This window comes from Arachis hypogaea, chromosome 9, assembly GCF_003086295.3.
Source record: "Arachis hypogaea cultivar Tifrunner chromosome 9, arahy.Tifrunner.gnm2.J5K5, whole genome shotgun sequence".
Taxonomy (NCBI): Eukaryota; Viridiplantae; Streptophyta; class Magnoliopsida; order Fabales; family Fabaceae; genus Arachis; species Arachis hypogaea.
In genome coordinates this window covers 113,248,886-113,320,974 of record NC_092044.1, presented here as the reverse complement: position 1 = coordinate 113,320,974, position 72,089 = coordinate 113,248,886, and the positions used below count along the sequence as shown (strand labels likewise).

At 31.2% G+C, this 72,089-nt stretch overlaps 8 protein-coding genes across 21 annotated transcripts in view; 5 read left to right on the top strand and 3 right to left on the bottom strand.

The window, feature by feature from the left end:
• Window positions 1-609, bottom strand: part of LOC112712077 (cyclic nucleotide-gated ion channel 1) — a 3,480-nt gene extending 2,871 nt beyond the window's left edge. For 5 of the 14 annotated variants that reach the window (XR_011866100.1, XR_011866098.1, XM_072203549.1 and 2 more), the window contains exon 1: window positions 160-531. The gene's annotated coding sequence lies outside the window, so the exon portion shown is untranslated. The other 9 variants (XM_072203552.1, XM_025764866.3, XM_025764862.3 and 6 more) reach the window with 5 other exon arrangements.
• Window positions 610-6,060: 5,451 nt separating this feature from the next.
• On the top strand, window positions 6,061-7,609 carry LOC112712075 (uncharacterized). The gene is made up of 3 exons (XM_025764860.3): window positions 6,061-6,329; window positions 6,423-6,552; window positions 6,639-7,609. Exons 1-3 carry the CDS (start codon window positions 6,173-6,175, stop codon window positions 7,351-7,353), a joined length of 1,002 nt encoding a protein of 333 aa, XP_025620645.1. The 5' UTR covers window positions 6,061-6,172; the 3' UTR covers window positions 7,354-7,609.
• Window positions 7,610-15,989: 8,380 nt separating this feature from the next.
• On the bottom strand, window positions 15,990-22,125 carry LOC112712074 (glutamine--tRNA ligase). Its single transcript, XM_025764858.2, has 23 exons — window positions 21,704-22,125; window positions 21,519-21,569; window positions 21,261-21,332; window positions 21,068-21,167; window positions 20,782-20,877; window positions 20,430-20,491; window positions 20,226-20,327; window positions 20,052-20,144; window positions 19,575-19,727; window positions 19,425-19,480; window positions 19,047-19,137; window positions 18,880-18,966; window positions 18,370-18,567; window positions 18,183-18,281; window positions 17,971-18,102; window positions 17,734-17,870; window positions 17,540-17,639; window positions 17,350-17,445; window positions 17,046-17,146; window positions 16,864-16,969; window positions 16,691-16,780; window positions 16,460-16,589; window positions 15,990-16,328 (listed from the first exon to the last, which is right to left on the bottom strand). Exons 1-23 carry the CDS (start codon window positions 21,839-21,841, stop codon window positions 16,234-16,236), a joined length of 2,385 nt encoding a protein of 794 aa, XP_025620643.1. The 5' UTR covers window positions 21,842-22,125; the 3' UTR covers window positions 15,990-16,233.
• Window positions 22,126-36,114: 13,989 nt separating this feature from the next.
• On the top strand, window positions 36,115-37,518 carry LOC112712071 (uncharacterized). Its single transcript, XM_025764857.3, has one exon. The coding sequence runs from the start codon at window positions 36,688-36,690 to the stop codon at window positions 37,495-37,497; it is 810 nt and encodes a 269-aa protein (XP_025620642.1). The 5' UTR covers window positions 36,115-36,687; the 3' UTR covers window positions 37,498-37,518.
• A 3,059-nt stretch (window positions 37,519-40,577) lies between these two features.
• Window positions 40,578-41,905, top strand: LOC112712070 (protein LIFEGUARD 1-like). Its single transcript, XM_025764856.3, has 3 exons — window positions 40,578-41,120; window positions 41,280-41,437; window positions 41,533-41,905. The coding sequence occupies exons 1-3, from the start codon at window positions 40,700-40,702 to the stop codon at window positions 41,728-41,730; spliced, it is 777 nt and encodes a 258-aa protein (XP_025620641.1). The 5' UTR covers window positions 40,578-40,699; the 3' UTR covers window positions 41,731-41,905.
• A 2,560-nt stretch (window positions 41,906-44,465) lies between these two features.
• LOC112712069 (uncharacterized) lies at window positions 44,466-46,172 on the bottom strand. Its single transcript, XM_025764855.3, has 3 exons — window positions 45,010-46,172; window positions 44,857-44,931; window positions 44,466-44,767 (listed from the first exon to the last, which is right to left on the bottom strand). The coding sequence occupies exons 1-3, from the start codon at window positions 45,832-45,834 to the stop codon at window positions 44,762-44,764; spliced, it is 906 nt and encodes a 301-aa protein (XP_025620640.1). The 5' UTR covers window positions 45,835-46,172; the 3' UTR covers window positions 44,466-44,761.
• An 8,869-nt stretch (window positions 46,173-55,041) lies between these two features.
• LOC112709542 (glucan endo-1,3-beta-glucosidase-like) lies at window positions 55,042-65,078 on the top strand. The gene is made up of 3 exons (XM_072202188.1): window positions 55,042-55,108; window positions 55,360-56,378; window positions 64,878-65,078. Exons 1-3 carry the CDS (start codon window positions 55,042-55,044, stop codon window positions 65,076-65,078), a joined length of 1,287 nt encoding a protein of 428 aa, XP_072058289.1.
• A 1,156-nt stretch (window positions 65,079-66,234) lies between these two features.
• LOC112712068 (cysteine--tRNA ligase 2, cytoplasmic) lies at window positions 66,235-70,862 on the top strand. The gene is made up of 9 exons (XM_025764854.2): window positions 66,235-66,628; window positions 67,287-67,350; window positions 67,630-67,791; window positions 68,623-68,793; window positions 68,872-69,153; window positions 69,264-69,389; window positions 69,789-70,010; window positions 70,098-70,214; window positions 70,318-70,862. Exons 1-9 carry the CDS (start codon window positions 66,456-66,458, stop codon window positions 70,588-70,590), a joined length of 1,590 nt encoding a protein of 529 aa, XP_025620639.1. The 5' UTR covers window positions 66,235-66,455; the 3' UTR covers window positions 70,591-70,862.
• Window positions 70,863-72,089: the final 1,227 nt, after the last annotated feature.

Genomic DNA, 72,089 nt, shown 5'->3' with positions numbered 1-72,089 from the left:
TCAAAAGTCAATCCAATAACTAGTAAAATTATAAATTCATAATCATATTCAGAACAAAACAGAGGAATATAGCAGATTGAAGTTTGAACATTGAACTGAAGTATTGAACAGAAGTAGGAGGGGACTATCAGAGGGGGAAAGAGGAGGTTTGCGGCTTACCTATACCGGCGGCGCCACGGGGGAGAAGAGATTGTTTTGGAGATGGTGCTTTGTAATGGAACCACGTAAAGCCTCGTCAATGGACCCCAATCGAGCAGCAAGCCGATTATTGAGGTCAGGTTTAACCATTTTCAGTCCAATGCTTCGTAAACCAGCATTTGGCGCAGCAGGGATGACACAAACCTTTGAAACACCACAGACGGCGCAACGGCGCGAGGGCACGCAGCGGAAACAGGGCTAGGGAACAAGGAAGGGCGAGCGGACTGGTTTCGAGACCTTTTGCCTGGATTAGGATTTGTTCATCATTTTTGGGGCAACTTTGATGCTGAAAAACGAAGAGCAAGCATAGCCGAATAATTGATTTTGATTTTTTTGGGGAAATAATTTGATGATTTGATTTTAATTTTAATTATTATTGAAGAAGGGCATTTTTGTTGACAAATTAATTCCTGATTTTTTAGTCTTTCGATATTTATGTTGTTGAGGATTTAAAAATATATTCAAGATTTTGATGTTTTTAAAATTTGAATACATAGATCCTTGCGTTTAATTTATTTCATTTTATTAGTTTTTATATCAATTATATCAATACAATAAAAATTACCTTTGATTGATTTATGAAAATGAAGGATTGATATTCGATAAGTTCAAACTTTAAAAATGTCCAAATTTAAATATCTACAAATTACAAGATCAATGATCTATTTATTCTTTTTTCTAAAAATAATTAGTTATTTAATAAAATTAATTATAAAAATATATTTGTTTTTTATAATTATTTATAAAGATATTTTTGTATATATAGTAATATAATATTTTTAAAAAATAAATTAAAAACAAATATTCACAAATATAAGTATAATTTACATAATAAATTTTTATTTGTCTATTTTTATATTGTATTGACATGTATAAATTTGTAATTGTATCAAAGTAATCACTAATAAAAAAAATTTAAATGCAGTTAACTTTATATTAAATTGATAATTGAAAATAATTAAATAATTTAATAATTTAATATATTTAATTAAATGATCATTTAACGATTTTTAACTATTAATTTTACATAAAATTAACATTAGAGTTTTCACCAATAAAAAATTAAACAAAGTGAAAGATTATTATCACAATCCAATATCATAAAATGCATCACGTAAAATTAAAATTAGTTCGAATAGAAAACCAACTAAAAGAGTAGCCAACTAAAACTATCTAGTTATAAAATAAGAGGTTTGATATAAAATATATATATATATATATATATATTAATTTTCTACTATCTTATTTTTTTAATTTTAAAACTAGAAATACAAAAAATTAACTTGGATTAATTTAGGTTATAGTTAGCTCCCTAAATTTGTTCTTTTGCTGGAGAAGGACCCTAGCTATTCTCAATTTTACCAATCCAGTACTCTGTTTTTAAGTTTAGTATAAGAATAAATGATAAAATTCATTTATGAAAGATTATTATTTTTTCTAAATTAATTTTTAACATTTTTTTTAATAAAATTTGTCAATTAAAAATATAATGTAAAGTTAATTATATTGGTTTTTTGGTCATTTTTTTGTGACGGTATCAAAATTTATTAATATAGTACATTAAGTGACACTACAATATATATCTAAGAATTATAATTAACTATTAATATGATAAGTTTATGAAATTAGATAAAATCAAAATTTAATTAAGAAGAGACTTTAAGACATTAGAATCTCTCAATTTGGGTTGATTTGATTTAGTTTCATAAATTTATTATATTAGTCGCCAATTAAAATTACTAGGAGTGTGTTGTGGCGTTATTTAACGTACCACATCAATAAATTCTGACACTATTCAAAATGAAAATGATAGAATAATTAACATGGCTAATTTAAAACTTTTAAATGACGAATTTAATTTTAAAAAAATTTCAATGACCAATTTAAAAAATACGTGATTTTTCATCAACTAATTTACCTATATGCTTTTTACTACAACTGACATGCATGCTTTACTTATGAGACGTGTCATGTATATCACGCTCGCCACAATTATGAAAGATGCATGTGACTAGCTAAGAACCTATTAGGGTGTTTGATCCATTATTTACCATATGAACCACCACTTCCAAATTAAAAAAATTAAAGACAACTCACAAAAGCATAACCTCATCCACCATGCACCGTCACAGAACTTTCAAACTTAACCTCATCCATTCTTTATGCTTAAGTGAATAGCCCTTTCAATGATAGATTTTTCATATAGTTATATTCCACGGTGCACACTCTTCCCATGTTGTTTATCATGAACAATGGAAATAATTAATGAAAAATGATATTTGTGTTATTTTTATATATGTATGTTTTTCTATACTTTTTGTGTTATAAAAAATAACTTTTATCGTTTTTCATTTATAAATTATTTTTATTATTAAGGATAAAGATTATACAAAAAAAAAAAGTATACATAACATTTTTCTTATTTACAAATCCATGCTATTGAATCTTATCTAATGGAGCATGCATAATTTATTGAAATTAGTACTGAATTGTAGTTATCAGTTGATCCTAGATTGAGAGGGTCGTTGACTCCTCGTACTTGGCACACATGGTCTGGATCTCTGTTTACAGAGGTTCGCCTGTTTAATTTAGACACACGTAATCAAAGGAGGAAAAAAAAATTGAATCTATAATAAACATGAAATAATTTATTCTCTAATTTATGAAATTTTAAAACAATTACCTGAATATCTAAATAATATGCAAGATTGACACAATCAAAACTTGTAAAGAATAATATTACGCAATTAATAAAATTTATTATTTTTTATCAATACTTGACTAATACTTTAAATATTAAATATTAAATATTAAATTATAAATTATAAATTTTAATTATATAAAAATAAAATATTAACCTAAAATATGACTAATATTAATAAAAAATATTGTCCCTACTAACATTTTTCACTTTTAAAGTTACCATCCCAATTAAAATTCATTATATAGCTCATACGGAATACTGATGCTTATACATTTCTACAATGATATGATTATATAAAGAAGTGATTTTTCATTCCATCAATTTAACTAGATTGTTATCCATTTATTACATAGAGGTGTATGTATGAAATTGTGCCATGTGAGGAAAATAAATGAAAGAGCTAGCTGCCTCAGAAAACATACAAGTGTCCCTACTTACCAATATTGAATTGAATTTCCAATTCTTCACCGTACATTGTATTTCTCCACTGCTGTGTAGTTTTCATTTAGTTTAGTTCAGTCAAAGACGTTACTTATTTGGAAATTAAATCCATCTTAGGCTCTTAGCAACAGTGAGCTATCTATGGCTATGCGGGTCCCATGAATTCATTCATTTTCAAGTCTTAAACTCTTTCAAATCACACCTTCTCAATGTTATTAGTCGGTCAACAAAACTTAATTACTTAATAAACAAAGTACTATTATGATGAGGAAAAAGAGGTACAGTAGTATATAATATTATATTATTGTTACTTTTGAAGAGAAATTCTTCAATACAGAACCATTTTTCTCTCTTGATAATGGAGTTATTAAAAAACAGATCAGACTGTGATTGTTGGACTAAAACAAGTGATCAAGACCCCTTAATTACTTGAATAAGGTTATATATTATTATGGGTCACAATGCCATAGAATCACAAAAATGCTAATACAGTACAATTCATCGCTATAGAGTCAACCAATTATTATTCCTTGAAAATAAATATATACGAACGTGTATAGCTAGATTTTGAGTATTAAACTGAGAAAAATTTGAAGGCTAATCATTTTAATTGATATTAGTTAATATTTTTGGATAACAATCTAATTGTTTAATATTATACTTTTAGATAATATTTTTAAATATTATTAAGAGTAAAGTATCGTTTTTGTCAAGTTCTATTTGTGTCCCTAATGTTTAAATCGTCCTATTTGTATCCCTAACGTTTATAAAAGTGATTCAATTTTATCCTACTATCAATTATACTAACAAATCAGATTATATTTTTCAATTATTCTTACTTCGATGTATTCATTTTTAATTAGATCTCACTTGGATGTGTTTGATTTTAATATTATACCCACTATTTATGTTTAGATTCAATTATGTTTCTAGAAAAGTGAATTATGTAACTGTTGTAGGAATTAGTTTCAACTTTTGATGAGATATTTTTCGGAGTGGATCATCGATTCTATCCCAGACATTTGTATTCTAACTTTAAGAATAAATTTTTAAAACTCAAATTAAAGCGTTTATGATGTGTAATTGACGGCAGGATAACATTGAATCACTTTTACAAACGTTTGGGATACCAATAGGACGATTTAAATGTTAGAGACACAAATAGAATTTATTCCAAACGTTGGGGACAAAAACGATACTTTAATTATTGGTCAAAAATAATAAATTATGCTGGTCTTATAACATTATTCTTAAACTATGGCCTAAAAATGTTAAATTTTCTGCACTAGATAACCCTTAGCATAGAACCATTTCAATTCTTTAGGTGCTTGACAAATCAATAGAAGTAGAAGAAAGTGCCTGTAACTCAAGCCTTCACAATCAAATACTATACAAAATTCTGGTTTATTTCTACAAAAGTTATATCTCTTAAAGAATATATATTAGATGATTGATTAGATTGTTTCAGTGTATGGTATTGAGAAATTCTTTATGCATTATTAAACCTAGAACTTATTTACTTGAGAAAGAACCTTTATTAGTATGTTTGTCTTGGATTCTGCTATAGCTCAGAATCGATTCTAATAAAAGTGCGTTGAAAACCCCGTTCCTTTAAGCATATATTTCTTGATTTGCCGATTCTGTTACCTTTCTTAACAACATAACATCACTATGTTCCATTTTGTTTAACTTCCTTGTGTTTTGATCCATGATTTCAGAAGCATCATCATCATTTCTAATATTAGATTAGATAAAGCTAAGTATAGACTATTTGATCTAATCTTTAACACTTTATCAAATAATAAAAAAGAACACTATATTAACATATACATGGCATATATGTATGTTATGTTACTACTAATATTATATTAAAAAATACCATTGCAATGGATTAACTATGTTACTATACCGGAGATTAATGGGCTGCATTGGTAAGGTTGGTCCAATCGTTCGTTGAAGGAGGTCTCTGAATTAATTCGCATCACGGAGCTACCGTCCAACTTGTATGTATGAAAGAATGGAGGATGGTATCTGAAAGGACACTCCGATGTCTAAGTCAGCAAAGGGCTTTACAGGTTTGTAAAGTATTGAGACTTAGAGATACTTGAGGGGTGTCAATGTATTTATAGTGATGAACCAATAACCACCGTTGAAGTAGTTTCACCATTTAAAGAGGATAATTGTCCCTTTATCTTAGGGAAATTGAGATATGACTCATGGAAGTGAGTTAAGAGATTTTAGGGACAGTTATTTATTTGAATAAGTGTTACCTGCCAGCTAATCTTCACTCCCGACTTTCTTAGACCAAGTCGTCGTTAGATCCGACTTCTTGAAGAAAGGCCGGTGTCGAGTGAGGGCCAATCTTTAGATTGGATTTTTTTGCCCTATACATGGGCCTTAGTGTTGGGGCCAGGGCATGAACAAACTAATAACTATATCCATTATGATGGATGTTATAGCATAAGTAATCATGATTAACAAGGGTGAACACTCGCATACATACAGCTATCTTCGTATGAAGTTGATAGTTAAGAATCGTTAGACGATGATTTAGTCAAACTTGTTAAATCATCCAATAATTTTTAAATATCACATTCACATGAAGATAACTGCATGCGATTTTCTATTTTAAAAGGGTACACAGTCTCACACACTTTAGGTTACTGGTTACTGTTTGTAGCAGCTAGCTAAGACATATAGGATGTTGCACCCTACTCTACCAAACCCATTTACGAAATTCCGTGGGGAGTATATATATATATAAGGAACATGTACACACACTCATTCTCATTCACTTCCAGCTAAAGAAGAGCAGCATCAATAGCAACTATGTCCACAATAATAGCAAAGAGAGAGATTGGTTCTTCCAATGAAGAAGAAACTGATTTGAGAAGAGGACCTTGGACTCTTGAAGAGGATAGTTTACTCATTCATTATATTGCTCGTCATGGTGAGGGTCGTTGGAATATGTTAGCCAAAAGTGCAGGTATGTTTATGTACAAACACATAATTATTGTATATGATTCTTTATTTGTCATTGTTTTCTCTGACATCATTTCATTATATTCCAACATTTCAGGACTGAAGAGAACTGGAAAAAGCTGCAGGCTGAGATGGCTCAATTACTTGAAACCTGACATTAAGAGAGGCAACCTTACCCCACAAGAACAGCTCTTGATCCTTGAACTCCATTCCAAGTGGGGTAACAGGTAATTCAATCATCACACAAATTAGTTAGTACTAATATCTTTATTTATTGTTGCACTTAATAATTATCATGTTGATTTGTGTATAGGTGGTCAAAAATTGCTCAGCATCTTCCAGGAAGAACAGACAATGAGATCAAGAACTATTGGAGAACAAGGGTACAGAAACAGGCACGCCAACTCAACATTGAATCTGGAAGCAAGAGATTCATTGATGCTGTTAAGTGTTTCTGGATGCCAAGATTGCTTCAAAAGATGGAACAGAGTTCTGCTTCAAATTCCCCTATGATCATGAACAACTTTAACAATCATGCAGAAGCTTCTTCAATGAGTACTTCACCAATCTCAAACTTCTCCAACAACATTCCTAATTCTCTATCTCCACCACAAAGGGAATTATTCATGGATGTTCCAAGTAATCATCACTTCAACAATATGTCCAGCCCCAACAACAATAATGTTCCTCCATCCTCTGATTCACTTCAATTCTCACAGCTATTTGAGATGTCACAGCACTTAACATCAGCAAGTCCTCCCAATGTGTTTGAGAACTACAACGTTTATTACAACAACAATCCAATGATTCAAGAAAACTGGAATAATGTTGTTGATGCCAATGGCAATAATAATAATAATATTAATAACTATGGTGCCATGGTGGAAGGACTAAGCATGGATCCTCTGTCACCAATGGGAACTTATTATGACATTCCACAGTTTGATTTTCAAACCTGTGGGAGTGACTGGATTTTAGACAACAACAACAACATGGGTGATACTTTATGGAACATGGATTCTATGTAACAGTGTGTAAGACAGAGATAGCAGTAATTAAGAAGAGAAGGACATGCACATCTCTACTTCTTTTTTATTATGGGATGGTCTACCAGAGAATAGGAAAAAAAATCATCATATATGTTATTATTATAATTATATAGATCATAGATTCTTATGCTGTATACTGATTCTTAGTGACTAAACAATATATTGTTATGTATGAATGATAGCATATTTAAACCTAAACTGCAATATATATAAATATACATGAAAGTTTATTAAATAATGGTCCCCTACACCCCCTATTTCAGGTTTATGTATGCTTCTGTAATTTGACTGAGACAGTGTATGTTGGTTTCTTATGTCTATTTCCTAAAAATAAGAATTTTGCTGCTTGAAAACTAACTAACTTAAATCCAGTCTGTTATCCAAGAAAGAAAAAAGAATAGTGGAGTCACATCTTATTATGAATTATGACAAATTAAAGTGACACTCATAAAATAAGACAATACTTTTTACAACCAGTAGCCACTATTATTCATCTTCAGTTGTAGAAATTAGAATTGATGATATGAACAACATGTTCAATTTTAATAATTAGAGTCCAAATTATATGATCAATATTAGAAATGATGGCATAATAAGTGGGCACACATACGTCACAGCTTGTGAGTGAAGAAATTGACTAACTAATAAGAAATCGAAATGTATATTATTCGCATGTGATGAAATGTGACCAAAGAATTTGAACTTTTTGGAAGTCACGAGTGCTTTCTTTTCTTTAAGTTCTATGGATTCTTGGTTGGTTGAAAGAAAGAGCCAGCGAAATCTTAGCTCATGGCATTTCTAAGTTTCTTCACAAACTACTTTACTGGCGAATCCCAAACTTTGTTCCAACCATGTGACATAAACAGTGTTTCCTTAATTCATTACATACTATATTTCTTCCTTAGTTTCCTTTCGATCGAACATGCATGTATCTGTTTTGCCAATTATAATTTAATATCATTTTTTTCGCTTTCTCATCAATAGATTTTTTCATAGTTTCGAATCCTCCACTTAAAACATGAAAGCAACTATATCCCATTAAAGGTTAGATTTTAAAGACATTTAATTTTCACACGTTCTTATTAATAATATCAATAATTTAAAATTTAGCATTTAATGTTTAAAATATTTTTTATTGTTATTATTTATCAATTAAATGTATATAATTCTTTGAATTAATATGGGATAGTCGAATGGTCAACCCATTTGTCTGTATAAACAAGTATAAAAAATTTGACTACTGTTTTGTATATGCATCAATCTATTAACAAGCAACTAATTTTTGATAAATTGAATTAGAAATACGTAAAATATATATATAATTCTTTTAATTATATTGTATCTGCACTTTATAATAGTCATTATTTTGATATTAATAATTTTTAATAATCAACACACTTTTCTTTTTTTTATTAATTTAAAAGAATTTAAATACACATCAATTAATAATAACGATATATCAAATTATCAATGGAATGCTTATAATTATGATTTCCCTGCATCACTCAATTAGTAGTAGTTAAATCACTTTGCATAATTTGACACGCTAAGCAAACTAAGCTAAGGACGAATTTGGTATAATTTGCTTCTTCTGCAATAATCGGTTATGAGAAACTCTTTAGACCATCAATTTTTATTATTTTTTATTAGTATAAATATTGAACTGTCATTTTATTAATTTATATGTATAAATTTTATAAAATATGAATACAAATTATATTAATTTATATATATAAAATTTTAATAAATATAAATATAAATTATATATATATTTTATAAATGAAATATCTATAAATATAAATATAAATTATTATTAATTAAATATTAATAAAAAATAATAATATTTATTCATCATGTAATATTGGCTCAATCGATTATATCGTATGCCAAAAACATTTAGCTGAAATAACACATGATATTGAGATATGTAAATAGAATATATAAGAAATCATTTTTACATTATTATTTTAATTTATTTTGTGATCAAATTAATTATTTAGTTATATATCACATCTATCGAATAAAAAATTGCATCTCGTATAATTTTATTTTTATTTTCAGTTTCGATGACAATAAAGAAATCGTTGTTGGCACTCAAACTAAAGAAGAGAACAAAAGTATCGTTTTCCATTTGTCAAGAAATATCTCTGTCATTGAATGTTACTGTGCATCATATTTGAATTTCAACTTTAAAATTTTACAACAATTTTACAATTTTGCTAAGTAATTAATTAAGGAGGTAGTTAATTATAGTAAATTATTAATCTTTTTTTTATTTTTTTATAGAAAACATAAATTCGGACTATCATAAAAAATATTTAAAATTTAATAAAAAGAAATATTCAAAATTTAAAACAAAATTTAAAATTATTTTTAAAATTATTATAAAATTTTTTAATAAAACAAAACATCCGAAACGTATTAAAAAAAACTTTTAAAACTTAACAAAAAAAATATATCTAAAATTATTTTAAAAATAAAAAAATCTGACAAAATAAAACATAAAAAAATATTAGAAAAAGAACATCTAAAAATTAGGTAGAAAATATCAAAAATTATAAAAAAAATCCAAAATTAAAAAAAGTGTAATATCTTACCACACAGTGTAAAGTAGAGGTGGCGAAATATTACGACCTCTAAAAAAAAGACTTATATAAATATAGTTGAAAAAAAATTCATATCTAGGAACCTTGAAAAAGAAGTTAAACAAAAGCAAAAATAGAAAATTATTTCACACTTACATGGATAATCGTAAAATAGATAGGTAAGGTCAAAAGAAGGCTAAAAACATAATATATATATATATATATAGAAACATCTGAAATTTAAGAAAAAAAACTTCTAAAACTAATAAAAATAGAAATAAGAGATTGTGTGGTTTTTTTAGGATTAAGTACTTTTTTCCTCCTTAAGCTATGAGATCCAAATCAAAATCATTCCTAACCTTTTTTTTCGTATTAAAATTATCCTCAACGTTATAAAACGTTATAAAATCGTCCTTTTGTCCATAAACGATATTTTTTGGACAATTTTACAAAAATAAAAAACCCTCTTTACCTTCACCCTTTCCCGCTCCCTTTAAGACAATTCTGCATAATCATCATCATCGCTGCATCTTTCTCCCTCTCCCTCTTTCTTTTCTCATAGCCATCACTACTACCACCATTACACTTTCTTCACTATCACCCACCCACAAACTAAATTCAGCAACAGCAACAACCAAATTCAGCAACAACAAATTCAATAACAAATTCAGCAATTTCAATAAATTCAGCACCAGCAACACACTTTCAACAACAGCAAAATCAAAATGAATCAATAGCAACAGCAACATCTCCAAAATAAATTAACAGAAATTTTAAACTTAGCAACAATTCAAAAATCAACAACCGTAACTTCAGATACAAAATTAGGAACAAAAAAAATTAAAAAATAAAAAAAGAATGATGTTTAATGTTCTTAAAAAAAAGAACAAAAAAAAAGAAGGAAGTGACTACAACCTTTGGCCGTCGCACTCTCAGTGCGCCGGTTCCACCCTCCTTCTTCCTCTTTCTTCCAACTGCCACCCACTGTCACTGTCTGTCGAAAGCCAACAGCTACTACAAGCGCCGCCTCTCCCTTTCCAGAACACGTCACAACGCCGCCATGTCAAGGGATTTAAAACTGAAGACGACGAACTCGAAGACGCTTCTATCGATCCAACCACTCTCCTCTCTTCACCTTCCCAACCTCTCACAACTGACCTCACTCTTCCTACTCCCATCGATCCCCAACTTGATTCCAAACCCCCACCTCCGATCTCTCGAAACTGCCGCCCACCAACTTTGATTTTTGGACGAAGATGAGTTCAAAGGCCTTCCAATCGAACATTCCTCCTCACTTCTTCTCTCATCCCCTTTAAATAACCCATTGGCCAGCGGCAAACCCTTAAATGGAGCTCAGTACCGCGGCGGATTAGTCCTTGGCCTGCCGGGCTGGGGGATACCGTGGGAAACCAAAAAAAAAAAAAATACTCTCTGCCTCTTTTATTTATTTTATAATTTTTTTTCAGTTAAAAGTAATTTGGTGTAAAAAAGAAAAAAGTCTAAGAAAAAGAAAGAAAGAGATTCGGTAATGATAATGATTGATGAAGGAATTTAGTGGGGGATGGGGGTGAAGGATTTTTTTTAAGGGTGAACTTGTGATAAAAAATGTTATTTATGGATAGAAGAATAATTTTATAACGTTTTGTAACGTTGAGAATAATTTTAATATGAAAAAAAGATCGAGAATGATTTTAATTTTGACCCAAGAATTTAAGGACAAAAAAAAGTGCTTAACGTTTTTTTTTTACTATAAATTATTAATGAGGTGAGGATAAAATTAGACTTTAACTCTGTTGAGTATATTTTTTTTCTCTTTCTTAAACTTTTTTTTCTGTAACTAACTGCAGTCTGTCATTGATTACATCACTAATTAGTCTCTAGACTTTCTCAAAATTTTATGCGTCTATAAACTGCAATTATTGCATTATGCCTTAATAATTAATACACTTTTACTTCTTGGAAATGCATGCAATATAGCCATATAGGTATTACTTTTTGTGCAAAGATAAAATGTCTAGTCAATTTTATTCATTTTGGAGATAAATAATGTTGAACAAGACGTTGATTGTATATTTGTATTTAATAATTTATAGTTTATTTTCATACATATTATCGTAAATTAAATTTAGAATCAGTCATTCTGCCTAGCTAGGGTCCAATTATTCATAGTGGTGGCCTGGTGGGTCACTATTCGCCCTCCTTCAAATATCCCCCCACCCTTTTAAGTTTAAAATATCTTGATAAAGTAATGAATTCTTGAAAATCTGAATAATATGTGATGATTCATAACATCAAATATATACCTTCAACTTTCAAATTTTATTATAAATATAATATAGTTATCAATTTATTCTAAATGTTAGTGATACAATTACAACTAACTCTTGCTATTTAATTCTATATTATTTTTTATAAAATTAGAATCCATCCAAATTAAACTAAACTTAAAATAAATGATAGATTACTACTTAAATAAAATATATATTTATAAGATGTTAATATAAATTAGCACTATTCAGTCAAATCCACAAGTAAAGTATATACTAAATAAGAACAAAGATCTCCCCTATATCTCTGATTAAAATAGTAACTTGATTTAGAAGTCGTTCAACAATCATTAAAGATACTTCCCAAGAGAGTGGCACGTATATAAATTATTATTATTAGTTAATTAATCGAAGATGGCGAAAGTATAATTTTGACTAACCAAAAATTCAGTCTCGTTATACGACTTTAAAACAGTAACCACAACCAAATATCCTTATCCTTTGCTAAATTAACGGCTAGGGTGCCACGAAATCACAACAAACTATTTCAGCAACTTGAAGATTGATCGATGTAGATGTGCCAATTAAGGTGGTCTTAGAAAACAAAATAAAATAAGAATGAAAACTACTATAACTCGGTTCAAATTAACATCAAATTCAAGGTTTCTCATCATGCGCATGATAGTGTGAAAGTGACCTATTGAAAGAAACTAAGAAAGCAACATCAGAGGAAGCTATATAGATAAACTTTAAATTTAGTTATTGCACTAAGATCAAGGGGCGTGACTTCTCTGTTTTCCCATAGAAAATGACTTGTATTAAAGTTTTGTCTGCTACACACTATTTTTTTTTTCTATCTATTCTATGAATCATGAAAAGAAACATCAACCAAATCATTGAATCACAGCTATATATTGCATACACCGTTAACTGTATGTATTTTTTAAAATTAATAAAAGAGGAATATATTATTTATTTTCAAAGTCTTCATAGGAAAATAAACAGGGGCCTGCATTGGTGTTGTAGGGTCAAAAACATTTAGCAAAGGAAATAGTAATAATAATTAAATAAAATGACTCATATTTTACTCATGCTTTAATAAGCCGCCAATCGTCATGCTTATTACTTAGCTTGTGCATGCATGATTCTTTCCCCCAACGTGCTAATTTTGCAGCCACTTAATAAGTCTACGCCATGAGCATAATAATCTCCCTTTCACTCTTCTCTTTTTTCATTTGTTGATTTTTCTCTATTTTCTCTCATGAGAAATTCAATTAAAGCCATAGGTGTCATATATATAAGTGATAATGTGTCAGTTCTAGATAAGTTGCCGTACCCAGTTGGTTCAGATAATAAGGGAAAAAAGTTTTTTTTTTTTCAAAAAAAAAAATATTAATGGTGGCACCTCAGCATGTGCATGTGCTCTAATTATTCATTATTCAAGAGAATTGGAACCTTTGAAAGCAAAAGAGATTAGATCGGTTAGATGGATATATAGATAAAATAATACTCATTCCTATGCTTTCATCAATCAAATCAACATCTCTCTATCAAATGTAAGCGTGAATAGACCAAACTCCATAACCTAGAAATTATGAAACTATAGGGAGAGCCTTTAGTTTCATTTTATAACTTTATTTACCCTTTGCTTAGCAAGAGTCATCTTTTTTTTTTCTTTTTCTTTTTCTTTGATTGGTTATTGCAGCCCTTAAGTACATATATCTGGATTCTAATTATTCAATCTACTTTTAAATAAAGAGTTTTGATATTCCAAGTGACGTGATCAATGAGATGTAGTTGATTTGATTGAACATAAATAATTGTATCATTTTGTCTAAATGATAAAATAATAAACAATCAAAATAAAATTCTTTTTACATATGTATGTATGTGTGTGCTAAGGTACGGTGATGCCACCCTAGGCAAAAGCCACCGACCCCACATCCTAAATAATTGAACTTCACCTCACAAAAGGAAAAAGGTTGAAAATTTGTCAACGAGTGAATATGGGGTTTGGACATAGGTCCCATTGTCCATTGAAGTGAAAAGCACTAACAAAGTAATAACTAATAAGTCTTCCACTCTTCCTTCACTACGTTACGAAGAATATAATGGAAATTGCAATGCGCTTTTGGTATATTGGTATCATATCGGTAATCTTAAGGTCCTTAGCTTTAGCTTACTTTGAGAATATATCTAACTATCTAAGGTGTCTTTTAATTAGCAAGTGTTTTATGATGAGGAGTCATGGTATCGTTGAGAGTACTATGCATACTATAGTGTAAAAATAAGTATAAGGTTTCTAATTTTATATTTTTTAGGAGGTGATGAGTATACGGTTCAATATGCCCTAGTGATATAGCATATAAGATATAACAGAATAACTACTTTTGGGTTGCTGATTGATTAGTTGGAATGAAAAAAATATAAGAATAATAAACTATCATTTCTCTTGTCACATTTTCATCGAAGGTCAATGCATGGCCATTCCATTATATTCTTCTAAATTACAGTAATATGCATACATTTTTTATAACTAAAGCATGAATGGATGAAATGAAGAGAGAGATTTGCATGTTTAGAGGTGAATTCTAAGTTATTATTAATGTTTATTATAAAAGCTTTCTTGTTAGTTAAGCTTTCTTGATGGTGAGACGCGGCACTCCTGGCAGTTGATATGAAAGTCAGCATGAAAATCTTGACACCTGTGTTTGGGTATTACGAATATTTCTTTAAAAGGAAACAATGAAACATGTCCACTTTCACTGCCAGTTTATATTCTAAATCTAAAACAAACTAACAGCTGCGAAATTTGAATTTGTGATGATGTACCTAATTATACACGATGACCACTGTACACTGTACACAGTACGCGCTACAGTCTGACTAATATTTTAGATCTAAATATCCTCCTTAAATTCTATTAAACTGATTAAAGTTGGAGGACTACGAAAATGTGGTTCCTTTCTTTGACTTGGAACGTAGTAGCAACTCTAGTATTCATCGAAAGGTAACCAACAAAGATCACTACAGTCAGAACATGAAATCACCGACAATTGACTATGACAGCTGGAGTAATGGAGTTGAGACCAATTACTCCACAACAAAGCATGGCAAAATACTAGGATATCAAAAGAAAACAAGACATGACAAGAGAATTGTGAAAGTATTTTAGGACTGTGTTGATAACCGCCGCTGTTGGATGTGTATTGTATTTTTTCTTTTTATTTTGTGGTTATGACCTTCGGATTGTTGGTGATATTTATTAGGATTGTCTTTTTTATTTTTTATTGTGATGTTTCTTATTACTGTTCTGAACTGCTTTCCTCTTTTCCCATTTGGATTATGAGTGTTACTATTATCCAAAAAAGAGGATCATCGCGAAAGATTTAATTATATATGCATGAAATTATAAATTGAGACCTCAACACTACTGTTTGCCAAAGAAGATCTCAACACCACTGATATGCTTTAGATAATAGTTTGATACATCGACGACTTATATCCTGTTGCACGAAATGGTGAAAACGCTGGTAACGTTTCGGATAGAGCTTTTGAAAAGAACAAAACAATTTGATTTAGGGGTTGCAAAAGCTAAGCAAATCATGCTAATGGATGATTCAGTTTTAAGAGTGTAAAACAATCCCCACACACGCTTAACGCTGATGGGTGCCCTCGTCCCTATACCCTGGGATTAACGAAATGGTGTACACTGTACAGTGTCGTGAAAGCGACTTAACTGTATGAACTATGAACACAAAAGTGGTGTCAAAATAACAGTAATATTGTATTTACTTAACCGAGTAAACATAACGAATACAACCTTCAAACCACAAAACCATAACATGTAATTAAATAAATGAAGTTTGGTTGGTTCTTGCGAACAATGTACATAAACTACATGAACAGTAAAGCCTTACAATGTGTGCGTAAACCCCAAAAACAAAAGTTGATTTTTGTATCTATGGTAAATGGATTATTTGCTCTTGTAACTTGCTCTGACAATCCTACTTTCCACCCTTACCATAGCTTCCTTTTAGGGTCACAGTCCGATTAAAAACAAGTTTTTCCACAGTAGAGTCCTTGTCAACCACAAAATACCCTGGAATTACAGATATAAAAAGATCATATATTGGGCAAACAATTACAACATCCATCATGCACGCATTATAAACTTCGTTGCAAACATGCACACTTAAAAGGATCAAATAACAAACACAAGTTGTAAAGTACCTAATCTTTCAAATTGGAACGTGTCCCCAACTTTTGCTTCCTTGAGTGAGGACACGCCATATGCATTGGGAACTATCACTTTGGAGTTCGGGTTTAGATCGCCAAGCCAATTGTCAAGTTCGGCAGGATTCTAGACAGTGATTAAACAAACAGAGCAGGGAAACATAATTAAAAAACAAGTAGGCGTGTAAACGTAATCATGTAAGGAATAGACTGATAAAAGTGACCAACCTCTGACAGGAATAGCCTCTCAAACAACCTGACTTCCATCTTCAATGGATCAACACCTGGAGAAGGCTGAGAAACCCAGTGGAGAACACCCTAAAACAAAAAGTTTTGTATATATCACCAACTGATCATATATTGCATTAACTTGATGACAGGATTCAGTTAAGTCAGCAAACCTTAGGCTTTGTCTTCTTTGAAGGATCATACTCAGCCCGAATTTCAAGAATAGTCTCATTATCATCAGCAAGAATAACTTCAGTGCACTTTATAGGAAAAGCATATCTACACATACAACAAATATCTTGAATTTGGGACCTACAGTTTCTATTAAGAAGATTAATCTGTACCTCATACCAACCTCAATATCACAGATTTACCAGGGGCAAGCCCATAATAATCTTTTGAATCTTGCATCCGGAAATCTGAACGCTCAATATATACAACATTGGAAAATGGGATCTGGAACAATTTTATGACCAAAGGATAATCAGAAACGAAAAACAAAGTGGCATGAACTTCAAAGTGTAGTACCATCAGTCCATGACAACCATAAAAGGACAACTGTTCAGTAAAAATAGTTCAATAGGAACAACTAGGATCATTTGATTTCGAAATACCGTTGTAATACCCAAAGATACAAGCTTTGACAAGTTCAATCTTACCTTGTACAAAGCAGATGGATCATCGGCTTGAGCATCAGGCCATTTTTTTCCATCAACCTCTATCACTGAGTTGGCTTCTAGGTTAGTAATTACCACCTTAAAAGACAAACCAATCAGTCTTCAGTTTTAAGTAATAAAACTGCGTTAGGTCAGACAGCATCTTTTGAGAGAACACAAAAGTAAAATATACCTTGAGTGGATTTAGGACAACCATTGTGCGAGCAGCAGTTTTGTTCAGCTCTTCCCTCACATGATATTCAAGGCGTTCCACAGATATCAAAGTGCCATCACTGCAGAAGGAAGAGAACAATTTTAATGGAACTAGGCACTAACAGCGTAATGAAAAACTGACAGTAAATACAAAGATTGGAATATGTATCCTACCTTCTAGTGATTCCAATACCACGAACAAAAGCATTGATCGAAGTCGGGGTCATGCCTCTTCGGCGCAAACCAGCTAGTGTCATTAGACGAGGATCATCCCACCCATCAACCCACTTCTCTGTCACTAGCCGATTTAGCTTCAACAAAGAAGAACCACTGATTATGGGGATGAAAGAATAGAAAAATTATGATAACCCAACTCTAAAATGTTTATAATGTTCCAAATTGTTGTCTCACCTTTCGCTTTGACATTACTGTGTTTGAGACATTCAACCGTGAATATTCCCATACATAAGGTTGATATATGCCTAAGGAATGTAACAACCAATAGTATGATGCACGACGTGTCTCAAATTCAAGAGTACATAGCTGCGTGCAATATTCATAGATCAATGAACCATTTTCTATTAACATGACGCATGTAGGGAATTCATTGCAAGAAAACTTACTGAATGTGTGACATTCTCAAGAGAATCCACAGTGCAATGAGCATAATCATAGCTTGGATAGATGCACCACTTATCTCCAGCATGAGGGTGTGGAGTAAACTGAAGGTAACAGCATTTGTGGTCATACCATAAAATAACAATCTCACTGAAAATTTGAGTAATCAAACACATTTAGTGGTGTGCTTACTTTAATGCGATACGCAATTAGGTCATACATATTGTAGTTATCACTTTGCATGTCTTGCTTCATCCTCAGTGTTGCTTTCCCTTCCTCTATAAGTCCACGTCTCATATCCTCAAAGAGTTTCAATGATTCTGAAATCGGTCTGTCCCTCCAAGGACTGTTTAATTTCTTCTCCCTATATTCCTTTACCTCATCAGGTGTCTGCAACCAAATCATTCAATAAGATCGTGTTTGTGATTGTTATAACCCCCCATAAAAATAAAAAGTAGGAATAATTACATCCGTCATAATTTATTTCACATTAATTATTTTGTCCTAGTTGGTATAATTATGCACCACAAGCATTCCCCCCACACAACGTATACCATCAAAAGCCTAAGAGTTATCACTTTGAAGGATTCAATTTATAGCTTATACTTGTAATATATCCACACTTACACCTTCAGTGAAGCATTTAAGAAAACAAACAAAAACAGTTCAGTAATAGTTTATTGCAGATGTTTGGATGTCAACCTGATGATCGACATAAGCATGACCCCTTTTGATGAGCTCAACTGCTAATTCATATAATTCTTGGAAGTAATCACTCGTGTATGTAATCTGCAAAATGTGCAAGGCTGTTACACATAATAGAAAAAGAAGAAACACTCAGTTTGAACAAGGGAGGAAGCACTAATAACCTTGAATGGTTCCCAACCCATCCACCGGACAATTTCCTCAATGTGATCAATGTACTCTTTCTTTTCTGCTTCAGGATTTGTATCATCATACCTGAAAGTGCCACAAATCAGCAAATGTATGTTCAATAGATATCATGCAGAGATACAGAGGAACTGAAAATCTAGCTCCACAGAAACTTTACAAGATCAGACCATAGCACCAAGTCATCAATAAAGCACTCTGAAGATCAATTTTTAATTCCAGTATGTCCAAGATGTTAAGGAAACCAATAAAATAACTAAAAATTCCATTTCCCTAGCAGCAACCTCTTTTTTTTGGCTGCAGATACATTGGTGACAGTAAAATTAAACATAAGGGATATAATAAAATAAACACACCTCAGATAGCAGCCTCCATTTCTATCTTTTGCCAACCCAAAATCAATAAACATTGCCTGACATTAATTTAAGATAAAAAATAATAACAATAAATCACTGCCAAATGGAAATCATTAATCAGTAATGATCTCAATGTGACACATCACATACCTTGGCATGACCAATATGTAAATATCCATTTGGTTCTGGTGGAAAGCGGGTCAAAACTTTCCCACCTGTTGCTTTCAAGTGCTTGTCAAGAAGTTCCTTTGTATTGCAACATCTCAGAATACTACCATCACTAAAGTGAACATCAGTATGCACCTGAAATGAACATGATCCTCATGACATGGCACAAATGCAACTTAATAAAAAAGTAAATTCTGAAAAAAATCAGGGTCTTGGAATCCTAGTATAGTAGTATTGATAAAAATTTACAATGTTGAAAGCTCAACATTGTGATATCAACTAGGCATTTGCTAAGTGCACTAAGAAGTCAAAAAACACATAAAATTTTCATGAGCAAGCAATACATTGGAAATGGCTCACATATAACTTGAGCTCAGAATCAGAGTGAAGAATTTGCTTCAGAATACTAACACAAAAGAACAGGGACAAAATTATTATCAAAATAATGAAATTAAATACCTTGAAATTTTCCTCCGGATTAGGGAATATCAAGAATGGATTCAGTTCTTCTTCAGGCGGCTTTTCTGGGGCAGCAATAGGTGCTGCCTTCTCCTATTTACATAGATAACACTTGTAAAATTACCAAAAAGGACTTGTAACAAACATCATAAATAAGAGTGAAATAGAGCTCACTTCTACTTTAGCAGGCTTCTCTTTCTTCTTTTTAGTAGGCTTTTCATCATCTGCTGCTGTCTTTGGTCCAAGTAGTTCAACTAGTTTTGCATCTACGAGTCCCTGATTCATGAAAAAGGGCAACACAACTAAAAAGTATTAAGAAAACATATATAAATAAACCCACTGTCTACAATGTTAGATCCATTTCATAGCCATCATCACCTTAGTAACTTTTGCATCAGCCCATGGGAGTCTCTTCCGAACGTGCCCGAGTAACTCGCCCACTAATAAAATTAAAAACAAAGTTCATAAGCATTGTGCAAATCGGTAGGTTTAAAAGGGAGAGTTATGAATAAATTTAAAACTGATGGGGAAAAGGGCACAGGCCATATACAAAGAAATGCATCAACACATAAAAAAAAAGTGAGCCATTCATTAAATACTCTTGTCAATAAGATTATTAAATGCGTATTCCAGATTAAAATTTGTAAGCGTGAAAATCTACATATATAGTTTGTAAAACTGGAAGCCAAAACCCATCATATCAAATTCTTACAAGGACATAAATACCTACCATTTATTCGGTAGCGTAGCTCCAAAATTTTCTCCTTATTCTCTTCAAACACTTCATTAACAGCATTTTGTATATCTTCTGTTGACACCTCAATGCCTGCTCATACATACAACACATCTGAACCTTACTACCTTAGAAAAGAAACTTGGGACACTATAGAACAAAAGAACTAAAATGTGAAATCCAATCTACTTTAGAAAATGGCACATATTTTTTTCTGAAACCTAACGCACAATGAAATCAAGCCATCAAACTAATATCATGCTAAGGATTTTTCTCTGCATACCAACACCACAGGCTTCTTCAAATTTCTTCAAATCAAGCTTGTCAGGGCCAATGGCAGCAAGGAAAGCTAGTGCTGCATCTAACTGAGCTGCTGTTTTCACCTGCAACAAGATGGAACAATTTCATGATACAGTTAGCAACAACACGTCAATCCCAGAACATCAAATAGCAGCAACATATTATAGTTCACACACCTTGGACGTGACAATGTATTGAAGTAATGTTGGGCGATTTGGCAGGGCATTCCCAGGGTACTTTGTCGCAACCTGCCACACAAAAACAAAAAACAATAGCATTAATAATCATGTCAAACAATCGAGAGATAAATAACCAGAATAAGAAATGAAGATTATTCGTTTCTCTCCGTTACTATAACTTTCATTTATTAACTGATTATTATTGGCATCCAAGCAAGTAAGCTTAAAATTAGCTGCATGCAGTAAATATATTACCGTGTAAAGAAGATTTCCAACAGTTCGGTCGCATCCACCAGTAACACCAGCCTTAAAACAAATACACGTCGAAGAACAACACAAAACGAATGTAAGAAAACAACGAGCAACGGAAACTTGAAGAGTGCGAGAACAGAACACAGAAATAGAAATAGTTATAGCTAAAAAAGACGGAATAGTTTTACCTCGTCGATTACGGTAATGAGGTTGGTGGTGACTTTTTTGTTGGCGACGGTGTTGCGGGCGGTGCCCTCATCCAATCCTATATCCTTAAAGAGCTCGAAGCACTTCTCCTTATCGGCTCCGTCGTCCTTCGTCGGCATTTTTTGCGGCGGCGCTAATCGAAAAAAGCGAAGCTCTCTTACACGCGCGAATTTAGGGTTTTAGCTCCGACAGCGGTAATTTCTGTAATTAACTGTGTAAGTGCGACTTAGATGCATTAGAAGGCAAAGAAAACAAGGAGGAGCTTGTGACTGTGTGAGCTTCTGAATCAGGGTGCGTTTCTCTGTTTGCGTTTCGAAATGGAACAGATTCTTTGCTTCGAGAGATTCGTTTTCCTTTGGGCTCTTATCCCCGATTAGGACTTCCGTTGACGTTTACTTCATCAACTTGGGCCTCACGTCAACTTCATTTATTTTACCTTCTCAGTGACTTGGGCTTTACGCATATGGGCCCACATACTACTACTAATCTTTAAAAATGCTATATTAATGTTGGATCACGTGACCAAAAATAAAATGTCAGATCACAAAAAATTAAAAATAGTTAGTTTGATTATCGCGATTAGTGACTGAAATTCCCATTTTGCTTTTCGAAGCACATAACCTATTTTAGGATCTAATCAATTTGGATTAGTTTAGTGATTAGTTTATTAGTTCACTTAAGTAGATATTAGAATTTAAAAATTTAAATCTCATCTTATACATACAACAACACATGATCAGTGACTAAATCTTTGAGTAAAGTTTACATCCGTGACGAATTATAAAAGAGTAATACTATAATATTTGTATATATCTAATAAATTCAGTACAATATTATATGGTAAAAACAATCAATTACAGTTAAAAAAAAAGTAAAAATTGTAAAATTCGAATTCACTAAACACAAAATGGTATAAGAGATAAAAATAGGTTGAAAATGTACAAAAAATTGGCCAGTAAGCTGTGTTATCCAACTTGTTATAAGCAGTTGAGAAAAAGAGACGTAAAAAGTTGAGAAAGATAGAAGAAAAAAATTGAGATGCAGAGAAGAGGAGAGAGGAAATTTTAGAAAAATAGAAAAAAAAAATATACCACTCAAAGTTTGTAGACGTAGTTCTCCAATCTCTTATTTGTAATTCTTTCTCTATTACTACGCTTTGATATGGATCATATGCCATCTATCCTACTTTTGTAACTAATTCTGCCTTCACAATTGAGGAGTCTAATACATATTCATTGACATTGCTATCTTCATAAACAATTTTAATGTACCTAAGTTCATTGTTAATTATTACAAATTAGTGCTTACCGATTGGAGAATATTATAAGAAACAAAAATAATTAGAGTAAAGTATTGTTTTTATTCCTAATGTTTGGGATAAGTTTTATTTGTGTTCCTAACGTTTAAATCGTTCTATTTATATCTTTAACGTTTATAAAAGTGATTCAATGTTATTTTGCTATTAATTATATTAATATTTCAGATTGTATTTTTCAATTATTCTCACTTAAATGTATTCATTCTCAATTAGGTCTCACTTAAATGTATTCAATTTTAATATTGTACCTAAAATTTGTATTAAGTTCAATTATGTCCTTAAAAAGAGTGAATTATGCAAATATTGTAGAGATTAGTTTCAACTTTTAATGAATTATTATCCGGAGTGGATCATCAATTTTGACCCAGACATTTATATTCTAACTTCAATAAGAGATTTTTAGAACTCTAACTAAAGCTTATGTGTGTAATTAACGGCAGAATAACATTAAATCACTTTTATAAACGTTAGAAATACAAATAGAACGATTTAAATGTTAGGACATAAATAAAACTTATTCCAACATTAAAAACAAAAAAATACTTTACTCAAAAAAAATATTTTGACATATTTCTTTGCCGGTAAAACTTGAAGTAAGCACAAACACATCATCAAGAGTTCAAAATAATGCCTAAGAAAATCTCAAATCTAACAACTTGGTACATTTCTGAACCAATGTCTAAACTTTTCTGTAACAATAACTCAGAAAAGAAAGGATGATCTATCATATTTAGGGTTGTTTCTGGTGCAATTTGAATCGATTTTGAGTAAAAAAACTCATCCGATTCAAACACTATGTTTACTTGTAGTGCGGTTTAGATTTGATGATTTAAAAAAAAATCCGATCCGATCCGATCTAATTTTTACGGTTTAGATTAGATTGGATTTACGGTTTTGTAAATTAAAAAAATTAAATATATATAACAAGTCTCAACATCAAATTTTAAATAATCAACAATAATATAGCAAGTCTTAACAATATCTTAAAAACTCAACGATAACATAACAATAGAAATAAAAAATTATAGGTTAGTTAAAATAAATAAATAAATCACATTTTGAACATAAAACATCTATTAAATAATAATAATACATGAAAAATATAAAAATGTATAACAAATTGAATATGTTATAAGTATAATTGTAAACATAATGATAAAATAATAATATTATAACACATTGTGCGTTTTGATTGGATTAGATCGGTTGTAAAAAGTAGATCCGAAATCTTATCCAATTCCGCAATTTGCAAAAATTAAAATCCAATCAAATTCGAATTAATACAATTTTAATCGATTTCCGATTTAAGTTAAATTAAATAAACAATTTAATTTAAATCGGTTTGAATTTGAACACTCCTAGACCCTAACCATATTTTTTAGATCAATGAATCAACTTTATTTCATAAGTTTTGTACCAATGTTCCTTTTTTTTTTTCAATTTGCATAACATAGGATTATTTTTCTATTGACTAAAATTAATATTCAAAACAGCCAAATCTCCAACCATGACAAGATCGTCTTACTCAAAAGATATTATTTCTTCTGATAGTTTTCCTAATTAGCTTGATATTTGAATAGAATAATCAGTGAATAGAATAGATTTAATGGATTTTTTTAATAAAATAAAAAAATTATTATTTTTAAAAATCTTATTTTTTTAATTTTAATTTTTTTAAATATGATTTTTTTTATTCAAAGCAAGTTTGCCGCATCCCGACGACGAACTCCACTTCAAATTTAAAAAAAATGGCCAACTCAAATTTTTAAGCTTCACAATGCACAATGACAATTATTATCATCGCCTCTAAAATACATAAGAATACACAAGAGTATATAGGAATAAATCATATCTTTATAAAGAAAATAATGGTTTTTTTTATTTATAATAGAAAAAATCCTTATTAAATATAGCTTATTACCGTGCATTTGTGTATTTCTGAAGACTATGAAAATAGTTGTCATAAAAATGTTAAAGAAGTCATGCTTGTTTTTGTGTACTTTTATCTACTTTTGAATACGATGATAATAACTTAAAAATTTGAGTTTCGTGTATTTTAGAAAAAATTAAAGTGAAGTTCGCCAGGAGTGCAGTAAATTCCTCTTAGATCCCCAAAAAAAATTGTATATATAAAACTAAAATTAAAAAAATAAAGTTTTGAAAAATAATAAATCTTTTTATTTTATTTCATTCTAGATTTAATTGGTTAATATCTTCACTGTAAAGTTTTGAGCCACATTCAAACATTGATTCTTGGGAGGTGGTACAGAAAAAAAAAAGTTGCCGTTGTTTTTTTTTTTTTTGACAGTGCTAGGTTCACAAAGGGGCCAAAACACAACAAATGGACGAACCATCCCAGACCCACCCGACCCGGAGAACAATCCCCATCAGTTCCCATGTGCGCCGTTCTTGCTAAGGTGGCCAATGAAGCCCGAACTCTCTCTGCTATCACCATGTTAAAGCATAGGACATCATTCTCAAATTGGTCAGGTATCACTGTAGATCAATATGCCCAATTCACATTGAGTGCTTGATCATATAGTTGCCTTTCATGCAATGTCATTATCGCAAGTGGGCTGCACATGCTCGATCATGATAGTCCACAAAACCATAAGAGGACTTTTCTTTTCTTATTAGCTCCCTCCTAGAACTGGCTCCATCTGCTGAGACATTGCAGCAGCAAGCATGCCAGGGCGGTACATCTACTATTGTTGAAGCAAGGCTTGTTGCATTAGGGCTTGTTGTTGTTGTTGCTGTCATCCTCTCCAACGATTCACTTCTTATCTAGCTCTGGTAATGCGGTTTTAATGCAACTAATGATGGCTTCAAAGAAGACCTCTGAAGTGGTGAATTTGCATGAAACCACTTGGCATGCTCAACTGATGATTTGGAGTTGGAATCTCTGGAATCTGAAAACCGTAGAACAATGTGACGAAGCCCACCCAAGCTAACTCCTCCGGTAATGCAGCAACCGTCGTGACCTTCTCTGCTTCAACTCCATCACTACTTCTGCTATCCGCACTGACATCTGGAGCGTCGAGTTGTCATGATCTGTTTTCCAAACCTGAACCAGACAAATTATTCTTGCGGAGGATATTCCTAATGGAAATTGGCTTATGCATGATCCAATTTTGGTGAAGAGTTTCCTGGCGTGTGTGTTTCGCCACTTCGTGCGCTAATGAGTTTGCTTCTCTGGGTACCCAGGTAAAACCCAATTTGGAATACCTCTTGCTAAATGTAGTATATCATCCAATACAACTTGAATTTTTGCAATTGATGCATGAGACTTTAGTGCCTGAATGAGTATCTGATTTGTCTGATTCTATGATAACCTTCTACAATAGGAAATTTTGTGACATAATTAAAGCTGCCCTAACCGCTAATACCTCCGCAGCCAATGGCAAGGCCGCAACTATGGAGGAGTTAATTCCTGAGAGAAAGGTTCTATTATGGTCTCTGAACACTTCGGCCGTAGTACCCTCAGATTAAGCTCCAATGAAAGCTGCATCAACGTTGCATTTGATCCAACCTTGCAGTGGCGGTCTCCAGGTAACCCTGCTGCCTAATCTCGTTACAGTAATTACATTGTTTGCTGGTTCCTCTATCACTTCTGCAAATTCTAGTTCCATTAGTTTAGCTTTGTGAATCACCATTATAGGATTAGGATTCGTCTTCTGATATATTGCTAGATTCCTCGCTTTTCACACCTCCCAAACTAGAAAACCAACCTTACTGCTGCAGAGATCATAATTAGCACCTACATTCAGCCTCATTTTTCCTAGAAGTTCCATCATCCACTTTCCAAAAGAAGAAACTGTTAGGGCCATAGGACAGCATTGAATTTGTGCTCCAAACCAAGCTGCTCTTGTCCAAGGACATAGTAGCAATGCATGCTCAGTGGTCTCTGGTTTCTGCAAACAAATAGGGCACATAGGGGTATTAATGACTCTTTTATCAAAAATATTTCCAAAGATAGGAAGAATGTTATGCGAATCCCGCATAAAAAGATTTTGATTTTTTTAGGAACTCTTAATTTCCAAATCTCCTGCCATAAGACTTTTAAGTCTTCACTAGTGGATGGAATATTGTTCTGTAAGCTCCTTTCATTCCTAGCAACATGATATCCCGTCTTGATAGTGTAAATGCCATCCGATCTAAAAGGCCAGCAAAAACTATCTTCCCTACCAAAAAAATTTACTGGGGTTCTAAGAATTTTATTGACGGAAGCTCCATCAAAATACAATTTTAACTTATCCATATTCCACCCCTCTCCCTTAAGAATTAGATCCTTCACAAACTCAATCGAGGTTTCTAACAACAAGATCCTTATCCAAGTTCATTATCCACTTATTCTCCAGAATTCTTACTCGCTCTCCATTTTCTATCAACCATCTTCCATTTCTCAAAAGAAAATTCCTGCCATGAAGAATACTTTTCCGCATCCATGATGCTGCCCTTCCCACCTTAGCATCTTTAAAATCATCCCTTGGAAAGTAAATAGCTTTTAGTACCTGTACCCAAATCGCTTTAGGGTTTTCCAAAATTTTCCACGCTTGTTTAGTTAAATGTGCTATATTCTGACAATATAAATCTTTAAACCCAAAACCTCTATCCTTTTTACTGGCACATAACTTATCCCAACTCTTCCAATGAATACCTCTTTCCTTACCTGAGGACGCCCACCAGAATTTGGCAATTTTCTTACTAAGCCGTTCACAAAAACCTTTAGGAAAAAGAACCACATTCATAGTATAGGCAGGTAACGCTTGAAAAATTGATTTGATGAGGACCTCTTTCTCAGCTTGATTAAGAAGTTTTTGTTTACACCCTCCTAGCTTATCCACCACTCTGTCCTTAATCCAACTGAAAGCACTATTCTTAGATCTTTCCCAGTGAGCAGGGATTCCAAGATACTTACCTTGATTATCCCAAACTAACAAGCCCAAAATCTCTTCTATTTCTACTCTAATCCTGATAGGAATTATGTTTCCAAACGTGATCCCAGACTTGTCCAAATTGATTCTCTGCCCTGAAGCTTCGATGTACAAATTCAAAATAGTAATAAGCTGATAAATTTCCTCCTCACTGTCTTTTGAGAAGATTATACAATCATCCGCAAAGAGGAGGTGTGAGATAGCTGGTACCGTAAGGACAATTTTAACTCCCGAGATTCTGCCCTCTTCTTTAGCCTTATCCATAACAATGGTAAAAACCTCCGCTGCTATTATAAAAAGGTACAATGATAGGGGGTCCCCTGCCTGAGACCCCTCCTCGGCTCAATAGTTGTCGATAAAAATCCATTATCTTAAGCTTATAACTTACTTGACTCACACACTTCATCAACAACTTTATCCGATGCGGGTTAAACCCAAAAGCCCTAAAAGTTGCTTCTAAGAAAGACCACTCCATCCTATCATAAACTTTGTTCATATCAATCTTAATAGCTAAGTTCCTGGAAGCATTCGCCCCTTTCCTATTCAGATCATGAAACATTTCCTGAACTATAACCAAATTATCTTGAATCAGGCGGCCACCCACAAAAGTACTCTGGATGGGGAATATGATCTTATCTATTATTTTTCTAAGCCTAATAACCAGCATTCTAGAAATAATCTTATATATAAAATTGCAGCAGCTAATCAGCCTTAGCTGATTGAGGGTTTTCGAGTGATCAATCTTAGGAGCCACGACTATAAAGGTTTCCCCAGCACTGCTTGGTAAATTACCATCATGAAAAAAATTCTTAACAACATCACAGATATCTTTACCAATAATTGTCTAGTACTTCCGATAAAACAGACTATTGAGACCATCCGGTCCTGGTGCATTAAGACTTTCCAGGCTGAAAGTAGCCTCTTTGATTTCCTCATCAGTAACCTCCTTCATGAGCTCCGCATTCATATCCCCAGTCACTTTAACAGGAATATGGCGAATGCAAGCAGTCAAATCCAATTTCTCCGAGGCTTTAAACAGATCCTGAAAGTGCCCTACTGCTAGCTTGAGAATATCCCTTTCCCCACACACCCAATTACCTGTTGAATCCTTTAATCTCTCTAGCTGATTTATGTCCCTTCTTTGAATGGTAGAGGCGTGAAAGAAAGATGTATTCTTGTCCCCAAATTTCAACCATTTTACCGTTGACCTCTGACCCCAATACTTTTCCTCACGTCTCCATAATCTAGTGATCTCTAATTTAGACTGTTAATCTCCTGCTGCTGAGACTCTGTATAATAAGCTTCCTGCAGATGTTTGAGGCGTAGCTTTAAATTTCCTATTTCAACATCAGCTCGCTTAAAACTATCTTTACTCTATTTGACCAATTCTTCCTTACAATTTTGTGTTCTTCGATTCAGATTTGTCCAAATGTCAGCCCCAGTATTTCCAGACCTGCTCCACCCTCTCCTTATAACAGAGTCGCAGTCAGCATGGTCTACCCAAAAAGCCTCGAATTTAAAATTTTTACTCCTTCGAGTTCTAGGATTAACATTGAGAACTATAGGAGTATGATCCTAATTAATAGGTGGTAAGGCTAAAAGCGTAGCATGTTAAAAATTTCTTCTCCATTTCCAATTAGCAAGAACCCTATCTAGCCTTTTTTTCGTGACACAGTCATTCCTTGGATTACTAAACCACGTGTATTTCATCCCTTGTAGCTCCAAATCCAAGACAACATTCTCATGTACAAAATTTCTGAAAGATTCAATCTGACTACTCGGTTTAGGGTGTAGACATACTTTCTCATCTTGTGAAATAATATCGTTGAAATCTCCCATGAAAATTTTTGGTTGTGCCAAGTTATTATTTACTAAGGATAATTCCTTCCATAACTCCTTCCTTTTCTTATAATCTGGATGCCCATAAACAAAAGTAGCCTCCCAATCCTTATCATTACCACTACTACCTTTAGTTTTAATAAAATTATCACACCAAGCATAAACATGAACATTTACACTACTTTTCCAAAAAATACAAAGTCCTCCGGATAACCCCCGACACTCCACACAAAACATGCTATCAAAACATAACCTTCTCCTAATCCTATCACAACTAGCTTTACTAGCTTTAGTTTTCATAAGAAACAAAATGGACGGCCTGTGATATTTACAAATACTTTTTAATTCATGCACTGTTGAAGGGGCTGCCATTCCTCGACAGTTCCAGCTGACAACAATCATGGCTGATGGTGGGGCATGTCAAGGCCCACTTCCTCAGCCATGTCTGTTCCAGTCTCAGATTTGTACTTCTTATCTGGTTGTTGCATACAAATTCCCTTGGATTCCTTCATTTTTGCCTCATAATCTGCATTGATGCATAATCCCCTTTTTCTTTTGAGGTTCAAATGCATTCCCAAGTTGTAAGCCAGCTCCAAGGCCCATTCGAAATCATTCCTCTACTGAGCCTTTGCAATGTAATCCTCTTTCATTTCTTGTTGATCCTCTGGTAGCTCAACAAAATACTTGTCCTTAGTTTCCACCCTTTGAAACACAGCTCTGGCGCTTGCATTGACAATTCTTTTCATTTTTGGTTTTTTCCTGTAGCTCCACAACTGATCAACAACTTGACTCATACAATCTGTCCCCCTCCTTGTTGATTGCAGCATTCTATCGTTGAGTTGATGATTCTGCTGAGATCCCATATTGTCAAAAAGCTTTGTCAATTCTTCTCTAATTGATAAGCACCTGTTATTATCTTTGCTACCTTCCTTTACCTGCAGGTTTGCTGTCTCTTCCTGAGTTACCATCAGCTCAGCTAAATCAACCTCATTCTTTGTTGTTCTCATATTAAACGGTAGGCCCTTATAGTTCTCAGTCACTTGTGCACGGAGCTGATTGCCCTCATCCCTTAGCCCACCATCCCAATTATCCCCTCCTGTTGCCTGAAGCTTATCCTTCTCTTTCCTCATCATGTTTAAAAGGTCTGCTACTTTCTCACCCAATCCTGAATGTTTGTCTTCATACATATCACGCCTGGGTGATATACTTGCCAAATCATCATCGATCTGTACCATTGATCTCCGACTATCTCTATGACTGATATTTTGTTGCTCCAGGTTGCATTCAAAAGTTCTCTAAAACTCTCCCCTCGCCCTATCACCCGAACACTTACCATCTGCCCATTGCTCCTTGGGAAGATCCAATTTTTCGCACTCTCCTCCACCCGCTTGTTTATTCTTCATCAACAACCTGTTTTCCTCATCATCTTTCTGCCCTACACCCCTGGCAGAAATAGCCTTAGCCCTGTTGACCCCCAACCCCGAAGCATACCTCAGTTTCAAAGGGTCCCAACATGCTGTTGCCATTGGATTCTTACACTCCTTCTTATTATGACCAAGAATTTCACAGTTTAGGCAATAGCTATCCTGAATCCTTTCATATTTCAAATCAACCCACAGATCAAGAGAATTTTCTCTAGCTAGCCAAAAACCAGTAGGTAAAGGTTTAGTGACATTCAAAGTTACCTTCACCCTAAAAAAGGTTCTCTGAAAGATGTTATTCCATCTAGGGTTTTCTGTTTCCATAACAACACCCAGCCTCTTACCAATAATTTCTGTTGATTTTGTCGTTATGTAATGAAGCGGAAGCCCATGAATTTGTACCCATAATTTCATTATTTTGTGGTCAACATCATATACTAATTGTCTGTCATTCCATGTCTGCAGGTTCAGAAGATTTTCTCTGATGCTCCAAAGTCCACCTTTCCGTATCTGAACACCCTTGCTAGCATCCGTGAAGCTAACTAAAACCTTATTTCTGCCCACCTCTGAGATCGCCACTCCCTCCGAATTCTCCCAGATTTTCAGCAGTGCTGCTTTGCACGTGTTGAAGCTAACTTCTTTGTCAGAGAGAATCTTACCTACCATATTCAAATTTCCTTCAATAAAGCTCTCATCATATTCTGGGTTGAGACGAACGACATCTCTCTCGATAGACTTATCCTCTGCTTGTTCCATGACGAGAAAAACAAGAGTAAAGGAAGCTCAATTATCGTATAAAAGGAAGATGAACAAAGACACTCCTAAGAAGAAAATTCTACAAACAGTTAAACTACAAGTTGAAGTCCTATTATGTGTCATTGATAACCCTATCTATTTTTTTTAAAACCAAACTTGAATTTAGGGCCCGTTTGGGAAACTCTAGAAGTAACTTTTTTAACTTTTGACTTATAAAAAGTAGTAGTATTAATGTCTGGTATAATTTTCAAAACCAAATTGCAACTTTCTAAGAAGTTATTTAGGAACTTATAGAGAAGTTAAAAAAATGAATTCTCTCATAATACTTCTACTTTTCATCACATTTCTATAAAATAAGCACTTTTAGAGTTAAAAATCCAAACACAAAATAACTTATTTATAAGTTACTTTTAACAGAGTCATTTATTGTTTAAGTTATTTTATCAAAATGAGCTTAATTAAGTTGATTACTCAAATTGGGCTTTGGTCTAATATGACTCAACTCAATTTACTTCCAAGTTTGAGGTAAAAAAAAATTTAAAGAAAAAAAAGAAGTAAAAGGAGAATTTTAGATAATAATTAAAAATTTTAAAAATTATTATATACTTCTACAATTTTATCTTTTATTAAATATTATGCATGAAAATATAAATAATAACAAATGATAATATATTATTTTATTAAGAATAAAATAATAAATCTAATTAAAATCGAATAAAAATATCTAATTAAAAACACTTAAAAATAAAGAATTTCAAATGCTAAAAAAATTATAAAATCATCATTTTGTAAATAATAAAATTTGTTAATAAATTATAACTCAAATGACATAATTTTTTTATGCTCATCTAATAAGTAAGAAGTTGCGGATTGGAATCTTTTTATGTTTATGTTTGATTAAAAAAAAAAAACTCATAAACTTAAGTCCTTTAAAATATTTCCTTTCATTCTTAATTCTCCAAAACCATTCGTAAATACACCGGAACAAAGTATAACAGTGTCAGTGGCTTAGGTCTTAGGATGTGTACTTGCTAGTTACTGCTTACCCAAGCAATAAAGTTGATATTTTTTAGACATGGAGATACCAAATCCATCCAATCCAATAGCGAGCAATAAACCACGAATCTATCTAATCCAAACAAGGGAATAATCACGTGCTACCAGAGTATTAATAAAAAAAATACTTTACATATTCACTATATTTTGTACCTAAGAAATAAAATTGATTACAAACGAGTATAATATATTTATTTTGTACTTATTAAAAATTTAAAATATATAAAATAATATATATTCATTATAACTATATTTTTTACCTAATAAATATATATTAAAAGTATGTAAAATAATTATATAATAATTAAATTAATACTTAATTTTAATATACACACATTTTTTATTACACAATACATACGATGAGAGATGAGACTTGAGAAATGAGAAATAAAAAAGTCCAGCGGCGCTGCCAAATGCCAATACTACCCTGACACACATATGGGGATGCCCCCAAATCAGAACACACCCACCCCCTGCAGATTCCCTTTTCTATATTGCTTTCTCCATCACTCATATAACCGCATCAAGACATACCTTAAATAACGCAAATAAAGAATAAATTATGATTTTTATAAATTATTTTATTTATAAATAAATTTAACTGTAAAGTTTTTATTAAAAAAAGACTCATTTATAGGTGATTTTATTTAAATCTACCAACATTCAAACATTTTATAAATAAAATAATAATTTATTTGCAAATAAACATTTTTTTCCAACCATGCAGCGGTTATAGTAGTCTCATAATGTGCTGCTTAGCATATGTCACCACCAGAATTGCAATCTGAAAAGATTCCATCCAGCCAATAAAAACGAATTGGTAGTCAAGGCTCAAGATCGCCATGACCATTCAGATTTCAACATAAAATACAGAACAAATTAATTCATTTTGTTTCGTGGTTTATCCTTGCCACACTCACTGTGACACCTTAGTGTAAAATCAATATTATGTAGTTATCATTGCAAATACATCTCTACTTTGAACCATAATATCGATCTCAATGATAAAGAGATTTTAGAGGGGTGGCTAGCTACGGTTAAAGTAAAATTAGTAAATTACATTTAAATGAGATATAAGTAATAAGTTAGATAAAAATAGTAAACAACAGTGCCAATTTATAGGGCGCAAAATCAGGAAAAGTGAAAATAACTTACCTAACCTATGTGGATAGTGCACTTGTTGTGAACTTTGAACGTTCACACCTTCCACTTGAAAACATTTTGACACTTAAATAAGTATAGTGTATATTATTATTATGATTAAAGGACTACATTTTAGAATCCAAAAAAAATACTTTTTATCTTTTTACTTAGTAAAATATATGTGTGTTTTTGGTACATTAACGGTTTTTAGATATTATATTCGTTGTAAAATTCATTAGAGAAATAAAGTCTAACATTTTCATATTAAAAGAGATCAGACTTATTTTTATGACCATTTATTCAATTGAGATATACCTAGTGGATCATTTTTTTTATACCATACAAAATGATACAAAAAAATATATGCAAAAAAATATATAAACATCATTTTTGTTCATTCATACCTTGCATAAGAAACAATTTTATGTTTTTTTCAAAACCAATCATTTTACTGTGCTTTGAAACTAGAAGAGAGTTTATCTTCTTGTCTTAAAAGGAGCATATATATCTTGATTCTGATATGATGACCATCTTAGTCATGATGTTGGGCATTGCTTGAAGAAGTACTAAAGGTTGTGTGATACTAGAGATACTCCTGCGATAGTGCCTAGTCATAACAACAATAATTTCCTATGAACGAGGATAATTTTTGCCACTGTTTATTATTGTCCTAAATAATGGACCCTACATAGCGTGCCACATATGACATAAAGCTAAGATGTTCATTGATCAACAATTCAGCATGATGTTTTCACCACTAAGGCCAGCATAAATTGCCTGAGTTAGGTTCTACATCAAAATGTTGCAACTTGCAAGTATCCAAGAATGCAAGAACCATTAGTGGTACTAGTGGAAACAACAATTACTGAAGATAAGTACCTTCTTCATCATGATGACTAAGCAAATTTAGAAAATTAGTAGTATAATTGTACTCAGATTGGTCATTAACTTACCCAGTTTGTGCAATCTGTCTTTTAAGAACACTTGGGAATAATTAAGATTATATTACCATTTGTCTGATCTAATCAATGATACCTAAAGTCAAAAGATTTTCTCTCCATTTCTTTCAAATAAAACAAAAATATTTTCATAGTAATGTTAGAAGTTCAGTAAATTAATTATTTTTTGCCAACATTTAATAATATACAAAAAAAAGTATTGGCTAAAAATATATTATTGTACTGCTAGGTTAAAAATATTATGTTAATGACAAAAAGTGATAGCTAATGTAAAATAAAATTTTCTCATATTTTCAAAAAAAAAAGTTTAATTTAAACTAATACAAAATTTTTAGAATGCTAATTATTTTTAATTTTAAATGTTCGGAACATGTTATTCAACTTTTTCAAGTTTTGTTTTTGGATATAAGATAGTTGTAATATTTTCACATTATTTTCTAAAAAAAATTAATATTAAAGAGATAATAATTTAAAATTAATTTATTTAACTTAATATTTATAATTTTATTCGTATAATATTATTACATCTAATATTATAAACTGTTTCAATAATAATTAATGAATATAAAATAAAATAATCTTATACTAATTTCGGATTGATTTTTATTGTTTTCCAACAAATTTTAAAAGGGAAAAACTACATTATTTTTCTTATCAAAAAGCTATTTAAGAGGATAATAAATATCAGATTTGTCTTGCAATCATTAGCGATCAATTTTCCTTTCACTGTTTACAACCTCTATACCACTTGTCATTATCATGCCGCTACACATTACCTTTCTTTTCTCATAAAAACAAAAGAAAAATGTAGGAGTTGTAGATCTTGCTCACAAAGCAAAGATAATAATAATAAAAATAATAACTTTAATCAGTAGAATTGACATAAATCAGTTCACAAGGTTTTCCACTTTATATTATGTAGGTAATAAGTAATTTCATTTTGTGTCTAAGATAAGGTTAATAGTTAATTATGGCATAAGTATGGACAATAATAGATCTTGTGCTCTGATTCCTAAGGCTTCTTTGGAAGGTGAACCTCCACGAAAGAAAAGAGAGATCCTTTTATAGGCTTTCGGTGATTGGCCTCTCTTTACTCTCTCTCTCTACCTTCCTTTCCTTACTCTTTACCCTTTCTTCTCATAAAAACAGAGTTCAAAGAAAAGTATGATGAATCAGCCTCCAATGCTAAGCTTAAATGAATGTTCCTCTCGGTTTGGAACATCCTCATACACACACACCCCCCAAAGCTAAAGCTGCAATTTCTGACTTCCAAACCCTATAATTCCACAACCTTCCCCTGTTCTTTCTCTCTCTCTCTCTCACTGTCTCTTTCACTCTCTTTGACTCCGAACACCTCTATATACATTTCTCTTTTATTTTTTTATTTTATTTTTTTCCATTTCAACTAACACCCTCACCTTACCCAATACCCACCATAAATTTTGAAACTTTTTCGCGGCTACTCCTCAAATCCCAAGAAACCAACACCAAAAACAGAGTGGTAGTGGTTCCCCTGTTTTGAGAGTGAAGAAAGAAGCCATGGCAATAGAAGTATGCTCTGAGACACCAAGCGCAGGAATCAGCCCTAGAATCTCATTCTCTCATGATCTCAAGAACACAGAAGGTGCTGTCCCCGTGGAGAATCGCCACCTTGGATCAGACCTCTGCATCTTTGACTCAACCGGCTCCGATTTCGTGTTCTGCATCACAAATTCCATAACAGAACAACTCTCTTCAGCCGATGAGCTTTTCTCCAATGGCAAGATTGTTCCAATGGAAGTGAAGCGAGTTTCAAATGCCCCACGTGAACCCTTACCCCATCATCGACCCCGTCCTCGTCCTCGTTCTTCAAGCACTGGAGGAGGATTCACAGAGAAGAAGAGGCTCAAGGAGTTCTTATCCGCAGAATCCGATGATGCAGAGAACGAAGAAGAGAAGCCATCTTCAAAGTATTTCTGGCAATTCAAGAGAAGTAGCAGCTTGAATTTCGATACGAATCGTGGGAATGGGTTGATTCGTTCGCTGCAGTTTCTATCACGGAGCAACTCAACTGGTTCTGCTCCGATTCCGAAGCAAACAGAGTCACAGAAACAGAGGTTGCAGAAACAGTGCTCTGTTTCGAGCCGAAGGTCTTCATCTTCATCATCTTCTTCCAGTTCAAGTACATATTATTTCTATAATTCTTCTCAGAAACCTTCATTAAAGAAAAGTAATGGATCTTCTGCTAATGGTGTTAGAATTAGTCCTGTTTTGAATCTACCACAATCATATATCCCAAAAGCAACTGCAAGATTCTTCGGAATTGGTTCACTCTTCTGTAATGGAAAGACTAAAAGGAAGAAGAAATAATATTTATTTTTTTAAAAAACATATAATGGTTATTTATTTATTTATTACGTATATTTTTAATTTCTCAATCATGATCCAATTCTTAATTGTAGCTACCCTGTCTTTGATTTAGGTTCATGTACTATTATCATGTGAGCTTAACTGTAAATTCAGAAAGAGAAAAAAAATGGAAAAAGGAAGGAAATTTATTTAATGAAATGGTTAAATAAGACTATATAATTTTGGGAAATTGTTACTCCTTTTTCCATAGGGGGGTGTGGATTGTAATTTTGGAAAGTGAAAACTACAGTTGATGGGTGGGAATGGACAAAAATAAATCATGCATATCACTATGTTTAGGGCCAAGGAGACAAATAAACAAGGAATCATTTTTTCTTGGTCTCTCCCATGCTATTTCCCTCCTTCTATCTATCCTTTCCATTAATTAATTTTTTTCTGCTTATAATTACATGTGGCTGGCTTTTATTCATCTCATCACTGATTGAACATTTATTTGAGGGGGCTCTTTTTATTTTTTTTTTCCCTTTCTACATAAATTAATTTAAATAAAATTTTGAAACTGAATGGGTCCCTAATTTTTTGTTCTTTTTGTTTTATTGAACCATCCAGACAAAACAGCCGAGTCAAAAAGAACAGGTTAGATTAGAAAAAGAAAAAATTGATTAAGATGATACCACCCTTAATTCTTTTTCAATGGCGCCAGTTTACATATATAGTTGATCATTCATAAGTCATGAGACATAACCACCCTTACCTGGCCCATTCTTTGAGTACACAGTCTTAACCAATTAATGACTTCACAGAAGATTATCCCATTTTCTATGTCTTTTATTTTCACTACATGGCCCATTCTTTGAATATACAAATTTCTGGTGAATGACTTTTTACAACACTGTTATAGTATCTTATATATATTTTCTTGTTATTTTCTTGTGAACTGGGTCCATGACATTACTCTGCCAAGTCACGGAAAAAAAATATTATCTCAAAAGAAAAAAACGTCCACAACGTCTAAACAATATAGTGACAATGTGTATGCACCATTTTTCTATTGTTGTTTACTGTCATGTTTGGATATGCTGTGGTGTCTGCGTGAAATCTATTCTGCGGAAATGTCTTATCAGTTCATAAAACTTAAAGCAAAGGAAGAAATGAGTTAGGTGCAAGTTTTGGCCTGGCAAAGCTGTCTTATATGATAGTACAAATGAACAACAACTAAGGATTGCCTATTCCCATGAAAAATAGAAGCTATGGTCCATTAATGATGTTTGGTTGTCTACTCTATGTTCAACAACATCGCCAAATTATTGTAGCTCCATAAAAACGACTAATCGGTGATCATATGCATGCCATTTGAATTTATATACAGTCTAAGTTCACGTCACGTATTTAATTAAACAATTCCGCAATGCCAGTAGCGGAACTTGAAACAAAATTTTGGAAAGGTCAGATAGAAAATAATTGTCAAAATGTTTTTGATATAAGCTCGTCTAATCTCATCTCTCTGATTTGGGTGATATTGCCAAATTTAAAGCCCTTTTTCAATATCTCGTTCTAAAAAATTAAGGTTAAAGTCATGAGATGTAACTTTTTAAACTTTTGAAGGTTATATCTCACTTTCTTCGTGATTTATTAAAGTAGAAGAACTATCTATATGTATTGATATTGTAAAATTTATATGTTCTCCTTCTTAAATATTAGCCTTCCTCTTAAAAAATATATCAATTCTTTGATTTTTTTTATTATTATTTTATATAAAAATTTGATTATATATCCTGTAAAATATGTAAAGAAGTTAGAAGGACAAATATTAAAATTTATAATATTTATTAAATTTTTTATCAATTTACACAAATACAATAATATTAATATTTATTGAATATTCTATTATTTTTTATCATATAAAAAATTAAATTAAATAAATAGTAAAATATAAAATAATATTAAATTAAATAAACAAAAAATATCTAATTTTTTTATTTGAACTTAAAGATAGAGATAGTATTGTTTATTGAACTTATTAGATACTTTAAGTCATAGTAAAGTATTTGAGTCAATTGAACTATTTTTTATCTTTTGAAAAAGTACTACTAAATTTTTTATAAAAAATTTGGGAGAGCCATGGCCCCATTGTCTAAACTAAGCTCAGCCACTAATTTCTGCCAACTTCTGCCGACTCTTGTTTATGATTGTGTTTAATAAAAGTATTTTTGTGGATGTGTCTAATAAAAATATTTTTTTATGGCTGTGTCTAATGAAGGTGTCTTTATATATATATTTTCTGAATGTGTCTTTTTATACATGTATTTAAAATATAATAATTAATTATTATTGACAATAAATTAGCAAATACTATATTAATACCTATACTTTTCTTTAATTAAATTATCATCTAACAATTTTTACCTATCAACAACTTAAATTTTCACCCTTATATATATTGAATAATTAGAGCATGATGTTGCTTCTCCCAACTTATACTATTCACTACTTCCATTGAAATGTTCAATTAGAACATCAACGAGTACTAGTATATCATAATTATTGTTGAATTTTGACTTTACTTTCAGTTTATTATTTTAACATTTTTTTTCTATTTTCAATTGAGTTAGTTGCCTATAAACATATAAAACAGTTTTAGTATGTAAATAACACAACCCAAGTAATTGTGCTATATTTAATAGCGTGACCAACATTAGAAACACACATGTATAGTATGTACCTACATTCCAAAATACAAATTAAGAAAATAAATAATCCTATTTTAAGAGATGATCTGAATTCTGAACAAACCAAAACTTGACAACTATTCAATCTTAGGGTAAAGTAGGGTCTTATGAAAATAAGCATGCATGTCCTGCTTATAGAGTTGTTGTAGCTGTACATTGCTTATATACATATGCGGTTTGAGAAAATCTAGCAGGAAAAAGAAAAAGCTATATATAGTATATAAAACCACATAGTCAAGATCCACGTCCTACGTGTCACGAAATCTTCACGTGCAATATGGCCACAATTAACAAATAAAAACAACTTTCTATATATATATATGCGTGCATATTACACTATATAGATGTTGATGGTGCTATTTTATATTCTCCCTTCCTTTGCAACAAAAACACAAACCCTTAGTTTTATTATCAACGTAACTTTGTGTGTTACGTTTGTGCATTAATTAATTGCAAGAAGGGAAGGGAAGAAGATGGGTGGCCATCATCATCATCATCATGAGCATCATGGAAAGGGTGGTGGTGACATTGAAGCAGGGTTCTACAACTATGGGAAGGGGATGAATAATGGTAATGAGTTGTATCCGGGGATGATTGAGTCACCGGAGCTACGATGGGGGTTTATTCGGAAAGTTTATATTATTGTGGCATGTCAACTGCTTCTAACCGCTCTCGTTGCATCCATCTACTTCATTTTCCCAAAAATTAAGGATACAATTCGCTCCAACCTCGTTTTCCTCATCCTTATGATCGTAATTCCCCTACTTGTTACCATAATCATTCTATTTGCATTGAGCAAATATTACAGGAAACACCCCGTCAATCTCATCCTTCTTGCCATCTATACCATCGCCACTGCTGTCGGCGTCGGCTTCGTTACTTCTTTTTCCAAAGGTATATGAATCGAGAATCGTTAGATAATTTCACAAGTTTAATTAAATTATCATCTAAACAGCATATGAGTTTTTTTGGAAATTTGCGTGAACTAATTTTTTTAATTAATAAATTAAGGTGAAAACTCAAATACATTGTTTTTAACGAATGTGTGTACAGGGCCAATCGTGTTCGAGGCTATATTACTGACGGGTGCGGTGGTTCTTAGCCTCACGGCATACACATTTTGGGCGGTTAAACGAGGCCACGATTTCAGTTTCCTTGGTCCATTCCTCTTTGCTGCTTCAATGGTCTTGTTATTTTTCGCAATCATTCAAGTAAATTAAATTACTCTCACTTATTTTCCAGTATATTTCTTCCCAACTTATTTTATGTTTTCCCGAATTTAATGACTGGGTTTTTATCTTTTTAGATGATTCACCCTTTGGGGCCAATCGGAAGGATGATATACAGTGGTCTTGGTGCACTGTTAATGTGTGGTTACATCGTATTTGACACGAATAATCTCATCAAAGTTTACGACTATGACGAGTATGTTTGGGGTGCAATTGCCATCTATCAAGATATCATCACCCTTTTCTTGCACCTGCTTTCAATATTGAACAATTAATTAATTTAGTGATTCAATCATGCCACCTTTAATTAGATGCAGCAGAGCAGAGGCCTCAGATGCTCAAATTGTACATCGATACATCTCTATTGTTTATTCAACAGTAGTCCTGTATCTGTATGCTTTTTGTTTATTTATTCTAACTTCATATATTAATATAATTGATTTTCTTTAATTCTAATAGATATCATCACTTTTACACGCTAAGGGTTTTAAATGGAATGATATTGCCTGGAATTTTTTCTTTTTCCTTCCGTGTGTGTCTCAACGGTAGAAATTTAATTACAGTTAACTTCACAAAACGTTAAGTTAATTGTACATGAATTTTCACCTATTTTAACACTCAACAATGAAATATACAGGCAACTTATTAATATTTAAAAAAAAAATAGGTGGACATATTAAGAGTAAAAGAAAGAAGAAATGAATGACTAAATGAATTTCAAAGTTTAAAAATTTTAAACTTAAATAATTTTTTGATAATGGTAGAATACATATTTATATATTTCTTTTTTGCCAATAATTAGAATACATTTTCTATAGTTATTATATGAAGAAAAAGAAACGTGTAAATACCTTTCACAAACAAATTTTAAATTGGATTTTTGGCTCCTTAAGCTGCTGACCCAAATCTAGGAACTTGTTTTATGATAAGTCATTATGTAAAAAATATAAAAGATATATTATAGGCTCACAAAAAATTAATTAAAATTAATCACTATATATTTGTTTATAAATACGTATGTTATTTTATATTTAATATGTATATCATACTAATAGTTAATTTGGTGACTAATTTTTAGTATACACATAATATAAATAAAAAATATAAAAAAATTAACATTTGCATTTTTTATATTTGGTGATTTTATAAAAACATTAAAAAAATAACAAAATCTAAAATAGCATCACTAAAGTAGTAAACTAACCACTAGACCAATTCAATTTGGTCAAAATTTAATAGTTTATTTAGTCTCATATTAATTGTCATTTGAATCTAAATACGTTTGATACTTTGATTATATAAATCCAACATGGAAAATCTACCATTTTGTAACTCGTCTACATTATAAGAGGATTCAAGCCTTCTGTATTTGTAGTCCACAACACTAGTGTATTTAAAGAGTGGAACTGGATGAGTAGTAAAGAATTGGAGATCAGTCATTCCCAAAAATCATGGCAACCATACTACCCATTTGTTGGGGTCAGTTTTAAAAAAGATATTTTTTAATTATATATTTTTAAAATTTTTTATAAAAATATAAGTAATTTTATGTTTAGATATTTTATATAATTTTTTTTATTTATCAATTATATTTAGATAAAATAAAATAATAATACTTTTTTTTATTTATTTATTATGTGAAAAACATATTTTTTAAGAAAAAATATCATTTAAAAAATATAAATTATAACTTTTTAAAAAAGATATTTTTTAAATTTTTTTAGTACTTTTATTTTTACTATTAAAAATTTGTCAAATATACTAAAAAGGTAAAAAAAATCTTTTTTTATTAATTTTTTTATCAATTTAATGATGTCCAACACAAGTATTAGATATATGTTATAATTAAATTATTTAATTACCAAAATCAGTCACAAAAATAAAATATATATTATAATATAAAATATATATTAAAAATAAATTAAACTATATATATATATATATATATGATAACTAATTTTAGTGTTTAAATTAGAATTTTTGAAATCCTAGAAATTTGCGGAAGCACATGCACTACACCTAATAGCAGGATCGGATAATTTGAACAAAAACGTGTTTAATTTGCCCCCCTTAAAAAAACTGGTAAACCGAAAATATTATTGCAGGGCTTTTTTTTTTCGTCAATGGATTAGAGTTTTGGACAACTCCAATTCTAGATACACAACATATTTACATATTTTTTACATATTTTATCACATTTTATTTAATTGTAATTTTTAGAGTTTGAACGCTAGACTTTTGAAATAAAAAGGAAGAGATATACCATATGAGTTAAAAACTCATACTCATAGACTCCATTTAAGAGTTTGTCGCTGACATTAAACTTGTTAGTTGTAGTTATAACCAACAAAAAATACTCTTTTTGGGTTTGCCAACAAAAAAGTCGTTGATAAAATAACGTATACATATATGATTTGAATAGTTTCGGCCCAAGCGAGATGTTATCCTTATTGGATCAATAATAATGTCCACAACCTTCATGAATTTTTTAACGCATCCCATCCATTGAAGCCCAAGCCCTGCTCACTAGTTTCCATAAAAGAGAAAAATAAAAGGGAATTACAGAATCTGTGGAAATCAAGGCTGGAGTCCGATTTACCTTATCAGGTTGCTGTGTGTGCATTTGTTGTTTTGGGTTATTTTGTAAAGATACATTTCTCTTAAAAGAAGAGAAACATCTGTGTGAGAGAACTATAAATACTAATGAAATCAAAATTAAGGATTGGATTGTGCTGCCCGCTCTGAACATAATTTAAGACAAGAGAAGGGAACAATTTGAACAAGATAATATCTCATATCCCCAAGTCATTCAGCTGGACACACTTCAAACACAGTTGCAGAACCCAATCAGTAATCTCAGTTCTTGATTCACATGAAAGCATACCATGACAAAAACTTGTGATTCTATCCAATAAGTTGGCCAAATCCAAAAGAATCCATAAACAAGAATTTTTGAACGGGATTGGAGGTCACGAGACGAAGGAGCAATGCAATCTCATGAAGTTCAATATACCAAATCACAAAGAGACTACTAAACTAACATTACCAGTTATCAAAGCAACTTCGAATATACAAGTGCTACAATCTTAAATCTAGTAATTGAAATACTATCATAGCTTCGTCCTTGAAACTACACATCTTTATAGGATATCGGTCAATCATTTTTATTTCTCTCTTTGGAGAAATTATTCTTATAAACACAAAAGAATGAACTATACTTATCAAATCAAAACTAGCATTGGAAGGAACAAAAGGCAGGTGCGTGCGTGACTTGCGTGACTTCAAACCAAGTTGCTAATCTGAATGCTACCTCTGCAAACAGCAAAAACAATTAACAGCCAAATCAGATAAGAAGTTCAACAATATCACTAAAGATGAATAGGAGACTGAAATTATTATACCTTGGTAGCCTCCTCTTCAGGAACTTTGTATGAATCAGCTGTAACTTCGGACAACCACAGCCCAGGGAAGAGGCTCTGCACACCAAAATCAAAATAATTCAATCTTCCACGGACTAATATACACCATTACCATAACAAGAGAAAAATGCTTACATCCAGTTGCCTCTGAATAATTCTGGGCCTCTTCTTGGGCCTCCTCGGAGGCCGGTGACCCACCAACACCATGAAATCGTCTTCAATCTCCTTCCTCGCCAGCGGCAACGAAAATTTCACCTTTTCCATCTTCTTCTCCGGACTTGCCTTCAATTTCGGGGACATCACGACGGTGCCGCCGCCGGTATTCCTCGACGGAGACGAATACGGCATCTTCTCCTCAATCCTAAGCTGTCCCTTCAAACTCTCGCCGGAGCCAACCGCCGGATCCTTATATGCGGCCCTTCTCGTTCTCAGATTCCACGGCCTCATTTCAGCCACCGTCACCGCCGCCGCCGCAGTATCCACTGTCGTCGGCGCGAATTCCCGCGCTCTTCGCTCCACCACTACGTCGACATCGTCGTTATCCGCAGCCACCGCCACCGCCTCCTTCCTCAAAATCGCATCTTTCATCCTATCAGCCTCAGTCTTCAGATCAAGCATCAGCTTCTCCCTCACCGCATCGATCCCATCGTCGTCGGCGTGAATCCCCGACCGCAACGGGGAATGCTTCGACGCTGCCGCTGCCGCCGCCGCCGCCACCCGTATCCTCTTCTCGGAACCTCTCGCGACGTCGGTGCTGACCGACGCATCGAATTGCCTCTTCCTCGGCGTGAGCGGCGGCGGAGATCGGTGATCTCCGGCAGCGTCGGCGGAAGGCACCTTCATGCAGCGTAGGTGGCGCTGACTCCCCCACTTCAAGCACGGCAACATGAAATTGTGAAGAGGCTTGGACCTCTCGGGTCCCATGGCCATAGTCTCTTGTCCAGAAGCCGCAAACACCATTTACCGTTGAAACGAGAACACGAGGGAGAAAGTATTCAGAGCAAAAGAGAGCAACAATGGAGACAAAACATACAGAGCTTCTTTGTTCCGAAGCTGAGAATGATATGTTTTTTCTCTCTCTTTATTCCGGGGAGAATGAGAGAGGAAAGACGAAAACTTTGAGAGAAGAGAGAAGGTGTGTTTGGCAAAGTCACCGGGAATGCAAGTTTATATACGAGTGAGCCAAATCAGAACCACGGCGGTTTTAACGTTCGGGTTGGGATCCAGGGTTCATGCTAAAATGCGCTTTGGGTGCTTTTCCTTTTTCGTGTGCTGAGCATTTTTCTTTTATCTTTTTTATTATCTTTTTAATCTTCCCGGGAGATACGTTTTTGAGTTGGAGGGAATGTGATGGTGTGTCCCAATCGCAGCCGTTCGATAGAGATCATCTTATTTTCCTATGGGTTTAAAATTGGTTAGGTCAAGCACACTGTTCATTTTGTGTTATTGGCGGTCAACGATTTGAAAGCATGGTGATTATGCCATTAGGAAATATTCTTCATCAAAGAGGACAATGACGTTCGTAATTTAATTTGAACAAAAACATCTCATGGAGGGTTCCCCCCCCAAAATGTGTAGCCTGGTTCATGATCAGTTACTACATGATGATGGTTTGGTTTGGTTTAGGGTTTCATCAGCAAGTTAATGTTAACAGTTAAATATTATGTTGGATTCTGTAAAATAATATTTTTATTTTAATATTTAATTAGTAAAAAATATTATAAATAATATTTATTAAAAAAATTTCTAAAACAAATGATTTAATGTTATTTTTAGACTATTTAAGTATCAAAATAAAAAAGACCTTATTTTACAAATTTTAACGGATATTTAGTTGTTTATATTAGTGTTTCATTAATGTTTTTATGTTAAAAATTATCTTAGAGTCTAATATAAACTACGTTTACAAAATTTAAAAATTAAAAAAATATAATTAAAATTTCAAAAATTAAATTAAAATTTACGTGTAAATTCAAGAATCAAATTGAATAAATTAACTCCCAATCACATATACTTTATATTTTTTCATGTAAAATAAAAAATATACAACAAGAATAATAAAAAACATACGTATCATTATAAAAAAATGTTCACATAAGAGTTTCATTATTTACATGATTTTATTTTTGAATATGTATGTTAAGTAGTAACAGTAACAACAATTTTAAAAAATTCACCTCAAATAATTTTATTTTACTATTTTATTAGGAAATATTTTTTTAACAAAATGAAATAGTAGATAGATAAAAGTTAATAAAAGATGAAAAGAAATAAAAAAAAATTTTAGTTGAAAACATTTTATTTACTGATCTCTTTCCAAGTATTTATAATTTTTGAACAAGCAACTTAAATAATTATCAACATAAATTAATTTAATTGTGTGATATTACATCAAACTTAAAGTCGATAATCTTTTATCAATTTATAGTTGATAAATATACACTAAATTTTTAATATTTTATCTATTTTGTATGGGTTGTGAGATGATCAAAAACTTGCAAATCGAGATAGTTGTCGGATTGTCTTCTTGAAACGGCAGGAGTGATACTTGTAAAGACACTCTAACGTCCAAGTCAGAATGAATCTGAAAGATATAAGATGTGTAAAATGAATGACGTAGATCTTTGGCTTCCCTTTATATAGGTAGTTATCTCATCTCTCATCTTATTTTATCTTAGCTAAGATAAAAAAAGTATTCGAATTCGAATATTGATTAGAGTTTGTAAGGCTGGTTTAGACTGTTATCATCTTATCTTATCTGGCTAAGATAAAAAAGTATTTAAATTTAAATGTTGGGTTAAGATATTTGAAGTTATTGCTCCATTTTTAGACCATAAAGATGACCAATTCGAATTTGATGACTGATCCAAAGAAAGACCTGAAATTGGATTTGAAACATATTTTCATACAAACATATGCACATATATAATCAATATATAATTCAATATATTTTATATCTATATCATACAAAATATAATTTATCCACCCATTGATAGAGAATAATAATGTGCCCATATTAAACTATTAAAAATATTATTTATACATTAAAAATAAGTATTATATATTTTGTATTGTAATATATATTTTATATTAATGACTGATTTTAATATATGTACTTAATATTATTATTAAATCATATTTTGTATGTCTTTTCAATTTTATATTTAAATAATAAACAACATACCGTTATTCAATATTTGTTATGCTTTTGTTTTTGGTTACTAATTTGAGATTTCCATGTGTTATATAGTGATGTTTGAAAATGTTCCATGTCTTGACTAAAAAACTGTACTGAATAAAATTTTTTTTGGAGAGTAATAATTACATAAAGTACCTGGAGCTTGAAACTCCCTTCTTACAATAATGCAATGCAGATTCATTCAAAGTGGTGAATATGCCCGAAGACCTTCCAACTAACAAAGCACATAAACTCAACCCAAGAAAGCAACACTGACATCTCAACTCTTATATACTTAATTACCATGTAGATATGATTACATTAGTGAAACCTAAGAAAATAAGTAACTTTAATATAATAATATAGTTATTAATTTAGCTCTCCCACTTAATATGCCATTTTTCTCTTTTTAAATTGAGCAATATTTGTTTGGTATTATTATTACTGTTTCAGCCATAACATATTCAATAATATTAATAGTTCGTTTTGACCTTTGATCAGAGTTAATAAATTAAAATAGTGTGATGTTGTGGAAAGGAATGAAGGGGTTGCCACTGATTCGAGTTTAGCGAGGTTAGGATAATGATTTCTTGAAGAAGCCGCGAAAGGATGTGGAATGCAATAAAAGTATAAAACAATATAAAATAATAATAATAATAAAATGAAAGGTAGAGAATGAAAGAGATTGTGTGAAGGGAGAGGAAACAACCGCTTGCCTAATCTCACGTGGTACGCTATAACCTTCTCTTTTGTAATCAATTTTTGTTAACCATCATTTACAACCTATGCATGATGGTAGATGATGATAGATCCCAGTCGAGTATTTAGATGCATGAGGAATGAGTCTTCCCCAACAAACGCCTCTGTGTGTGTCGGACGCACGCGACCATGGGGATCAAGAGCTTTACCACTATGATGCTTTTGGTCTCATCAAAGCTGGATTTTCTCTTTTCGAACTCAAGTTAATCAAGCAAATCACAGAGAGAAACGGAGAATGTCATGCTACATTGCTACTACAATGTAGTATGAAGTTAATTAAGTTAATTCATCGGTAGAAGAGAATATCTTCCTAAAAATTGTTTGGTGCATACTAAAATTCATTAACACCAAATATTATGTATTTGTATGTAAATATATATTTTTTAATTTATTTTTAATGTGTATTTTATATTTTAATAATATATATTTTATATTAATAATTACAGTTATGTTACACATACAAATTTTTTTGGCATAAAAGTCTTATAAGTTGGACCAAACCCAACAGAAATTACGTCACCTACAAAAGCGTGTTAATACGTGCATCACATTTCCAAAGCGCTCCTTCACCATTATGAACGACTTTTCTTCTTTTTTCTCAATGAAAAACACAAATGTCATTTTTCTTCGCATTTCTCCTCTTCCTCTTCTTTCTTCTTCTTTTCTTTCTTCTTTGTGTTTTTCCTCCTTTTTCTTTGCGTGTTTCATCGTCATTGTCGTGTTTCTGCTCATTCTTCTTTTGATTTTGCAATATTATGTATTTTTTTCTTTTTTAATTGATTTTTTCTTTCTAAAAAGAATTACGAGAATATGAAATAAGAAGATGAAGAAGAAACAGCAAAAGATGAGGAAGAGGAAGATAAATAGTTCTGAATTATGCAGAACTTATCAGAATAACAATACACCTAAATATTTTCGTTTTACACCCAAATTTACTACAAAAATGAGTTATGCTACGTGTACACTAAAATCAACTACCAAAGTCAGCCACTAGTATAAAATATATACTGGAATATAAATATACATTGAAAATAAATTAAATCACACATGTATTTATACACAAATACATTGGTAGATGATTTTAGTAGCTGATTTTAGTGTACGAATAGCATTTTGGTACAGAAAAATATTTCTTCTAAAACTGTATTTTTTTTCTTATTCTTTTTTTCTTTATTTCTTTCTTTCTTTTAGTTAAATAAATGTAAGTTCACAATCTTTCAAGTAATTTTGCAGTATTATGTGTTTTTTCTTCTTTTTTGTTTGATTTTTTTGTTTTTATTCTTGTTAAGGGAGTAAAACAAGAAAGGAAAAGGTGAATAAGCAAAAAAAGAAGAAGAAGATGGTGATGATGATGAAAACAAAAAGAACCAGCAGAAGATGAGGAGGGGGAAGAAGAAGAGTTCTGAATTATGCAGAACTTATCAGAATAAAAATACACCCAAAATTTCTTAAAATACACCCAAATATCTTTGTGTAACACCCAAATATTATTGTTTTACACCCAAATTTGCTGCAAATACATAAATGAGTTATGCTATGTGTACACTAAAATTAGTCACCAAAGTTAGCCACCAGTATAAAATACATACTGGAATACAAATATATATTGAAAATAAATTAAACCACGCATGTATTTATACACAAATACATTGGTGGCTGATTTTAGTGTACAAATAGCATTTTTATACAGAAAAATATTTCTTCTAATGCTGCATTTTTTTTCTTCTTCTTTTTCTTTTTTCTTTCTTTCTTTTAGTTAAATGAACGTAAGTTCATCATCCTCCGAGTAATTTTGCAACATTATGTATTTCTTATTTTTTTTGCTTGATTTTTTTGTTTTTATTCTCGTTAAAAGAGTAAAATAAAAAGAAATTTAAGAAGGTAAAACAAAAAGGAAAAGATGAATAAGAAAAAAAAAGAAAAAGATGGTGATGATGATGAAAAAAAAGAACCAGCAAAAGATGAGGAGAGGAAGAAGAAGAGTTCTGAATTATGCAAAACTTATCAGAATAAAAATACACCAAAAATTCCTTAAAATACACCTAAATATTTTCGTGTTACACCCAAATATTTTCGTTTTACACCCAAATTTACTGCAAATACAGAAATAAGTTATGCTACATATACACTAAAATCAGCCACCAAAGTCAGCCACCAGTATAAAATACATACTGGAATACAAATATACATTGAAAATAAATTAAACTACACATGTATTTATACACAAATACATTGATGACTGATTTTAGTGGCTGATTTTAGTATATAAATAGCATTTTTGTACAAAAAAATATTTCCTCTAATGCTTATTTCTTTCTTTCTTTTAGTTAAATGAATGTAAGTTCATCATTTTTCAAGTAATTTTGAAGCATTATATGTTTCTTTTTCTTCTTTGTTTGATTTTTTTGTTTTTATTCTTGTTAAGAGAGTAAACAATAAGAAACTTGAGAAGGTAAAACAAAAAGAAAAAGATGAATAAGAAAAGAAAAAGAAGAAGATGGTGATGATGATGAAAAAAATAGAAGCAGCAGCAGAAGATGATGAGGAGGAAGATGAAGAGTTTTGAATTATGCAGAACTTATCAGAATAAAAATACACTCAAATATATTTGTTTTACACCCAAATATTATCATTTTGCACCCAAATTTGCTGCAAATACAGAAATGAGTTATGTTACGTGTACACTAAAATCAGCTACCAAAGTCAACCACCAGTATAAAATATATACTGGAATACAAATATATATTGAAAATAAATTAAACCACACATATATTTATACACAAATATATTGGTGACTGATTTTAGTGTACAAATAGCATTTTTATACAGAAAAATATTTTCTCTGATGCAGTATTTTTTTTTTTTGAATTGAACCACACTTCAGCTACTTGATTGGATTCAAAACAATAAAATTAAAAGAGGATAAGACTTGTATGAGGAAAACACTTGTATGTGGAGAACAAACTGCTCACAAACACCACAGAGGAGCTGCAAAATACACAAAAAATACACCATATTAAAACAAGCATAAACTATAGAATGCAAATACAACTATAAAACCATTGTAAAATATGACAAAAATCAGATTCATGAATCATCATTAAATAGAAACTAAAACAATTCAACTAAAATAATAAGACAATTCACCTTCAGTGAGATGAAAAGTCATAAACTGTAAATATATCCAAATTTTCTTGAAATACACCCAAATATTCCTAATTTACACCCGAACGTCTGATATAAAATGCAGAAAATTCATCAGAACTAGTACATTAGATTCAATTCAAATAAGAAATAATGAACAACAAATTTCACAGACAAGGTTTACACATTATTCAACTACACAATCATAAACTACTAACTGGATTCAAATTCAGATTCAATTATTAACTGAAATTAAACCACACCTTAGGAACTTCATTCGATTCAAATTCAAAATCCACATCGCTCTGGTTCAGCTGACAATCTGAAGTTGAATCATCCATTATCTTCAAAACGATTTCAAAGCTTGATTTCAGAAATAATGAAAAATGAGAAAACGAAGAAAGAGAACAGAGAGAGAAACTTACGTAAACGACGAAGGAGAATGGAGAGAAAAATGCACGAAAGATATCGAAGAGAGAAGACAAGAAAACGCAGAAAGAATTCAAAAAGGAAACGAAATCATTTCGAAAAATGAAGTTATATATTCGCGCGTTGATTGATTGGAAAATCTGTTAAAGAAGTGTGTAAAACATACGTGCCATAAGAGGCGCGTTTTAAGGATAAGGAATATTGAGGTTTTGTAAGACTAGTATAGTAAAAAAACTTGTATGTGGAGGTTAATTCTAATAATTAATTCAATTATATTAGATATATACTAAAATTAATTATAGTCATTAATTATTAGTATAAAATATATGTTAAAATATAAATATATAATAAAAATTAATTAAATAACATAGTATTTAATTATACAAAAATATATTAATGACTAATTTTAATAACTAATTTTAATAAATTATGCTACGTGTACACTAAAATCAGCTAAAAAATCAGCCATCAATATAAAATATATGTTGGAATACAAATACACATTAAAAATAAATTAAATTATACATATATTTATACACAAATATATTAATAATTGATTTTAGTGACTAATTTTAATGTACAAATAATATTTTTAAAATTTAATACATAAATAATATTTTTATAATTAACTTTGATGACTGATTTCATATAATTTGAAATAAAAAAAATCATTTTTGATTATTATTGAAGACGTCAAACCGTTTAGACTTTAGACCGTGGATGAAATAGTTTATTAGGCCCAAAGAAATGTTCGGAACAACAGTCATCCTTTGAAGCACCTTATATATGTCAAGGCCTTCTCCTGTTTATCTTGTTGTACCAAATAAATAAATAAAATCTTGACTACTATTCACTTTTTTTTTTTTTTAATTTTCTTTCTCTGCTCCAAGGTTGGTGTGCTAGCTAGGGGTGTGCATGGGTCGGATAAAATCGAGTTTGATGTGCTCTAGACTCGACTCAAATATGTATCGGGCTCATTTTTGAGACCCGAATCCGACCCTAGACCCGATGAAACCTATACCCTTTCGGGCCACAACTATACCAGGTAAAAATCGGACCGTTAACATTATATTATCTTGATACCTTCTTGTAAGTTAGCATGTAAAAATATCCAAATTTTCAAGACTCCAACCATTATTTGACATGGTAAAATTCACTTAGAAAAATATAATAAGAACCAACTCTTCTCTAAAATTAAAGCATAACCATAATCGATACTAATATTGCCTAATAACACCAAATATTTAAATCAATACAAATAACACAATATTATGCATTTTAAATATAAAACAATAACTTATAGTCTTATATATAATGACTAATAACACAAAATACTAAGGTTTACAAGACTTAAATTCCATATAATAATAGTCATCATCCATCACTAATAATACAAAATATTTATTGTGTATGGTGACCGGGCTATCGAGCCGATTTCAGGTGATTCGAGCTATGACCAGGACCCAACCCAAAATAATAACCAGGTCTATTTTTAAGACCCTTATTCGACCGATAAAATCACACCAAATTAACCCCTAAAGTGTTTGGAACCGAACCATGTCTTCAGGTCTGACTGAACCATGCTCACCCCTACTGCTAGCATCACTGCCACCGGCATTACTGTTGCCGAGGTCGCTGCTCCATATTCTCCCTGTCATTATTGTGAACAATATTTATTAATAAATTAATTTAAATTTATAAATGATTTGTTATTATCTTAAATTATTATTTTTTTAATTTGTTAGATAATTTGAAGCCTAATTATATTTTGTAATAAGAAATGCTTCATAGTTATTAAAATTTATTGTTTTGATTATTATTTTTAACTATAAATCTAATTTTTTTAATCTAATAATTTAACAATATATTTTTAATTTATATTTTTAAATATAAATAATTAACATTTGTTTTTGTTATAACATAATATAATTATAAAAATTATTATTATATTATATATACTTTGCCTGTGTTGTCAAATTTTTCTAGCTGTTCAGAACCCTTCACAATCTCAAGTCTTTGACCCAAAAAGCTTAACCTTCATGGCCAAAACAGACCAGAACGAAGTCATTAGAGAGGTTCACACGGTCCTCTTCCCCATCATTGACGACCTCTTAGCAAAAACCAATGAGAAGCAACATCAAGAGCTACCACATCTCTCGTTCGGATTGCCCTTCATTAATTGACTAAAACTGTCACGCTCTATCTCGAATTTATATAGAGACTTTTTACTATAAGATAAATATAAATGTGTAACAATAACGAATATAAAGTATCAAAATCTTATAAATGTAATAAGTTTCTTTCTATTACGTGGATGTGTGTATGTATGTCTAATTGTCTATGCATGGAGGATAAATCTTCTAAACTTTCTATGCAATTAAATTTCAATCATGTTTCATTTAAAGAATGATGGATTTGCATGTGACGACTGGAATCTGGATATAAGGTTGCATGTTATTGGTAGAAAAAGGAATAATTAATTACGTCAAAGAAGAGACATGTATGATGTATTGATTTAATGACAATAAATACTTAAATCTTTATTTTATTAATATATCTGTTCAAAATCGTTTTCACCTATATATATTAACGTTCTTAGGCAAGTTAATACATACATACAGAGGACAAAAAGTAGAGTTCATTCTCAAGTGTCAACAATGGCTTTGATGCAAACACTTGTTGGGCTACAAATTCTTCTCTTATTCCATGTGTTAGGAACAACAGGTAAACTTTCAACACCTTGTTCAAATACTAAAATCAATAATGTCAATTTTAATGGTTCTTTTTTTTGCTTCCTTAAGATTAATTATATTTTTGTAAATGCTCACGTCGAGTTGTTTTTATATGAAATTGATAGTTAAAAATGATTAAACTACGATTTAGTAGTTAGATTTGTCAAATTATCTAACAGTTTTTAAATATTAACTTCACACGAAGACAACTGTACAAAAGTTTTTACCTTGTATTTTTCATAGAATATATAGCAGCACAACCAATTGGAGTATGCTATGGAACAGTGGCTGATAACTTACCACCTCCAAAAGAAGTGGTAGATCTTTACGAAGCAAATGGCATTGAAAAAATGAGAATATACAACCCAGATCCTTCAATCATGGAAGCACTGAAAGGATCAAATATAGAATTAGTTGTTGGGGTTCCTAATGAAGATATTCAGACCCTTGCAACTTCTGAACCATCAGCAATTCAGTGGGTCCAAAACAACATAAAAACTCACATAAACTATGTCAAATTCAGGTACATTGTTGTTGGCAATGAAATAATGCCAAATGATCAACAAGCCCAATTTATGTTCCGGGCAATGCAGAATATCTATGCTGCACTTGTGTCTTTCAAGCTACACACAAAAATCAAGGTTTCAACAGCCATAAAATTGTCAGTATTGGGAAGCTCTTACCCTCCATCCCAAGGATCATTTAGTCCTTCTTCATATTCATATATAAAACCAATCATAAGCTTCCTTGCAGATAAAGATGCACCACTCCTTGTGAATTTATACACTTATTTCACATACATTGGTGACCCAAATGACATTAATCTTGATTTTGCATTGTTCTCTCCATCAAATACTACAATTAAGGATGGTAAATATGAGTACCATAATCTGTTTGATGCATCACTAGATGCAGTTTATGCAGCACTTGAAAAGCTTGATGCTCCTAATTTGCAAGTGGTGGTATCAGAGAGTGGATGGCCTTCTGATGGTGGTTCTGCTGCAACGGTGTTGAATGCAAAACTCTATTATCAGAATTTAGTTCAACATGTGACTCAAGGGACACCAAAAAGACCTAATCAAGCGCTTGAAACTTATTTGTTTGCTATGTTTGATGAAGATCTTAAAGGGCCTGCTGAAACCGAACGCCATTTTGGTTTGTTTCACCCCAACAAAAATCTAAAGTATCAAATTAGCTTTACTAGCTGCTCATCAGAATCAGATGTTCCAAACTCTTCTGCTCTATCAATGAAAAACAATGTTGTATACTACTTCCTTTTTCTTATTTTTTCTTATTTTTTGGGTGCAACGTAGAAAGCTCTTATATTAGGACATATTCTCATTTGTGAGGTCAATTGCCGAACTTTGTAAAATAAAATAATTATTGTACGATAAAATCAAGCTACACATCTTCTTCAATAATCTCGTAAAATAACTATATATAATATGAAATAAGATATCTATGAACTTTAATATGATAAGATGTTTCGGTTTTGAATGAAAAGTTTCCGATGTTTTATTTTTTTGATACATAAAAACACAAGGGAGGGAAGGGATATAGAGAAGAAGAACATAATTACATAATTTATTTTGAGTGTTTTTTTTCTTAAGTTTTATTATTAAATAAGTCTGCTATATATAGTCTTTTAGATCATGTCAAACTTAAGAAAAAACAAGTCACATTAAGACCCACAATAAGCAAGTTTAAAATTAGTCAAAATTTTCTTTATCAAGACATGACGTATATAGATTATAGTTGAATTTTAGTTTAACTAGTGTATGGTTCTGTATCTCTGTAAAAAATAATATAAATTATATAAAAAAATTTATTAAAAAATTAAATGAAATATATATAATAATTATTATTATAAATATTTTAGAAAGTTATAATTAAAATTAAATTCTCAAAATTTTTAATATTAAAATATTAAAAATAATTAGTATTTATTTTAATCAATTTAAGTTTGTTGAATGATCATCTCATTCGTCTCTTTAAACAACTATATATTAGGAGTTAGAATCTCGCATTGTGTGTATAACAATCCATTGACTAGCGATAAACCCTTAATAAATTGAGCATCAATACATGGTTAGACTTGACAGGATTTGCCTCACATCACAAATTCAATGATTCACCACTTCAGTCCATACTCTATAGCCATGCGAGAGAAATTCAGTCATCCTCACCCAAAGTCTTCTTCTTCTCGGCTTCTTTAAAAAAAAAACCTCATAGCTCCCGTTATCGTTGTTGTTGAGCCCATCGCCGCCTATCTTTTCACAGCTCCCATCTTCCTTCACAGCTCATGTCGTCATTGTTGCTTATCCTGTTACCATCGTTGTTGAGCCCGTCGCCACCTTTCTCCTTTCTCCTGCCGATTCCCTTTTCTCTAGGTAAATTCCTCCCCCTTCTCTTTCTCTCTTTCTCTCTCTCATTGTGAGTCTGTTAAGTTCTTCTCTTCTTCTTCCATAGACTCATCACTTAGTCACCGTCGCTATGAGTCGGGGCGTTGCCGTTGCAGTTTCATCTGAGTCTGTCACTGAATAAAATAAATTTTTTATTAAAGTTGGACCAGTTAAAAATAGACATGTATGAGATCATTTTTGCATGTAATTTCTTAATTTTTTTATCTAAATTTGATCTATGTGGCTAAGTATTTTAGTATGGCAATCATCGTGATTTTGTTGTGATACTAATGTGATAAAAATTGCGGTAATTTCATAATTAATATATGAGGCAGGACAGATTATTAAAGTAATAAGGAAAATAACATTCAGATGTGCGTATAAAATTTATAAGATGTGATTATTTGAAATATATATATATATATATATATATATATATATATATATATATATATATATATATATATATATATATATATATATATATATATATATATAGCCCAAGTGGAAGATTGTTAGGAAATTATTATTTTTTAATATATTTATGGGCAATACATATATTAATTATAATAGCAAATTAAGTAATTTAATATTAAACGACTTATATAGCGGTGATCTTATTTATTATCATAAATGTTGAACTAAATAAATCATTATTACTTTTGATTTGGATAAATAAGATTAAAACTATAATACTATTTTATTTGAGTTTTACGGTTTAATGAGTGTCACACTCAAATATAAGCAATGACTTCAGGATTTTAGTTTTTAACACATCAAACTCGTCTCCGTAGCTCTTTTTCCACAGTGGAGTTGTGACTCAGCTCTATCAGGGATACATAAAGTTTTGGTTGACGAAGATTAAAGTACCACAAGAGTCAAGCTCTCTGATCTCAATTATGCTCTCGAATGAAGGGACGCTTCCGCACTCTCAGTTATATTTTTTAATGATTTGACATGGATTATCTTGAGGTTAAAAAATTTTAAAACTTTAAGATAAAATAGAATTTTTATTCAATCAAATGATGATAAATAATTGTATTGAATTAAATTATATTAATATGATTATTAGATAATAAAAAATGCTAGAAAAATAAATAAATAATATTTTAAGAGTATAAAAATATTAAATTGTCATTTCAATTTACTTTTTTAATCAACGACAATAAATATCTTGAATTAATTAAATTTTTACAAAAAATTATATGCCTAAAATTATTTTATTTCTTCAAAAATCTTTTGAACATACAATGGTTCAATGAGAAGTTGACTATTAAAAATTGAATATATAAGATTTTTAAATTTATATTTTCAATAAAAATTTGTATTTAGTTCTATCCATCCTAAATAGTTCTATGTTCACTATTATTTATCTATTTAAATAATTCTAGCATTGATAGAATATTATTTTTAGAAACAAAAAACTTAAAAATATATTTATTCTATTTTGAAATAAATATTTATATTTAACTTAGGATTTCAACAAATATGACAAAAATATTATATTTTTTAGTTAAAAAAATAAAATATCTATAAATATATTTTTGTACTTTAGCTTTAGATTTTTCAAAAAAATTGGCAAGTTAATGGAATCAAATCATATTTTTATAACATATATAAGAATGTATATTACACATAAATAAAAAATGTTAGGTGTAATAAGAACAAATACATAAATTAAAGTAAAATTTAGAAAAATAAGAACCAATAAAATTAAATATTGAAGGAAAGAAATGTAAATAGAAGAGAAACAAAATTATTAGACAAAAGAGAAATAATTTAATAAATTTTATGTGTATATAAAAGAGGAATAAAAAGAAGATATATAGTACCTTATTTAATTTAGCAAGATTTATAGAAATAAATACATAGAATAAGAGAATAAAAATAATAATAAAAAAAACTAAATATCTAAATTAATATCAAAATAAAAAATAATAAAATAATGATAGTCTATCATAATCTTAATTTTTTAATATAATTAATTAATAACAACATAATTAATCTACTATAATCTTAATCTAATTTTTTAATATAATTAATTCTAATTAAGTAATCAAATAAATTGAATATAAATATGTCTAATCTAAAAAAAATAGTAGATATTATGTAATTAGACATATTATATATATATATATATATATATATATATATATATATATATATATATATATTAGAAATAAAATGTCACTTTAAAATGAGATTATTATTATTAATGACATATAAATATTAAAATGGTATTAATGCATTAATTGAAATATATTATTATATTAAAAAGTTGCAAGAATTAAAATAACTGAAATTTATTAACTTTAATTAGTTAAATTAGTATACATTAAGAAAGACATGATTAATTAAATTAAATAAATTAAAAAATATTACTGAGCAAAGCCAATATCACAATAATTATATTACTAATTTGAAAAAAATTAATTCAATCCATTCAAATTTTTATTTAAAATAGACAATTAAAGATCGTCAATGAATAAAAATAAATTAAATATAATAAAGAATAATTTTAGTAGTATAAATAATTAAATTAAATTACTATATATAATTTGTACCTTTTACCTTATTAAAATTTAATTTAACATTAATGGTAAAAAATTAATTTTAAATAACCCCAATTTGTATTTTACAACATAATTAAAGCACAATTCATACTTTTTTATTTTTTGATTAATCAATATTTTTTAAATTTTTTGGTTAAATCTTCTGTATTTTATGATTGATAAATTTTTTCTACAAAACATAAATTTGTGATGAATTATTACAATCGTAATTAATTAAAAAAATAAAAAAATTTATAAAAAATCAAATAAAAGATATAAAATAAAGTAAAAATTTATTTTGAAACTAAAAATTTGTATCTTATTATATAATCAATTTTGTTACTCAGTTTAACTTCATTGTCCCTTTGTATCCAAAAAAGTATATTGTAACACCCTAATATACAAATCCTTATACTCGAGTTATAAGTTAACGATATTACGGTGGTACGACTCAAGGTGGAATAATAGTAAGAATATATATATATATATATATATATATATATATATGATAAGAATAAGATAAGGACAAAATGTATATAGACAACATAAGTAAATAGTCACTAGTCGCGACCTGTGAAGTTTAGGCCGGTTAAGGTACAGAAATTTAATACTAGATTGACAACAGTATTTCCTATCTCTCCCAAAGATACATCATCGCCTCTATAGGTAGGTTGCAAATTAAACATTTAAATAATTCATATTGAAGGTTTTTCAAAATAAAAATAAGAGATTCTAGAAGTACAACACAGAATCGAATAAACTTCACTGTCTTCCAGATGAATCCAACTCACTGCTGAGCACCAAGACCTGCATATGAAAAACAGAGAATATATACGGAATGAGAATCCCCGACCCATGAGTTTCTAGTATGGTAAAAGTGCCAAATAAATATAATGCACAATAATATAAATTCACTAAGCATCTTAAATTTCTAACCTCGTCATATCCATCATAAATTCTCACTAATCCATAACTTGACAACTATTATAGGGGATTCTAATTCTAACTCAATATCCATCATACTTCCACTACCTTCCAACTGAATAAACTAAGAACTGAACCATCCCTCAAGTAATTCAACTTTTATACAAACACAAACAATATAGACAAGTAAATGCACAAGTAAGGCAAGTAAGTCAATTAGCAAATAATAATGAAACATGTACAATTAGGCAACCCAAGGTTATTAAACAAACCCAAAATTCAAACATATGCATATGAAGTATGCCTGCTCTATGGCCGATGATATCATTTGTCGGTTATATAGCCAACCCAACACGTCCTGGTAACTAACCATGGACAGAAAAATCCAATGCGGAGCAAGTGAGTTTGAGCTACAACCCCCTTACTACTACCCGCTTAACCCAGAGCGAGTGGAAGAACCATTATTACCGCTACTACCTAGGCGGGTGTTTGAAAGCTCAATTTGGAGCAAGTGGAATAATCCACTACTGTTGCTACTACCCAGGCATCACAATCACTGACCTGGAGTAAGAGGGACGAACCATAATCCTTGTTACTTCCCAAGTATCACAATCACTGACCTGGAGCAAGTGGGATGAACCACAATCCTTGCTACTATGTCCAGGTATCTCAAACATACATTCATTCAATCTAAATCAATCATCATTATTATCAAATCTCAAACATTGACCTAGAGTAAGCAGGACGAACCACAATCCTTACTACTACCTAGATATCTCAACCATACATTCATTCATTCATCATCACATCATTATACATCATGAACTTAGCCACCGCTCACAACATATATAACATTACGACACTTCTTCATTTATCATCATTTTCTTTATCTTTTTCTTCATCAATAAGTTATCTTTCTCACAGTCCAAGTCATACTTCATTATCCAAAATTCACCTACTAAGCTTTAAACAAGAGTTAAAAGAGTTTTAAAAGCTAAAAGAATGGTTTAAAAACACAAAAATTCATATTTAAGAAAACAAGGGCTGTGCATACGCACACCCCTTCCATGTGTACACACATGATTAAAAATAGGTGATCACGTACGTGACCTCCTGCTTGTGTATGCGAGGAGTGCAACCCGAAACGAGGGCTCGCGACACGTACGAGGCTCGCGTATGGGAGTTATGTAGAATATTTTAAAGCTGTTAAGTTCATAAATTCAGTTTTCTACACTTAACTTCCAATGTCTATAACTTCCTGTACAAAATCCATTTTTCACAAACTTTATACCGTTTATAAGATCTTGAAATTATCTTTAATTTGAAATAGTTTTCATTTGAATCTAAAATTCAAGGCTCAAATTATGGATCACTGAAGTTCATTAAAAACCAAAATTTACCCAAAAGTTCAAAACCTCTATTTTCCAAGATTTCATTCTCAAACCGAAGTTTCTCAACCTAAAACAACCCAATTTCCAACCAAAATCCTTCCATACTCTTATCACCCATCTCTCAACATATCAACATCCAATTCTATCAATTTCAAATCTAACAAAATTCACAATCAACCAATATTATTCATAAATCAACGATCAATTATTATCATTATTCATAATCATTATCAAAACTTATCAATCATCAATGATTTGCCACATTCTCATCATAGGCTCAACTTTCACATTCAATATCCTCATTAATCATCATCAAATCACCAATCATCAACCATCACTTACCACGTTTATCTCTTTTCAGCCTCTGGCCCAATATTTCATCAAATAAATATACATAAATTCATAACCATATAATTCACTATCCAATACCAATTTCAATTAACACAACAACAATGCATCATCCAAAACATCAATTATCACAACATGTATTATACACATAGCAACTCCATCCAAATACTAAATTCAAACTTAATTATAGGAGTATCTAACCTAGGAATTCTCATCACACCACATGTTACTTAAATGAAACTTAAACTGTATCTTAGCCGATTTCTCATAAAACCCAAAGACATACACCTCAAGGTCAAAATTTCTCAAGAGTTCACAGTTCCAAAGTCTCTCTGAACCAAATCTCACCCACCAAGATCCAACAATCAAGCTCCCAACATCATCAATCTACTCCAAACCAACAATATTCAATCTAATCTCACAACATATCACTATAACCAACATTCAAGCTTGCTAACTCACAAATCAACAAGGGCTTAAGATTCTTACCTTATTCATGCAGCAATTGAGCAAGACCTACTAATTTTCTTCAGTTAATTTGACCCTAGAATATCAAAACAACTAAAAATCTCAACACCCAATCATCAAGTTTTTTAAATTGGGAAGAGGAAATTGAAACTAGGAGTATGGCTTCCTTACCAAATTTAGTATCGGACTTTGTAGAGCTCGTCGCTGCGAACGCGTGGCCGCAAATAGTGTAGCGATCGAAATTTTGAATCAAAAGTTATGGAGGATTGAATTATGAGTGAGGGTTTGTGTTCTTCCTCCTTTCCCCTTTGCTTCAACGTGATTCCCTTTTTGTTCGGGGAAAAAGAGCCAAAGCTTTTCACTCAAATGAACATTGGATTCGGTCTTAGGCCCAATATGGGCTCGGTTCAACCGATTTAGCTTGTTCGACCCAATTTTGAACCAAATTTTTTAAAATTAGTGTCAAATTTCTTATTTGAATAAGTTATATCTTATTAAACTATAAAATTCTATTTTCTAATTTCTTTATATAATAATTAATTTATTCATTAATTATTTACTAATTTTTGGGTTTTACATATATAATATCACACTTATTTTAAAAAAAGATGAAACTCTTCAAATACACCGTATAATGTATAATTTAAGAAAAATAAGATAAAAAATATCTAGAATTTTATAATAGTATTTGAAATATTTCAATGACGATAATACAAAGAATTCAAATATACCAAATAAATTCAATAGTTATTCTTTGCACATCTTATTTAAATTTGAATTTTAAAATTTAATTTGTATCTTATTTTTTACCTAATATAAATTATTTTTAACAAAAAAATAGGTAAAAAAATCTATTAGAAAAAAATATTCTACCAAATAATTATTATAAAGAGATTTATAATTAGAGAAGAAAATAATAAAAGAATTAATAATAATAAAAAAAGAAATGAGGCTTGTATTAAAGAATATTAGAAAAGAAATAATAAAGTTTGTATTAATAATAATAATGTTGAGAAATGATATTATTGCTTTAGACTTCTAACCTCCGCCTTTGGCCATTATTTTTTTGTCTTTCTTTATTTTTTTATTTGAATTATCAAGTCATAAACAAAAATAAAGAACAATTCAAAAAAACAAAAACAGTAAGATCAATAGTAATTATATAAATCAAAATACATAGGAGAAAAACAAACTATTATATGATAGAATTAACATGATTACATTTTATCATTAAATAAACAAAGTTAATGTAAAATAAAATTATATGTAAAGAGAAAAAAAGAGTTAAAATATCCAAAAATGATAAAAAAATTATTTTTATAATTTTATTCTGTCATATATATAAGACTATAAAACAATGAACTTCTAACTAAATTAAATTGTATTTATTATTATTAGAAAGGGTAAGAGAGAGAACAGTAGAGAAAATGTTTGTGTGTATTTAAATTGTGTAAAATAATACAATATAAAATGAAATTTATAGGTGCTAAGAGAATCGAAATAATAAAGACGTAATATCCTATACTAAATATTCAGATATGTCAAATAATGCTAATTGATCTAATTGATCCTAATTATACTACAACATCCCTCCTCAAACTCAAGTGACAGCTTGAGTTTGAAACTTATTTGAAACAACTAAATAAAAAATGCATAAACTGATGTAATGGGTGCAGATAGAACTGCCTGAAGAAAGCGCAGATAGAACTGTCGAAAGGAAGCGCAGATGGAACTGTCATAAGGAAACGCAGACGAAAATGGTGGAAGGAAGTGTAGACAAAACTGTTGGAAGAGAATGCAGACGAAACTGTTGGAAGAAAACACAGACGGAACTGGCGCAAGAGTGGCCAACTGCCGAAAAACTGCTGAAAAGATAGTGCACTGCTAGAAAATTGTTGAAAAGTGACAAAGTGCAAAGAGATGATAAAGTATCGGAAGGTGGCGAAAAACATATGATTTCTCCATGGAAATAAATAAGTAGCAAATGAACTAATCAGTGAGGTCAGAAAAGTATCAAAGCATTGATAAAAGAGAAGGAAAAATGGCACGGAAGAAAAGTTTGAAAAGTACCGGAAGAAAATCAACTTATCCTTCTCAAGAAGGATACCGTGGCTCTGATACCATATTAGAAAGGGGAGATGGAACAATAGAAAAACTGTCTGATTATTCAAGTTGTGTAGAATGATACAATATAGAGGGATATTTATAAATGATAAGAGAATCGAAATAAGTAAGACGTAATATCCTATAATAATTATTTAGATATGTTAAATAATGCTAATTGATCTAATTGATTCTAATTATATTCTAATAATTATATTCAATTAATTGATATGCATAATATTAAATTGTGTAATATTTAAATATCTAATCAAATCAATTAATTGATATAATTATGCTATTATAATGAATTGTATTTAATAAAGAAGAACATAATTACATAATTTATTTTGAGTGTTCTTTTTGTTAAGTTTAACATGATCTAAAAGACTATATATACTTATTTAATAATAAAACTTAAAAAAAAGTCACATTAAGACCCACAATAAGCAAGTTTAAAATTAGCCAAAATTTTCTTTATCAAGACATCACGTATATAGATTATACTTGAATTTTAGTTCAATTAGCAGAATCAATTTGTTCAATCCTATTTATACCCATATTTTACCAGAAAAATATTTATTTTAAAACGTAATTAGACTTATATTCCAATTGTTAATAATCCAAGATTCTTTCTAAAAAGTATTTGTATTGTATGCCTTTTTAGAATAAGCATCTCATAGAATTTAAAAAATATAGAGAATTATCTTTTAATTAGTTAATATTAACTATTTTTTAATTTTTATTTTTTGAAGAATTCAGAATTTAAGATTAAAAATTTGTGATTTAGAATATGAAATTTAAGATAAATAAAATAATTTAAAAAATAGTTGATATTAGCTGTAAAATTTAACCCCTAATATTATTTAATTAAAAATTATCTAAATACAAATAAGGTTGTAGTAGTACAGTGAAAAAAAGAAGAAGAAAAGAGCACTCATTTATAATAAATAAATACAAAGTAGATTTTTTAAAAAATGGCATAAATATTTGAGAGCCGGTCGAACAAAGTTACGACTCCGAAGTCAGAACACAAAAGAAGTGGGGCGAACCGGGGTTGTATCGTTAGTTGTAACGCCCGCATCCGAAAATATTTGGCGTTCATCTGAAGCAGCTGCAGCCACCGGCGACAGATACAGTGTGCGGTGGCAACAATGGCGGAGGAGCAACTTGAGTTCAGGATTTACAATTCAATGACTCAGCAGAAGGAGATCTTCAAGCCCAAAAATCCCGGCAAAGTTTCCATGTACGTCTGCGGTGTCACCGCCTACGACTTCAGCCATCTCGGCCACGCTCGCGCCGCAGTTTCTTTCGATATACTCTACAGGTGATTCTCGCAAATGGGTATTCCTTTTATGGCTTGATTTTCTCTCCCTGCTGTTAAAGTTTGAATCTTGTTGGGGAATCCCCCATGGCCCATGGGTTTTAAATTTTCCAGATTTCTCATTTGGTGGTCAGCATGATTATTGGCTCGATTGCGTAACTCCTTTGATTGTGTTTACTATTTCAAGGGGTTATCTGTTGTTTATTTCTGGGTGAATAATTTGTTCCTTTCATATGATGATTGTTATGGTAATCTACCATAATTCTCAAAGGAATCGGCTTTCAACAATGCTGTGTTTTTTTATTTTTATGTTTTTAATAACTAGTTTATATATTCATTGACAATTTGACATACGTAGCTATAGTGTATACATATATTAGATGCTATGACCCCTTACGGATTTAGCTGCTGAAGTTAAACAGGTGTTAAGTAAGGTTATAAAAGATGATTTTCTATTTCTAATTTATCGTATTATTGTCTAAGTAAAGCATAAAGTCAGTATTTTGCTTCTGTCCTTGATGGAGGTGTAGTCCTGCTATTGTTATTAAGATTAAATTCAGATATGAGATTCAGAGTTTTTTACCCACTCTTTCTATTCTTGCCTTCCTTTAATTACTTGCATTAGATACAGAGGTAGCATGCTTAACATGAAAACCTGCAGGTACCTTGTGCATTTGGGCTATGAGGTAACATATGTGCGGAATTTCACTGATGTTGATGACAAGGTAACCTCTTTCACCCTTCGTTAGTATTAATATTGAAAAGTTTTCTTTGTAATCCAAAATATAACTGCATGCTTCTGTTTCTGTCAATTATAATTTGTTTTATGTGATTTTAAAAAGTTAGTTATGTGCCATTGAAACATACATATATCTATCTTTTACAAATTTCACCAGTCCATTAGTCCTACAAAACATAGACCTTGAAGCAATATTATTTTACATGAGTCTCTTATGTTATTCTTTAATGTCTATTTGAGACTGCTAATATCAGAATTGCTGCAGATAATTAAGCGAGCAAATGAGATTGGTGACAATCCGTTGGACTTAAGCAACCGTTTTTGCCATGAATATAATGTTGATATGAGTGATCTTCAGTGTGAGAAACCTTCTCAAGAGCCTCGTGTTTCTGATCACATGGACGAGATAAAGAACATGATAAGTCAGGTGTAATTTTGCTATTAAGATCACTGTCATTTGCTTTAATTTGAGTCTTTTAATCGAATAATCCACAATAGCATTAAAATATTGAGAGTTTTGTGTGCTGTTTTATATTAGTTTATTTCTTCTCTTAAGTGCATTTGGAATTGATACATTTCTATGACTGATAAGTAAAGTATCATTCTGGATACTCGGCTTTACCGGTTACCTAAACATTTAGGTGGCACTACTCAATACTTACTGTTCTAGTGAGCATGAATTTAAGTATAACTACCTTCCACTCAGCCCCACCCTGTCCCCTTTTGTTTTCATTCAAATGATAAGTTGATCCTTCTACATTCTTTCTCCACTTTATGTGCTATTATCGTAAATTTCCTCCTTGATTTGGGAACTACGAGATCCTAATTGAGGGATTAGTAAACAAAGAAAAGAGAATTAGCCCAAGTATTTTAAACACTTTGTATTTGTTTGTGAAGGAGTAAAAAGGGGCTGACATTTCCCATGAATTGACTTCATGTGTAAATTATTTCACCCAGTTTTGTCCCCATACCGGACTCGCCCTTAAATAATAGTGTAGAATCTGGAAGTTTGAAGTTGCACTCTCCAAGTGAAGCATCTAATGAGGTTGCATACGCCATAAGGTGATAAACCTGGCTTTCTGAAGCAGATGCTATCATATTTGCTCTGGGGCATATTTATTTGGGGTTGTGTGTTGTTCTTAATATGTATAGTGTTGAAGCATGAAATATACAAGTTGATGTAGTTGTTGTATGTTTGCCTTTTTCTGTAAGGAATTAAAATTTCTTAAAAGTGATTAATCCTTGTCGTACCATACAGATTATCAATAATGGCTATGGCTATGAAGTTGATGGTGATGTTTTCTATGCTGTTGAGAAATTCCCAAGTTATGGCATGCTGTCTGGACAAAAGCTAGAACATAACAGAGCAGGGGAACGAGTTGCTGTTGATTCAAGAAAGCGTCACCCTGCTGATTTTGCATTGTGGAAGGTATATGAACATTTATAGATTATTTTAATACATTTTCGGCAACATTTTGTAATCTCTCTTTTTTCTTAATGATTGCAGGCTGCGAAGCCTGGTGAACCTAGCTGGGACAGCCCTTGGGGTCCTGGGAGACCAGGGTGGCACATTGAATGCAGTGCAATGAGCGCATGCTATTTAACTCAGAAATTTGATATTCATGGTGGTGGAATTGATTTGATCTTTCCTCATCATGAAAATGAGATTGCACAGAGCTGGGCTGTAGACCATGAGAGCAGTATCAGTTATTGGATGCATAATGGGCATGTCACTAATAACAATGAGAAGATGTCAAAGTCCTTAGGCAACTTTTTCACAATTCGTCAGGTTAATAATAGTTCTTAATTCCTTCCTAGACATTTATAGAAGGTTTTACATGGTGAAGTTCTTGAATATGTTGTTAATATATTTGATGAAATTCTATTCCCTGCTGGCAGATTACTGAGCGGTATCATCCGCTTGCTTTGAGACATTTTTTGATCAGTGCCCATTATAGATCTCCGCTAAATTACTCAGTTGCACAGCTGGAGAGTGCATCTGATGCTATTTATTATATATTTCAGGTAACAAGCTCCTGAATAATCTGTACCCGAAGATACTTTAGTTATGTTCTATGATGGATATTGCTCCTCTTAACTTCATATTGTGTTCTTGTTTGCTTCTACTGGATTTCTGAATATTTCTAGGATGATTTCGACGAATTTTATTTCATGCAAAAATTATTGGTATACTGTGTGTTTGTTACACGTAAAACAGGAAACATATAATCACATAGAATATAGTTTATTTTTAACTAGGTTTTGGCAGCAGTGTTGTTTAATATAATTCTTTTGATGCCAGTTGTCAACCTAGACGTGTGTATTAATTGTGAAGCTTAATTGATGCAACCAACTTTAGGGAAATATTGTGTTCCTTCACCATGGTCTTGATTATGAGAAGGATTGTGTTCTTTTGATTGTCAGACTCTTCAAGATTGCAAAGATGCTGTATCCTCATTTCAACAAGGTGAAACTGAGAAGAATCAAAGTGCACTACAAGTTAATGAGGCTGCTAAGGAATGCATCAAGAAAATGCAGGTTGAATTTCAAACAAAAATGTCAGATGACTTGCAAACACCGGTATTACTAACCGGCGCCATCCAAGAGGCCTTGAAGTTTGTCAACAGTTCTTTGAAGATGCTGAAGGTATGTACCCGGAAATAACTTCCGGTATTGCATGTCTTTATCCTATATGCCTTGTAGATGCACTGACACATCCTCTGTGCCTTCCAGAAAAAGCTTCAAAAGAAGGTACAACTGCAATTGGTTCATTCCCTAGCTGAAGTTGAGAAAGAAGCCTCAAAAATTTTGAACGTTCTAGGATTACTGTCCTCTAAATCCTATGCCGAGGTGATGATGCATGTTATCAGAATGCACTTGTTATATGTTTCTTTAAAAACTGTTCTTCTGGAAATCTGAACTGAAAACCATTGTGGTTGTTTGTGTTCATCAGGTTCTGCAAGAGTTGAAGGATAAGGCATTGAAGAGAGCAGGTATGGCAGAAGATGAAGTGTTACATCTGATAGAAGAAAGAAAACAAGCAAGGATTAACAAGGATTTTCCAAAGAGTGATAGGATTAGGACTGACTTGACTGCAAAGGGCATTGCACTTATGGATGTTGGAAATGAAACTATTTGGAGGCCATGCATCCCAAGCGAGCCTCTTGTAGCAGAAGAACAAAAGTCAACAGAAGGGAATAATGGGCCACCTACATCATCAACGTGAGGGTCAGAATCAATGACCCTGTATTACTATGATTATTTGTTACAGAATTATTAAATGTCATAATTTATGATTACCTTAATAGCAGGCTTCAAGTTTGTATAACAATTTCTAGGAGGGTAAGCACTTTTACAGTTTTGTCTTAACAGGTCATGCAATTTCTCAGTGTACACCAAGAGTCTAGATTAATAGATTATCTTTTGTATGGTTTGATTTTGCTAAATCGACAATGGTTTTTGTTAACTTAATTAATGACTTTGGTCCCTTAATCTCAATCCTATAGTTTCAATTCAATTCAACGGCTAAGATGAAGGGGTTTTTTAATATAATTTTCTTTTGGTAATAGCATGCATACATTTTAATTATCACAAAGTAAAAACTATTCTTCAACTCATTGTATTCATATAAAACTACTAAAATAGGGAAATGTCATAAGGAAATATGGCCTCCCTCTATGACTATGACTCCCTCCTCCTACAATGTTTCCATGTAACCCTTTATTGTAAGCCATGATATCTCTTTCTCTCTTCTGATTAATGAATGAATGAATGAATGAATGAATGCCTTTTATTATTCCCTTTTTTGTTGCTTCTCTGTTCCTACTTCATAGAGATTTGAGACTTGAGACAGTTCACTGAGTTCAGTTACCTTCACCATGCGCATATATTGTGTTAGCAAAAAATTTATACATTTAAAAATGACATATTTTAGTGTTTTAACAATGTGTCAAAAATCAACCACCAAATTAATTATTCGTAGATCCTGAAGTTAAATGTGAACGTCAATCAAATTATTGAAGTAAACTGCTGATTTGAAATCACTCTTTATAGTGCTAATTTTGACAGTCTAGTAAAAACATATCAAATATTTGGTATTTATATGATTGCCTATCTAATAGTAATAGGGACTCGTGAATTTGAATATAGATGTGCATTATAAATTATGATTCATTTACCTGAATTGTATATATGAAACTTGAAAGTCTGAAACATTTTATTCCTCTCATTGGTGCCATATTTATCTGATTCTAATAGGACCAGACAAGTCTTCGTGCTGTTTCAGTGTTAGGTTGGTTTCTACTTCAGTTAGTTTTTTCTTTGTTGCCTGCCCATGTACGTGAATTTTTGTAACCAACAATGTAAAAAAGAAGGGAAAAGAAATTAAATTACGTACACATACACTGGGTTTTATCTAATCAAATCATTCATATGATATTCTTGAGAGGAGTTTCTTTGATGAAGAGTAGAATTGAATGGAGAGTGAAAATTTTTACTAAATTTTATATGTGCACATGATAATTTTTTTTGTGAGCCTTTTCTATATTAAAAAAAAAAACTTCACTCTCTACCATAATATCCCTCATTTTTGAGGTAGTAATTGTGAAAGTCAATTATTTTAGTAACTTGATCCAATTGAATTATTCTAAATTAATCAATTATCTAATCAGTCTAATTTGAACAAAAAAATTAATCAAAAAATCAATTGATTAATTCTAAATTTTT

Bases quoted from the DNA above. Each gene is read 5' to 3' on its own strand.
- LOC112712075 (XM_025764860.3), top strand. From the start codon at position 6,173: ATGTCCACAATAATAGCAAAGAGAGAGATTGGTTCTTCCAATGAAGAA. The intron at 6,330-6,422 runs GTATGTTTATGT...CCAACATTTCAG, and splicing joins TATGTTAGCCAAAAGTGCAG to GACTGAAGAGAACTGGAAAA. The intron at 6,553-6,638 runs GTAATTCAATCA...ATTTGTGTATAG, and splicing joins CATTCCAAGTGGGGTAACAG to GTGGTCAAAAATTGCTCAGC.
- LOC112712074 (XM_025764858.2), bottom strand. From the start codon at position 21,841: ATGCCGACGAAGGACGACGGAGCCGATAAGGAGAAGTGCTTCGAGCTC. The intron at 20,145-20,225 runs GTGAGCTCTATT...CTATGTAAATAG, and splicing joins AGAAGCCTGCTAAAGTAGAA to GAGAAGGCAGCACCTATTGC. The intron at 18,282-18,369 runs GTAAGCACACCA...TGTTACCTTCAG, and splicing joins TAATTGCGTATCGCATTAAA to TTTACTCCACACCCTCATGC.
- LOC112712071 (XM_025764857.3), top strand. From the start codon at position 36,688: ATGGCAATAGAAGTATGCTCTGAGACACCAAGCGCAGGAATCAGCCCT.
- LOC112712070 (XM_025764856.3), top strand. From the start codon at position 40,700: ATGGGTGGCCATCATCATCATCATCATGAGCATCATGGAAAGGGTGGT. The intron at 41,121-41,279 runs GTATATGAATCG...ATGTGTGTACAG, and splicing joins CGTTACTTCTTTTTCCAAAG to GGCCAATCGTGTTCGAGGCT. The intron at 41,438-41,532 runs GTAAATTAAATT...TTATCTTTTTAG, and splicing joins TATTTTTCGCAATCATTCAA to ATGATTCACCCTTTGGGGCC.
- LOC112712069 (XM_025764855.3), bottom strand. From the start codon at position 45,834: ATGGTGTTTGCGGCTTCTGGACAAGAGACTATGGCCATGGGACCCGAG. The intron at 44,932-45,009 runs GTAAGCATTTTT...TTTGGTGTGCAG, and splicing joins TTATTCAGAGGCAACTGGAT to AGCCTCTTCCCTGGGCTGTG.
- LOC112709542 (XM_072202188.1), top strand. From the start codon at position 55,042: ATGGCTTTGATGCAAACACTTGTTGGGCTACAAATTCTTCTCTTATTC. The intron at 55,109-55,359 runs GTAAACTTTCAA...TATTTTTCATAG, and splicing joins CCATGTGTTAGGAACAACAG to AATATATAGCAGCACAACCA. The intron at 56,379-64,877 runs GTATACTACTTC...TAATGGGTGCAG, and splicing joins TATCAATGAAAAACAATGTT to ATAGAACTGCCTGAAGAAAG.
- LOC112712068 (XM_025764854.2), top strand. From the start codon at position 66,456: ATGGCGGAGGAGCAACTTGAGTTCAGGATTTACAATTCAATGACTCAG. The intron at 67,351-67,629 runs GTAACCTCTTTC...GAATTGCTGCAG, and splicing joins TCACTGATGTTGATGACAAG to ATAATTAAGCGAGCAAATGA. The intron at 69,390-69,788 runs GTAACAAGCTCC...TTTGATTGTCAG, and splicing joins CTATTTATTATATATTTCAG to ACTCTTCAAGATTGCAAAGA.